Source organism: Mya arenaria, chromosome 16 (assembly GCF_026914265.1).
Source record: "Mya arenaria isolate MELC-2E11 chromosome 16, ASM2691426v1".
NCBI classification, from domain to species: Eukaryota; Metazoa; Mollusca; class Bivalvia; order Myida; family Myidae; genus Mya; species Mya arenaria.
This window is the reverse complement of record NC_069137.1, coordinates 15,201,299-15,273,387: the sequence shown is the minus strand read 5'-3', so window position 1 is coordinate 15,273,387 and position 72,089 is coordinate 15,201,299. Positions and strand designations below refer to the sequence as shown.

Sequence of the window (72,089 nt, the reverse complement as noted above, 5' to 3'; positions counted from 1 at the left end):
GTTTATTAACAGTGTCACGTACCGTTACGATGCGGAGGTCCAATTTTAACTGTGTTGCCCATCGTGAAAAGCGGGGGTTCTATTTTATTGTGTACTTTACCGTGAATGAAATCTGTTTGTATTCACTTGTTTTTGCTTGTACCCTGTACATATGTGTGTAGTGTTGCTATGTTATCTTACGTGCCTATGCGTAGCCTTTGTAACACGTACGTTGTCAAAGTGTTTTTCTTTTGATATATTTTTATTTCATTTTCTTTTTTCGCGTTATTTAGGAAAACATAAATTGTTTTCGCATATGTTAAAACAGAATTCACACAGATTAGGTTCCCAGTTTCATGAGCTAATCATCCTTAACAGCATCTACGGCGCAGTGCCATGCCAATGTTCCTCTCTTTTGGCGTCGTGTGGTTACGCTTATGGCGGTTATTTGGATGCCCAATATGCTAGTCGTGAATAATATGTTGCGAGGATTTCAAACTCGTATTTATTATTTAGTTTTGGCATTAAATAAATGTCCTTTTCACTCACTGTGGTTCATTATTCACGCCTCCCACTTAGTTGAACTTGTCATGGCGGACATAAAATGTTTTATGGATCTGGGGGTTGAACTGAATCACCCCTTGCTAAATGTGCGGGTTGAACCGGTTACATCTAAAGCGCGGCTTATCAGCGTTCCACGCCGTGATCAGTGGTCACGTGGTGTGTACTTGGCTTATCAGCGTTCCAAGCCGTGACCAGTGGCACGTGGTGGGTGTCAGCCTAGCGTTAGCCTCCCGCGTCAGCCATTCTAGAAAACTCTTCTGAGATACGTGCTTGCATATTTTGAGCAAAATATTTTGCATAATTTTCCTCCACCTCCCAATCCACCTCCATATATATTCAAATAATGTATGTATATATTACTTTTATATATTTCTTTATGTTGTATATTTGTAGTGCAATCAACCCATTTCTTCATTGTTTGTGTATTGTTTTATACGTCATTTCTTTTGAACATAATTATACATGTTTAGGCATTTGCTCTAGTATATTTTGGTTTTATTGTTACACGGCTATTCATTATTGGGCGGTTATTTGGACGCCAAATATGCTAGTCGTAAATAATATGTTACGAGGATGTCAAACTCGCACAATTAATACAATTGTTGTTATGTACCAAAAAGGATGAATACATCTCAAAATGAATGCTTTTATAAAGAAGAAAGTTTTAATTCGAAGAAAAGTGCCAAAAAACATGGTATATATACCTTACGAGACGATAATAGATTGCAGTCAATATTTTAGCACTCACCAATCATTTAATATTTTAAGTATTAAGCTAATAAAACACTGCTACAATCTTGTTAGCTGTTATTAAAATAGGTTATAGATGAATTATTTTGGAAGTAGTTAAAGGTTTTAACTCGGAAAGGTGAATTACAGAGACATAAACGAATACACACAGGAGAAAAGCCATTCAAGTGTGATATATGGGATGCTGCTTTCTCTTTGAAAAGTCATTTGAGGAGACATATAAGTATACACACAGGAGAGAAGCCATACGAGTGTGACGCTGTGTAATGCTGCCTTCTCTCGGAAAGGTGCATTACAGCGGCATATACGAATACTCACAGGAGACTAGTCATACAACTGTGAGATATCTGATGCTGATTTTTCACAGATTGGTTCTTTTCAAAGGCATATAAGAATTCACGCCATAGTGAGGCCATACAAGTGAGATATAGGTGATGATTTACAGAGGAATTGGAGTGTACAAACACAAAAGACAGAAGTCAGAGACATGTTTGTGTTTATGTTTAATGTTGTTTGCGTTTTTAGGAAAAGCTATACAATTGTGAAATATCACATTAAATGTGGACAATATATTCGAAAAAGAACAACGGTGTTTATCAAAGTACTTTAAATCGGAGATTTACATGCATTTCTTTATTAAAAGTCCTCTTTAAGCAGAAAAGCGTATGTCATATTTCATAGCTAGTTGAATGATAATTGTTTGGATGCATTCAAAAGGACACTGTTAAAGCGGTTTCGTGCCATCACGTGTTTATGAATTGTGTTTTGTTTGTTCAGAGGGGATTCTTTAATATCGATAAAATTATCCGACAATTTCCGGTAAAACGTGAACAGTCAACAGCCAAGTTCAACCGCAAAGAAGCAGACTCTGACAACAAGGGGAATCAATCTGTTATAAACTAATTTACTTGTAATGCATTGTACCTGAACGAAAAAAAAACTTCGCTATGCAAAGTATATGTTTTGTTTAAACTTATAAAGAACGCTTTGCGAAATGCACAAGCACGTTTAAATAACTACGTAAATTACACTATTTTCAAGAAAGGAGGTAATTAAGAAAACTTAATAAAATATAAATTAAAATGGCATAAAACAGTTAAATGTTCTTTATTTCAGTGTTAGATCGTATTAAATAATACTCGTGATAAAAAACGGTGTATTTTCCCTCTTGAAAATGTTTTTCTCCGCCACAGGTGCAATACAATACAATCGAAAAAATAAACATATATCCTCTCTGTCTGCATCTTGTTAATGTCACATAGGACGTTTTCGATTTCCTATACCTTTTCCATTTGACACACAAACCATAACAAATCGTGTAAGGCAATTATAAATTTATTTCAATTATTATCAATTGAAATTAGGGTAAAGAAGATATTAATAAATATCCTAACCTACCCTAAAACGTAATCCAAGTTCCTTAGTCAATCAGGGGCCATAAATTGTATAAAGGTCCTAGGATAAAATGGAGTTTTATCACCTAATTATGTGATAATGGCTCCGAACATCTGTGTGAAATATTAAGTTAATTGAATGAGGTGTATTAGACTGAAGTGAAAATCCCAAGTAACCCTAAAGCTTTAACCGGCCGTCAACGCCGACACCGATGCCGACGCTTGGGCGAGTAGTAAAGCCCTCGTGATTCTTCAAATAGTCGAGCTAAAATGAGTCATTTGAATTAATGTTCAGACATGACATAGTCTGTAAAGACCAAAATGGGGTAACTCATATGTTAACCTACATCAATACAATATTACTGATATTTGTCTAACAAGATTAAAGCATAAATACAACCACTATAATGTTCCGCGTATAATAAAGAGTTAATACCTAAGCTAGAATAACTCAAAATGGATATATCATTTTACATTAAGTGACAAATGCATGAAGTTCACACAATTAACAACGAAATGTTTAAAATGCATTTTACAGGAAAACTCAACTACATTATGCGATTAGAAACGATAAAACATATAAAAGAACCGTAGTTACAGTTTGAATTTCATTTGAAATACAATATTATATATAACACAAGTAAAACCAGCAAACAATATATATATATATATATATATATATATATATATATATATATATATATATATATATATATATATATATATATATATATATATATATATATATATATATATATATATATTCGATCCTCGTTTCCTCTAACTCAGAGGGACCGGTGAATATTCCTTGACCATCGAAAAAATCAATTCAAGCGAGAAAGCTTACATACAGTGTTACCAGAGCTATCACTGAAAGTGATTAATACCCCCGAACGCCGCCTCTTATTATGATTTATCATTGTATGAAGTTTTATGCTATTCCATCTAGTAGTTTTCAAGTTACTGTACGGACAAAAGTTTGACAAAAAAAACACAGAAAAAGGCAATAACTCTGTAATTTGCTAAAATAGTGTAGTGAATCATGTACACTGAACTCCTTCTCATTGTGCTGTACCATTGTATAAAGTTATGCTCCGGACAAGAAAAAAGTAACAAAGGGCAATAGCTCTGTAATTGGCTGAAATAGAATTGCGGTTCCTGTACACTACGCTTCCTCTCATTATCATCTATCACTGTATGAAGATTTATTAAATTCCATCCAATAATTTTCACATCCAATAATTTTCAAGTTATGCTCCGGACAAGAAAAAGTAACAAAGGGCACTAACTCTGTAATTGGCTGAAATATAATTGCTGTTCCTGTACACTGCACTCCCTCTCATTATGATCTGTCACTATATGAAGTTTTATTAAATTCCATCCAGTAGTTTTCAAATTATGCCTCAGACAAGAAAAAAGTAACAAAGGGAAGTAATTCTGCAATTAGCTAAAATAGAATTGCGGTTCCTGTACAATTCACTCCCTCTCATTATGATCTATCACTGTATGAAGTTTTATTAAATTCCATCGAATAGTTTTCAAGTTATGCTCCGGAAAAGAAAAAAGTTACAAAGGGCAGTAACTCTGTCATAAGCTGAAATATAGTTATGGTTCTTGTGCACTGCACTTCCTCTTATTGTGCTTTACCATTTTATGAAGTTTCAATAAATTTCATCTAGTAGTTTGCAAGTTAATGTCTGAAAAAAATGACAGCAAAAATACAAATTAAGGGCAATAACTCAGTAATTAGTTTAGGTAGAGTTATGGTTCTTGGACACAGTACTTCCTCTCACTGTGCTTTATCATTGTATGAAGTTCCAAAGAATTCCATTCAGTACTTTTCAAGTTAATATCCGGACAAAATAAACGTAACAAAGGGCAATAACTCACTAATAAGCAAGAATAGAGTTATAGTTATTTTACACTGCACTTCCTCTCATTATGCTCTACCATTGTATGAAGCTTAATCCAATTCCATCCAGCAGTTTTTAAGTTATGCACCGGACAAGATAAATTGCAACGGACCGACCGACCAACAAACCAACAAACTGACAAACCGACCGACCTCAGGGTGACTCCAATATACCCCCTTCAAACTTCGTTTGTCGGGGGTATAAAAATCGGTTTTATATATCCAGGTCAAAACAGTGAGAATTTCGAGCCAAGTGAACTTGAGCCAACGGGGATCCATTTTAGATATCAATTGATGTAAAATTGTTTGGACAGTTTAAACAGCAGCACATGTTTATCTTTGGTAAGGCGGGTAATTCTTGGGTCACTAAAAACAATCTTATAAATAATTTAGTATGTTAAGAGGCATATATATGTAAATAAGAAACCATGATACATATAAAACAACTGCAGTTACAGTGAGAAATGCATTGGAATAACAATATTATGAATCACACAAACATATATCACGATCTCCCGCACATATACCATGGGTAGGATTCAGTAAATTGCCGCTTCGTCTCTTATATACAAACGTAGATTACTTCGGAGAAATCATCACAGCATCCTTTACACTGAGATATAATATATACTGTGTGTATTCTTATATATTTCCGTAAACAAACTTTATCTGAGGATGCATCATCACATAGGTCACACATGTATGTTTTTTTTCATGTGGCATCTTATATATACATGCATCTTTAAAATACATTTTTGAGAGTAGCAGGCATCACAGATTCAAACTTGCATGGCTTCCCTCCTGAAAGCATTCAGAGAGAAAATGTAGTTCCACAGACCTAAAACAATCAGTATCTGCATTTATTTTCACTTACATGGCTTCGTGTGTGTAATATCATACAGTATGTGTTTGTAACTGATTTTTCCGAGAACATTCAACATCACATATCCCACACTAATATGGCTTCTTTTTTTGTGTGTAACCATGTTTTTTTTTAAATCACCTTTCTGTGTGAAAGCAGTATCACATAACTTACACTTGTATGTTTTTTCTCCTGTATGTATTCTTATATGTGACTGTAACCCACCTTTCTGACAGAAACCAGCTTCACATAAGGCCGTTTCTGAGCAAAAAAGTATTCGTTAGCGAATAGAGAGTTACGAAGGGCAGATAAATGCGAATTGGACGATCAGAATTATTGTTTATATAATAAAACAAAGTCAGGCAATGACGGTGTAATGTGTTTGGGGTGTACCGAGCGGCTGTACACTATTTTATCAAAGTTATGGCAGAACTCTTTAATAAATAACAAAAGATGCAACTTTATAATAATTTTCCTCAAGGTTACTTAACCTTTTGATTGTGTACAAATGATTTTGATTAAGCTCCAAATAAATAATCACAAAATAATTATAGAAGAGGTTTTGTATAAGTAATTTTCCTTTTGCCAAAATGCCTATGATCAACTTATTGATATGATTTTCCAACTCTTTTAATCTACTGCTTTATCAGTGATCTCTGTGAATTAACAGAAAGCTGGGCTTTCTTGCATAAGACACAGAGTTGTATCTTTCAAAATTACAATACTTAAAATACTACTCAGTTATGAAATACCAGATAGCCGAGCTTTCGTGGTAAATACATAAAATACGTTCACTTTCTTTCTTTGCGTCTGCAATCTAAATATAAATACCCTCTAACTTCATCCAACAGAACAGCAGAGCTTTCTCTGAAAGATTGTTGAAGTTCCAGCTTACTATGCCTCACAGGATAGCTGAGCTTTCTAGCAAGAGCATAGAAGTGTAGACATTAAATTAACTATCGTATCTTTCAACAACAACCCGGTCCACTTGTCAGCTATTAACTATACAATACGTCAAAGCTGAGCTTTTCGGTAAATATAGTTAATATTTTAGATAAGCAACTACAAAGTTCAAGTTCATTAATACCAATTTTTTCTTGATGTTGACTGTATGGTAACTGCATCTAGAATGACGATATTATGAACTAGAACTCCGCGAGTCGGATGTGTCGCCTGACGAATTATTTACTGTCGACATTATAGCTGTTAGATTGGCATTTTATTCATTTATAGACAATGATGTTGCCATTTAACTTTCAAGTGTAGGTGGCATTTGAACCCTCAATCAGATATACCTACGGAATAAGTTTCAGGTTGAAACCTCCTATAGTTTACGAGATATGCCACGGACAAAACCTAAGCAAGAAAATTAAGAAAGGGCAATAACTCTAAAAATATGGCAGCAAGAGTAACGGTTCTTGTGCACTGCACTTGCCCTCAATGAGATCTATCTAGCTATGAAGTTTCAAGTTGATACCTCTTATATTCTTCAAGATATGCCCCGGACAAAACTTTAAGCATGAAAATTAAGAAAGGGCAATAACTTTAAAACTAAGAAAGCAAGAGTTACTGTTATTGTGCACTGCACTTGCCCTCAATGAGATATATCTAGCTATTGAGTTTCAAGTTGATACCTCTTATATTCTTCAAGATATGCCCCGGACAAAACTTTAAGCATGAAAATTAACAAAGGGCAATAACTTTAAAACTAAGAAAGCAAGAGTTACTGTTATTGTGCACTAAACTTGCCCTCAATGAGATCTGTCTAGCTATGAAGTTTCAAGTTGATACCTCTTATATACTTCAAGATATGCCCCGGACAAAACTTTAAGCATGAAAATTAACAAAGGGCAATTATTTTAAAACTAAGAAAGCAAGAGTTACTGTTATTGTGCACTGCACTTGCCCTCCATGAGATCTATCTACATATGAAGTTTCAAGTTGATAACTCTTATATTCTTCAAGATATGCCCGGACAAAACTTTAAGCATGAAAAATAACAAAGGGCAAAACTCTAAAAATATGGAAGCAAGAGTAACAGCTCTTGTGCACTGCACTTGCCCTCAATTAGATCTATGAAGTTTCAAGTTGATACCACTAATAGTTTAGGAGATATACCCCGGACAAGCGAAAATGGGACGCGGACCCGCCGCCGCTGCCGCCGCCGCCGACGCCGACGCCGCCGACGAATGTAACCCCTATATGTCATCTTTTCAGGCGACACAAAAACTCGGCCTAATATACGCCGCGAAAAGCGCTCAAGCAAAGCAATGCTTTCATTGGTTGTTAAAACTGGGCATCGATTGGTTGAAAACCAAGCACTTTGATTGGTTGGGATCAGCGTTCTGATTGGTAAAAATATTCTTATCTAACTGACTATCAAAATAAAAAGAGGAACAGCTTTTTAGGTTACAGTCAACTATTTTAACACGGCTGTGGTAAAATACGTCACAACAGTTATGTAGGAAAGACTGCCATGTGCAAGGAAACACTCTGACTCACGACAGATTTTGAAAAAAAAAATAAAAAAAATCCCTACCTACCCTACCTAAAAAAATTTGGAAGGTAACCCTAAGCAAACATTTTTTTTTGGCCTAACTCACATTTCTATGGCTTCTTTCCTGTGTGTGTTATTAAATGTTACTTTAACCTATTCTTCATGGAGAAAGCAGCATCCCATATTGCAGTTATTTATGCAAAAATTTGCTGCTATTTCCAAGACAACAAATAAAAAAGTTTTAAAACTATTAAATCTGTGAGAGTGCAGCTTTAACAAGGAATTTCCATAATTGGGCTATGTGACCTAGTTTTTAACCCTAGATGACCCGAAATCGAACTTGAGCTAGAAATCATCAAAACAACCTTTCTGACAAATTCCCAGGATATTTGAGCTGAAATGTTACCTCGCGAGTGTTAACAAGATATTTCCATATTTGGGCTCTGTGACCTAGTTTTTGACCCCAGATGACCCATATTCGAACTTGAGCTAAAAATCATTGAAACAACCTTTCTGACAAATTTCCGGGATATTTGGGCTGAAAATCTTACCTCGAGAGTGTTAACAAGATATTTCCATAATTTGGCTGTGACCTAATTTTTGACTTCAGATGATTCATATTTGAACTTATTTTCTACCACGTCATTGAATATTAAAGCCATCTACAAGCATTTTAACAAAGAATAACATACATATACAGAAAAACATAATTAAAACTCACAGTTTTACTGTCAGCCTTGTCACTTACAGTTTCTTAGGGGAATAGCCTTATTTTACTTATCTATAGCATAACTTTTTAAAAGACTCATAATTATGTAACAATTAGGATAAAATGAATTACATATAATTTAAGATACATTTTGAAATCCCCTTTAATTTTTTTGTCAGCAGTCTTATATGACTAGTTTCAGTGGATTTTCGCAAACATTGGCTCGTTCCAAGACAATAAATAAAAATAAATTCTCAAAACGTTCAATCTGTGGGAGTGCAGCTTTAAAGCTGCAATCTCATTGATATACCATTTTTACGTTTTGTTTTTTTTTTGTCTTGGAAAGAGCAAATTTTTGTATAAATATCGGCAAACCAATGATAAAAGATTGCTGACAAAAAAAAACAGATCATAAATTTTCTATTTCCGTTCGAAACTTAATGTTTTATGGCTTAAACCATTACTAATGTTTTCAAAAAAATGCATAAAACATACATTTTTGAACTTGAATATAATTTTTTTTTGTCAGCAGTCTTATCTAAATGGTTTCCTTAGATTTTTCCCAAAATTGGCTTGTTCCAAGACAAAAAAATAAAGAAGTTGTCAAAACGTTCAATGCAGCTTTAAGACCAAAACATTTGAATGAAAATATGTATCAAATATTTATGCTTATTTTGTCAGCAGGCGTCGATAAATCCGCTAATATTTGTATTAAAAGTGAATATCGAGGCCCGACAGATAAAAGTCCAATCAAACTTGTCCGACCGGATGAGTAAAATTCACCAGATTCAGAAATAAATCCATTTTATATTCATTTACGAAATTATAGTGAGAAACATGGATGTAAAAACAGTCAAACTAAAAACAGAAATATGGGTCATGGTGGGCAAGTACAATTTTTTATCGAATGCACATGTAATCTGATTGAGTTAAATTGGTTATACTGGTTGAGAAGCAGTTTCCGACGGAAAGCACGTTCAAACCAATCGCTTTTTCGCGGCAGTGTTTTGCGCATGCGTGTGAACCTAATTTGCATATATCTATGAATAGCTACAAGGTTTTCCTTAATTGACTAATTCAAGCAATGATCATTGTACATACATATTTGTGAACAATGGTGCAATGCTTGTTTCGCGCCCAGAAATGAATCAAAATATCATTGATATTCAGTGTCTGCCTGATCCGAGTATGAATTGACTGGTGTAAATTTTAAGGTAAATGCTGAAAAATTAAGTAATATTTCTCTTATTACAGACTTATATTATTAATATTAAATAAATGGATAATAAAATAACACAATAGGCACCTTAAATCTGCCCTGCATATGATTTGTCGGAAACAACTTTTCATCACAAGCTAATCAGAACAGTGTTAGTACCCTCTTTGCGCCCCTTTTAGATACACTATATGGGTGAATAAAAAAATGAAGCATATTCCATTTTTGTTCATAACCTTTAATAACAGAGGTGCATGAGCTCAACTTTAAGCTCATCAAGTGTGTTTTATGGAAAGTGTTGCTGCTGGAAAGTTAAATTTTGATAGCTTCACTTGTTCAAAAATGCCGAAGGAAAAAGTCGCCAAAATATCCTGAGTGTACTGATTTTCGCGTGACATTTCAACTTCCCTGCCATGTTAAAATTTGAATAATACTTAAGATATATATGGTATATGACCAAATTTGTTGCTGCTATTCATTTATTAGCATGTCTGCCATCAATACATGTGTATCTTGTATTTTATCAGCCATTTTGGATTGAACAATTTAAGGGAGTCTTGAAATGAACATGACCGTTAAATACTTTGAGGGTGCAAATATGCACTAACCTCACCTTTGTAGGTTTAATTTTACAATTTGAGAATAATTTTATGTATGAATGTATTTTCTTTCATCAATGTAATATTTGAACTTTGAAATAAAACAACAATTAGGCATCATTTTTCTTTAATGAATAAGTTACAGCCAAATATAAAACTTGACTTAGCATTGTCCTGAGTGTACAATTTTGAACACAATAACCATTATTTATTAGTTCTTATTAATTTATTACACCAGACTTAATTTCCAAATAGCATATTACTATACTGATTTATTTATTCCCTATCTGATGACACAGTGATGTGTATTTGTTTTTCCTGGAACTTAACTGCTGTCCTGAGTGTACGCCCTTTTTGACACAATTGATTGACAGAGGTGCCAATTAGTGTTTAAAAATCGGACTCCATTTGCTATCGATAATCAAATCGAATCGGACCAAGTATTTTGATTCACTATCGGACAATAATCGAAAGTTCATAATATCATTTAGGAATACATTCTTTATACATAGAATAACCAAGTTCATTTCAATGGCTTAACCTGGAATCAGTATGTGTGATGATATAGTCATGCTTTTTGCAACAGTAAGTAAATATCCATAACCTTTTTCTGTCTTTAATAACTTAATGAAAAACAAAACACAACACATACTTAATAATTGCACATCAATTGCAAAATGATTCACACCACATCAAATTAATTATAGCATTTTTCCATATCAAAGAATATTAAATATTTGTTTACCAGCTTAACATTTAATTACCTGTTAACTTTGAAGATTTCATTAAAATATCTTAATTTCATAATATAACTTTCACAAAAAAGTAAAATTGTTAATAACAAACGATACCAAAAAAGGTTTAAAAAACAGAGCCGGGATCCCAGGTATTTGCAGGTAAGACCGGACCCACTACACCATAGAGATTGATTATTGATTTTTTATGCTTTATATATATAAACAATTAAAAATAATTTGTAATTTTGGGAGAGTTTGTAAGTTTTAAGCATAAGTGTTTACATTCATCGCATATGTGTAAGAGAGTGATCCCCCTTGTTAAAATGAACATACGAGAAAAAAAATGACATTTACTCTACCTTTACCTCATAAAAGGTAGTTACCGGGAGTATCAATAGCGACATCGATTTTGGACAACCGCTATCGATTGTCGCCGACATAGCATTGTCACCGACGATTTATCGATTGTACTCGATTATCGTTTCACCACTAGTGCCACTGCCATGATATAAACATGGCACTCCTTGTATTTGAAAGTTAGCTACCCTGAAGTTTTCTGTACCACAGAAAAGTGTTTATTCATTTTGTATTAAGAACTACAGGCAAGATTTTTATATTAATGTTCAAAATAAATGCATTGAAGGATGATTTTTATTTTCTCTTAATGATAAATCTTCATTGACCAGAATTAAATGTAAACCGACACATACCTACCTTAAAATAATGTTATTATATTTAAGATTATTTTTTTTGTAAGAAGTTACCCCAGGGCTTTTTCTTTAAAAATTGAAAACAGGCCTAGCCGTTTCATTTTGGGAAATTTAAACGCGTGGAATTCCGCAAATAGGGAAATTTGAATGCGTTAACGTCTCAAAATGGGAAATTGATAACAATATAATTCTTTGGAGTAATTGGTCCTCGAATAATGTTTAAATTATACAGCATTCTTCTTATGTCAACTTAAAAGATAAAAAGGAATAATTTGCTCAAACAGAATTTTTGAAGTAAGACCTTCCTTTTTGGGAAAAATATCTGGGATTTGTGAAAAAAATATCTGAAAATTGGGAAAAAATGTCATTTTTCCCAATTATGAAGTAACCTAATTTCGGCCCCTAGCAAAGGTGAAAAAGTCCTGTATCCTATACATTTGAAAAGCAGACCAGTAGTACACACAGGACATAAAAATACCTGATAAGCTTCTTTCACATAACACTGAACCAATCACATATACACATGCAGATAATGAATTCACGTGAATGTATGGATAGGCTTATGGTAAAATTCCCCACTAAATGTAGATTAAGAAACAGAAATGTTAAATTAAGTAAAAGTGGGGAGAAGAATACCAAGAAAGTTTCAAAAGAGTCTCAGAGTAGAAAAATAAGGGAATATAGGTTGAATAATATCAGACCCTACAAAGATTGACAAATTAATAGCCAATAAATTTTCAAGGTTGAGAACAACAATAACAGGGAAATGGTAAGAGGAAGGAGAAAGTATTATAAGAAATATAATGAGCAGATTAGAAGTAAGGAGAAAATCAAAAAAAGGAAATGAAGAAACAGGAAATAGCAAATAAACAACAGAACAATGAAAAAGTAATGGTGAGAAAGAAATCAGAAGAAAATGCAGGTGCCTATGACAGGAGCAATGTTTTGAAAGTATTTTATGATTGCTTTTCTCAACTTGATAATAAGAGAAGTTACTAGTTTTTCACTATTGTATATCAAATTATTAAAGCAGAATTTTAAATGTCTAATGAGAACTCCATTTACTTATAAATACAATGGACTTAACTATCTAAAGATAAGATTTAAAGGAAAATTCCATTAAAACAATACATATTGCTAATGAATAACAGACAGTATATTATGTGCGAATCGATAGAATATTTTGTTTATCTATAGATTGTTCGAGAATACAAATAGTTTCTGACAATTATATAATATTATAACAATTTGCACAGCAGTATTTAGTTTCATAAAAATTAATATCAGTATAACTTGAAATAAATGTTATTTATTTAGCGACGTTTTATGTTGTTTCAAGTTTTTATGTAGTTTTTTTTCATTTTTACGGCCACATCTAAGACATGTTTTAAATTTAGTTTTTGTATACAACAACCCTGACAAAACCTGCACAAAAAAGCACACATACCTGTAATAAATATTCCATCAACCTTTAAGTGAGATGGTGTCTGTTCAATGTATCCTGTATCCCGTTTACTGCATCAACGAAAAACGACGTTTCATTGAAAACTTTAATTTAAGAACCCCGAATATATTGTCATTTAAACGTGTTATGAAAGTAAACCCAGAATGTATTATGTTTTCAAAGTTGTGTAAATTTATGAAATGTATCATTAAACAAGTTAATTTCAGAATATAATGTACTCCTCTTTATACCATGATGTTAATTATTATATTATGGTTGAAGTTCATTTTTAAAGCCTCTTAATGTGTAGCTGTACAATATGTTTATTGCAATTCTCATTTTGTCATGCATGTATGACATGAGTTTACTTAATAAACTTGAAACTTGTAACACACAAACTGGTTAATAGAATGCCTATTTTGAATATCTGTTAATAAACAGGAGGTGAGAACATCGCAAATTTGTTATAATTCAATAATTGCTCATTGTCATGTTTTCACACCTACAAATGTGGTATCTCAAGTTCTGCCATGTGTTCTCACTTACTATTGTAGATATCGAAATACCTTTGTGTACAAGCATCCTCTTCCATATCATTATCATCAACAAATGCATTCCTTATAACTTTTGTAGAACAGTATAGAACATACAGATAAGTTTGAGGTGTGAAGAGGTGACTGGTGATAATTTTTAAGTGTGAAAAATAGAGGTTGGGGAAGTGAAAATGAACCAATTGAACAGATAAGAACAGTCCGGAAATCCGCATCAGATAACGGAACTGTCATATTCATCATGAAAAAGAGACATTTATGTGATAATTATCGAAATAAGTGAAATGTTAATTGTGATTGAATAATTGATGCGAAAATACTTCCTTAAATATGAACGTTTTAGTATACGGAGTTTTACAATTACTCGAACTGCTGAAATTGTCGTTGTTTTTTATAAATACATTTTAAAATGATAGCACTTGTTAAGTCAGAGCGCATGTTGTAAAGGAAAGATGTGTTTTTATTAAGGATATATTATCTCTTACACGGTAAGTGATTCTTGTAATATCAGTTGTGTGTGCATTTGTTTCGCTATTCATGACACATTCTTTTGTGATTGCCATATTTTAAGATTCCCCTATTTTTGCACTCTAGTGATTCTGATATTCATGGCATATTCGTTGGTGATTCCCATATAATTGGGGTGTAAATAACAAAAATAGATAATTTTTTAAACATACATGGAATAAAATTCAACAAAGTAGGATGTATTGATGATAAAATTTTATAAGGATTAAATGAAAAAAGGTATTTTGTTATTTATTTGTCTATTCTTTTTCAAAACATTGTTATTTCAAAATACAAAATTCTAATAATTAAGCACTTTAATATCTTTAACAATTTATTCATATTAAATCATTTATAACCAGGAAAATAAACTCAGAAACATAATATAACATATAGACAATATTCCCTATATAACATATAGATGGAATTACGTCTCACCAAGTGGTTCACTTAGTCTAAAATTCATCCTTGGCATAGTGGTCATTTGTGATTACAAATTATTAGACTCCTCTAATTTTGCATTTAGGTGGTTTTGGTATTCATTTGTGATTTCAATATATTATGATTCATCTGATATTGCAAGTATGTGCTTTTGCTGACTCATCATTTTCCGTTTGTGATTTCTCTGTTCATAAAATTATATGTTGTTTTCAATATGCTAATTCTAACTGAGTATTCTTCTTACGTGAAAAGTTTTCATCCCAATGAGATACACAATTTTGATTGTATATCACGAGTTATTATTTGCCAAATGGTTTTCAAATCACAAAAGTCCGAAAACCACATGCGTGCTTTTCGGACGTTTGTGATGAAACACATGCATGCTTTTAGGACTGGGTGTGTATGTGATGATAACACTTGCATTCTTTTAGGACTGGGTGCACATGATTATAACCATGTCGTGCTATTCTAAAACGTTATAGAGTTTAAATATGAACAGTATATCTTAAAATGCTCATGTTTTCGATGTAGATGGAATATAGGAATATAAGTAAGTTTGTAATGACCGAGGTGCTTACAATATTAGTAAGCAAGCCGTTCCATTTCAATTGTGAAAGAATATCATGTATTGCAATAACAAACTGCCGTAAATAAGGAAAACCCGTCCAAGTGGCAACCCACCATAATTATGAGTTATGATGTTTATAAAATAGCTATTAACAAAATGACATAAACTATGGTGCATATTAGTACTTGTTATTCGAAGAATTGACCTATTTGAACGATATTGTCATTCATGATACACACATTTATTGTTTCGTTTAGATTCACGTGGATATGCACAAAGCGAAGACCATACACAAGTAAGGTTCGTGGAACTAAGTTGTTTTTGAAAGAAAATTTAAAACAACACATAAAAATACACACAGGAGAGATGTCATACATGTGTGAGATATGCAGTGCTGCTTTCTCTCTGAAAGGTGATTTACAGCAACATATACGAATACACACAGGAGAGAAGCCATACAAGTGCGAGATATGTAATGCTGCTTTCTCTCAGAAAGTTGTATTACAGCAACATCTACGAATACACACAGGAGAGAAGCCATACAAGTGCGAGATATGTGATGCTACTTTCCCTCATAAAGGTACTTTACAGGAACATCTACGAATACACACAGGAGAGAAGCCATACAAGTGCGAGATATGTGATGCTGCTTTCTCTCAGAAAGGTGCATTACAGCAACATCTACGAATACACACAGGAGAGAAGCCATACAAGTGCGAGATATGCAGTGCTGCTTTCTCTCGGAAAGGTGCATTACAGCAACATCTACGAATACACACAGGAGAGAAGCCATACAAGTGCGAGATATGTGATGCTACTTTCTCTCAAAAAGGTACTTTACAGGAACATCTACGAATACACACAGGAGAGAAGCCATACAAGTGCGAGATATGTGATGCTGCTTTCTCTCAGAAAGGTGCATTACAGCAACATCTACGAATACACACAGGAAAGAAGCCATACAAGTGCGAGATATGTGATGCTACTTTCTCTCATAAAGGTAATTTACAGGAACATCTACGAATACACACAGGAGAGAAGCCATACAAGTGCGAGATATGTGATGCTGCTTTCTCTCGGAAAGGCGTATTACAGCAACATATACGAATTCATACAGGAGAGAAGCCATACAAGTGCGAGATATGTGATGCTGCATTCTCTCAGAAATGTTTATTACAGCGACATATAATAATACACACAGGAGTGAAGCCATACAACTGTGGGATATGTGATGCTGCTTTCGCTCTGAATAGTGATTTAAAGACACATATGAGAATCCACACAGGAGAAAAGCCATACAAGTGTGAGATATGTGATACTGCCTTTTCATGGAAATGTACTTTAAAGAGACATAGAATAATACACACAGGAGTGAAGACTTACACGTGTGATATATGTGATGCTGATTTCTCTCTAAAAAGTTCTTTACAGCAACATAAACAAATACACACAGGAGTGAAGCCATACAAGTGTGGGGTATGTAATGCTGCTTTCTCTAGGAAAGGTGGTTTACAGATTCATAAACGAATACACACAGGAGAAAAGCTATACAAGTGTGATATATGTGGTGCTGCTTTCGGAAGGAAAGGTCATTTGCAGAGACATGCAAGAATACACACAGGAGAGAAGCCATACAAGTGTGGAATATGTGATGCTGCTTTCTCTCAGAAAGATGCTTTAAAGAATCATTCAAGAAAACACACAGGAGAAACGCCATACGAGTGTGATATATGTAATGCTGCTTTCTCTCGGCAAGGTGTATTACAGCAACATATACGAATGCACACGGCAGACCCTTAATTGAAGCCAAGAAACTGTGAGATATGTATTGGTGATTTTTTTGCAAAATGGTTCTTATCAAAGGAATATAAAAATTCACACCAGAGTGATGTCGTACAAGTAAGAGATAGGGGATGCTGCTTTCCCTCAGATAAATAATTTACAGAGGAATTGGAGTGTACAAACACAAAAGACGGAAATCAGAGACATGTTTGTGTTTGCGGTTTGAGGAAAAGCTATACAATTGTGATATAATTGTGATATATCTCATTGAATGTGAGCAATATAATCAAACAAAGAACAATAGTATCATAGTAACTTAAATCGGAGATTTACATGCATTTTTGCTCAAATGTCTTTATTAAAAGTCCTCTTAAAGTAGAAAATCCTACAGTATACTTCATAGCTGGTTGAATGATAAATGTTTGGATACATTCAAAAAGACACTGTTTCAACTGTTTCTTGCCATCAGTTATTGATGAATAGTGTTTTGTTTGTTCAAAGAGGGGATGCGCCAAATATCGATAATGAGACAATTTGCGTCTCAAAAGTCCTCTTTAAGCAGAAAAGCGTATGTCATATTTTATAGCTAGTTGAATGATAAATGTTTGGATGCATTCAAAAGGACACTGTTAAAGCGGTTTCGTGCCATCACGTGTTTATGAATTGTGTATTGTTTGTTCAGAGGGGATTCTTTAATATCGATAAAATTATGAGACAATTTCCGGTAAAACGTGAACAGCCAACAGCCAAGTTCAACCGCAACGAAACAGAATGGCGAACGTCGAAACAAGTGTTTGTTTTACATGTTTTACGATTTGAAAAAAACTACATTGCGAACTCAGTCGGTCAATTTCATGCTTATTGTTATAAATGCTTTTAAATTGTTAAAGTATTGAAAGCTAAACGTCCCATACAAACAGTGCAACAGTATTCAGCTGTAATCACATTCTGTTTAACGATGCTTGCCAAAAATAATGCATAACGTTGATGGAGTTGAACCTTTCTTGCTTTCGTTATGAATATGGAAAATAAAAAAATATTTTCGTGGTCTGTTATAATTCTTGAAAAATGAATTACATTGATTCTTAGGTTAGTCGTCTTTGAAGTGAATGAAGTAATACTCTTACAACAAGGGTAATCAATCTGTAATCAACTAATTTACTTGTATTGCATTGTACCTGAGCGAAATAAAAAAAAAAGCTAACTTCGCTATGCAAAGTATATGTTTTGTTTAAACATATAAAAGAACGCTTTGTGAAATGCACATGCACGTTTAAATTACATTACAGTTAAAATATCTAATCTCAAAATCTCCTACTACATATTTGTAGTACTAAGCATCAACGTCCGGTGTTGCTCGATATAATATTATTAAGTTTGGCATACGTTCTTATGCATAATAATCTTTAATTATTTGTAAAGGGTCTCTTATAAAATCAAACGAGTGGTTCCATCAAAAATCTATTTGCACTCATTTGTGGTCACTAGATAAATGCCAAGGCGATGAAATGTAATATATATTGGAATACCACAGGCATTACTGAACGTTTTATTTACGGACCATCGTAACGAAAGCATACGAAGTTAGGTCAACGGTGGTACACACGAGTATGAACTGATTAGACGGTGGCTGTGTAGTTAGATGGATTTCTGAAAAAAAAATATAACCATTTATTTCCTAGCTGAGAAATGGATAACTGTTTCGAATATATAAATAAAGTTCTTAAAAAAAATCTGAGTTGTTATTATTTTGATTTTTGCCTTCTTTATAGTAATTCACAGTTTGTCCATGCGTTTCAGTTTATACATTTTTGTCTCGTTTAATATGACTAGATTCAGTGTCGCTGAATCCTCTTATTGCGACATATATAAAAAATCTGTGGAAAAAGCTATACTGCCATTTTTCTTAAGGAATTTAAACATGATTAACTACTTATAACACATGACAGTGTTGATTGACCTAAACTCAAAACAGAGGTCGATGGTTTCCGCTTTTCAAATGAATTTATGTACAGCATAAACGATTGTATTAAAGTTTTACCGCTCCTCACAGAGTTTTGTCGGCAGCATTTACAGATGTATCAAAGTGTCACCTCCCTCTGTGGACATAGTTGTTTGGGCAACAATAACAGTGGTTTCATAGTTTCACCGCTCCACACACAGTTTTGTGCGCTGCATAAACGTCTATAATGATACTTTCACAATTCCTTACACAGTTTTGTATGTAGCATTTAAGGTGGTATCATGTTTTTATTTATGTTTTCTATTTCATTTCATTTTATGCCAAACATAAAATATTTATTATCTTAACCTTAAGTAAAGACAAACAAAGGAACACAATATAGGTGTGCCAACAAGCGGGGTATTTTATTTTGTATATTCTGACAATTCAATAACATTCACACAGGCACTGATTCCCTGAATAGCCATAACATGGTGAATGGCTCAATGTTCCTATACACAGTGATGAATGCTTCTGCATTGTAGTAATGTCCGGAATCAATGCCACTCACAGCCCTCTACACGAATAAACTCCCATTCGTACGTTGGTAACACAAGCAATACCAAACTGAAAAATAAATATGCGTTAATAACACAGAAACAATAATCTATTTGTATATCATTTTTTGTAATCAATAAAACACGCTACTAGTGTACAATGACACGATCCTCTCCATACCCCACTTGCTTATCGAATGATTTCCCAAATCAGTACATAACCCGATACTTGTAATTTCCTCGAGGAAAATGTAAAACTTATATAAACTACAGTACCCTACAAAATCTACCTCACAACCGAATTTTACATTATCAATTCCGATAATAAATACATATATTATTGATAACCAGAGCTTCTTAACATTTAACGATGGTTTAGGCAAGTTCAATTTCATCAAAGAACTTGAGGCTTATAGTTTCGATATGTTGTATTTATATTGTGTTTTTTCCGCATTTCATTTTCTGTTTGCATTCTTTCGACATTTTTATTTTGATTTAGCCAGAACTGCTTTTGGTGAACATTCGCAAACAATAAATCGCTGTCTTGACTGAATTTGAATTATGAGTTGTTATATATGAAATGCTTGTCCTTTGCCCAAGATTGAGCGATTTCGTTCATCGTAGAAATGCAACATTGTTAGAAGTGTACGGATGGATCATGATAAAATGGCCAAAGTACAAAAAGTCAACTGCATTGAAGATTGTACTGGTTGTTGTCGGACTGAGACGTTTTGTGTTGGAGCATTGAGCGAAGGGAAGTTATATGCCCCTGTATTTAATATATATACTTTCAAAATTGATAAGCTTTTACGTTATCAATTTCTGGTGCATATAAAATTATAATTGCCTTACATGATATGGTTGGTGTGTCAAATGGAAAACTTCAGTTTGAAATGTTTATTGAACACATGCAACATATTAAAGAAAAGTTACAAAAAAGACTGTTTATATGCGCAACACTCTCGTTTTGTGTATTTATGAATATCACCATAAGTCACGAACAACAACTACACAACTATTCAACAACTTCTATTTCTACGTATTAATATACAATTCTGATGGGGCTAACAAATACATGTTATAAAACCGACCAGAACAAACCATATTCAATAACACGTAAACTTTACAGTTTTTTTGTCTAAAATTGACATATAATTTTATGAACATTACAACTATACTATATTTTTTAACAAAGCGTACACAAACAGTTAAGGAATTGGCAATGTATTTGGTGAACATGTACACATGTCAAGAACAGACGGTATTCGGGTGCTCGAATCTTGGTAAAGCGTGTAAGCACATCTGGATCGTAACCTTGGTCAATCGTGGCCACGTCGCCCTTAGAGTAAGCAGCAACGGCAAGTATCTTGGAAAACACCATGAAGCAACTGAAAAACTAAATATACGGTAAATCTCAAATAATAAACGTGACAAATCGATGGCACCATTTAAAAAAGCCGAACCTAAATCTTTTGCTATTTCGGGGTTTTCATCTTTTTATTCACATATTTTAGTTTGCCGCCTTTTCTGAAAACACCTGACTTAACAGCCAGTAAAAATGAGTTTACTAGTCAGAAGAAGTTGCAGAAAACCCCGAACCTACATGTCATTGTGTATGACATTTTATATTGTTTTTGTATCTCCTGAAAAAGTACAAAAATGTAAGTTCGGCATTTTTAAATGGTGCCATCGAAATCAGTTACTAACTGCACAGTGGAACTCTGGAAATGAAATGAATGATGCAGCAAAATCAACTGAAAATAGGGATGGGATGGGCGGGGAATATTATCAAATTTATATCTTCACTTTCAGACATCGTAAAATACCTTCTAATGCCACCAAATACAAAACCTCGAGTGACGAAAACAGAATAGTTTTCCCCATATACCCACAAAAAAAACACGAGGAAATCATGTTACTAGTGTCCCGCAAAACTAAGCCACCTGAATACTGAAGAACCACGGGTACTTCAACCAATCTGCTGAAATTAATAATGTATATATTTTTCAAAACGTGAATTTGTTGTATTTATTTCGCATTAAACATTCTTAAGAAATAAAATCTATGAAATAAAATAAATGCCCCATGGACCATTTGTAATTCTATGCATAATACAAAGCGATCGGTCATATACACCTATAATTCACAAAACTTAAGTTAGATGGAGTATTGATCTTTGGATTTCATTTGATGTATACAGCAGTTCGAGCCTTTTACATGATTAAAATAGTTTACATACATTACTTTTTATGTACATTTGATAATCAAGTAAAATATATGGAAATGTGTTAATTGTTTTACTCTTTTTTTATTAAGAGCAAAATGGTGATGACATGTATGAACTGATTAATGTACGTACGAATATAGTTTAAGTAATCATCCGTTTTTTCTAATGCATGCATCTATACTCCAAAAAATATAATATATCCAAAAAGCCAACTTCCATGTAACTTTCATTTTGAATACAAGCAGTTGAACAATTCATGGCACTTGTAAGGATTTCTTAAAAATTACTAAATGAAATGATACAAACATTTTGAAATGAAATTTTGCTTTTTTATTCAGTGATAAATGGCCGATGTAATCTTTCTGTCCCTTTTCAAGATACATTACATTTGCTTTTATTTGAAATATTGAAAACAAGTGGAGTATAATTATTGTGCTTATTTACAATTATGTTCATTTTTTTTTAAAGTATACTGGTATATAAAATCATGGTATCAAATTACTGTGCGACAAGTTTTCTTAACACATATTTTGAGTCATAAACTCACAAAGTTATGGCTTTTGTTTAATATAATACGTTGTGACTACGTGTAGAAACGTTACTGTTTAAGTTGTCTCAATGTTGTGCCATATGAAATAACCACGTCATTTTAACACCTCATAAATAAAATGGAATGAACAACATTTGCGAATAATTTCAGCGAATCAGTGCGTTTTAGTTTAAGTTGAAAATTGCTTATCGTTTTTTGTTTGTGTAAACAGGCCACGAACAAGCTTTATGAATATGTTGAAGTATGAAAATTAATAATTTGTGAAATGTAGTCTAAGCTTAAACGTTTTGTAGTGTTTAAACCTTTCCGTCGTTATCGCGACGTCATTTTATTACCGGATCGTTCTATTGAATTGATTGGTTAAGCAATTGTTTTCATAAATGAAATTAAGTATTTTAATATATACGGTAGAAAAATGGTCTAATTGTAATTTATGAACCGCATCATTTATGTTATTATCGGGGACATAAACGTAGTTTGGCTGGTGAAAGAAAGCATGGAGTCATTCGGACACAACACACAGCCAGCCCAACTGCGTTTATTTTCCAAAAATGACATAAATCACTTTTGCATGACCCCGCTGTGATGCCAATATGTCTAAACTTGTGTTTGAAATGCTATTAATGACTTGAGATAGAAGAGCCAGCAATTTGCCGTCAATTCCAGACATTGAAAGATTTGAAGAAACAGAGTGGGATACAAGAGATCAGGGTGTGATATTATAGCATTATTCGAAAAGACATCTTGGTTCTTTAACCAGCTAGGTGTAATGTACCGATACACGAGATACAACTTTTCTGGGTTGAAACAGTACTGAGTACACCATTTTCTCAATGCTACCCTTTAAATGCCGAGCGCTAGGCAAGCGAGCTTCTGGTACCATACATACGGGCAGGGTGTGTTGTTTTGACCCCCCCCCCCGATCACGTGCCCCCCCCCCCCCCGATTGTTTTTTTTTAAAAATCCTAGATTTATTTATAATGTTAGGGGAACTGTTACTCATGTTAACTTACAAATTTATTTGTTTTTGATTTTTTATTATATTATCTTAAAGTTATCGTAAAGGGTGACCACTTGCTCCTATATTTCCCCCATATATGTTCAGATGACCCTGCTCAAAAGGCCCGTTATTTTGTCAGATCGCGATCAAACCCTTCAATTTTGGGCTTTTCTTGTACTGTTAATACTTATCTTTAAGTAAATGTACAGTTTTAACGAAAATAAATGCAACTGCAAACCCGAAATGCAAAAAACACGTTATTCGACAAACCAACTTCCCGCTTATTTACCTAAAATGTCCAGACTAAAACGCATTATTCTGCTATGACACGTGTGCCAAACAAACACCAAATATCTCAAGATACTTAAAAATATTCCAACCTTCTTGCCAAGTGTTTGACTCGTAGTGCAAGTAAAATAGTCAATATCTGGTAAAGTGGGTAGATCTTACACTGGATTCCACCACAAGGTTCTTATGTTCAGACGTTTAGTCGAGCGTTACCTTATACGCTGTTATGTTGTCATAGTTTGGACCATAGACACTACGGACGAGACATAATGGACCATATTTGCAATTTTAGTATAAAAGGATATGATAAATGATGTCAAAAGTGAGTAAACGACCAGAAGACATATAATTAGCCTTTAACCTGACACGATATCTATTTTTCATTCCAAAAGACTCTACATGTGTAGTTGTCTTAAATATTTGTATACATATTTCTTTTAGGTTTAACACCAGAATATAATTCCTCTCATCAAACTCTGGTATTAAGCCTAAACATTTGAGAATCAAATACAACTTTGAGACATAAATGCTGGTATACAGGGGAAGTAATCGCTACGGTAATTACCCAACACACAGCTAAAATGTGTTGCCTGTTTTAGGCATTCATAAAATCTTTTCTGTTACCGTACACTGGCGGAGTGGGTCGTTTCATCATATTAAAAGGCTATTCGAAGTTATTTATCTAAAAAAGGCTACCAAGTTTTATTTGGAAGAAATGTGCAGGAAAAAATGGTATTTATGTCTTATGAAACGATAGTAGATCAGAGTCAACCTTTTAAATTAACAAATATTTTTTTTAAATATTCAGCTATTAAAAACACTGATTCGATCTTGCTAGCAGTAATAAATATTTTAAAACATATATGAATTATTTTGGAAGAGGTTAAAGGTTTATCACTCAAGACATATATTTGTTACACATATGTATGTTTTGATTTTGAATAAGAGTGTCATTTTCAGACTTTTAAGTTATAACATTAACTTTCCATAAACCTTTTCGGTATTATGTTTGTTTATAAAATGGTAGAAATGAGGGGCATCCACTGGACAGGGGACTAGTGTTTTTGTCATTGTTGTCACGTTATGTGCCATTCTAAACTCAAATCACTATAGTAATCTATTTACTTACTTAGTTAATGAAAAACTGTGTAACAAAAAATATTTATGAAAGTATAATTGAACAGATAAGAACTGTCCGGAAATCCCCATCAGATAACGGATATGTCATATATATCACGAAATAGAGACATTTATTTGATAATTATCGAAATTAGTTAATTGAGATTAAAATCTAACATGTGATTGATGCGAAAAGATAATGACTTCCTTAAATATAGCGTATCCGGAGTTTTACAATTACTACCGGACTTGTCTCGGTAGTTTTAAAATCCAATTTATAATGATATGTTTAGTCATAACGATTGTTGCAGCAAAGGAAAGATGTGTTTTTATTAAGGATATATTGTATTTTACACGGTAAGTGATTCTTGCAATATCAGTTGTGTGTGCATTCGTTTTGCTATTCATGTCATATCCATTTGTGATGGCCATATTATTAGGCTCCCCTATTTTTGCAATTAAGTGATTTGTGATATTCATGTCATATCCATTTGTGATTGCCATATTATAAGACTCCCCTTTTTGCAATTAAGTGAAACATCATATTCCGTTTATGATTTCGATGTTCATATTATTATAATTTGTTTCCAATATGCTAATTTTAACTGTATATCCTTCTTATGTAAAATATTGCCTTCCCGATACAACACAATTTTAATTGGATATTACGAACTATTCTCCTGCCAAATGGTATCATATCGCCGGGTGCCTTTTCGATATATAAACAAGGTATTGGTATTACAACAAATATCCTAAATAAAGATCCTTAAATCAATCTCTGTTTACCATCAAACACCAAATGAATCAATAAATCAATAAATATTTATATATATATATATATATATATATATATATATATATATATATATATATATATATATATATATATATATATATATATATAGTTGCTATTATGACTTCCAATACCAAATATCTTCTTGCACCAAAGACAATTTGATCTTATTTTAAAATATTTCATCTGTCAGAAAATCTTGAATAAATTTTATTCCAGGACTAAAATAATTGACTGCGACTTTGCACCCTTCATGTTGTACTCTTCGTGACTAAAAAGCCACGTTGATAACATTTTTCGAATACTCGCTCATATCTATACATACGACCAGGGCTTCTTAATTTAGACAATACCAGACATAATTAGCCTTAGTGAAGCCATATATAACTTTGACTGAAAGAAAATCAATAGACTCTATTGACTATTAACATCGATTACCCATTAGCACAGTAATTATATCACTTCCTTGCTTTTCGGACTGGGTGCATGTTCTATTCGAGTGTTGTCACCAAGCCAGACAAGTAGTTTTTCTCCGAGTTCTCCGGTTCCCCCATATAAAATACATAAACGGGACTCTCGTGTAATGTTTTACAGGACCAGGTATATAAACGGAAGTAGAATGCCATTGAGTTTAAATATGAACATTATATCTGAATAATATTATGCTCATGTTATTCATGTAGTATGAATAGAAAGTACAGTTGGTAATGTCCGAAGTGCATACAATATTATCGAGCAAGCCGTTCCATTGCAATTGTGAAAGAATATCATGTATTGCAATAACAAACTGCCGTCAATAAGGAAAATCCGTCCAAGAGGCAACCTAGCATATGAATTTTATGATGTGTATTAAACAGCTATTAACAAAATAACATAAAATATTGGGAATATTAATACTTGTGATTGGAAGAATTGACCTATTTGAACGATATTGTCATTCTTGATACAAACATTTATTGTTTCGTTTAGATTCACATGGATATACATAAAGAGAAGACCATACACATGTAAGGTTCGTGGTACTTAGTTGTTTTTGAAAGAAAATTTAAAACGTCACATAAACATACACACAGGAGAGATGCCATACACGTGTGAGATATGTAGTGCTGCTTTCTCTCATAATGGTGATTTACAAAGGCATATACGAATACACACAGGAGAGAAGCAATACAAGTGTGAGACATGTGATTCCGCTTTCTCTCGGAAAGGTGATTTACAGGGGCACATACGATTACACACAGACGAGAAGCCATACAAGTGTGAAATATATGATGCTGTTTTCTCTCGGAAAAGTGTTTTACAGGGGCACATACGATTACACACAGGAGAGAAGAAGCCATACAAGTGTGAAATATGTGATGCTTCTTTTTCTCAGAAAGGTCATTTAAAATGTCATAAACGAATACACACAGGAGAGAAGCCATACAAGTGTGAACTATGTGATGCTGCTTTCGGTGTGAAATGTCACTTACTGATACATATACGATACACACAGGAGAGAAGCCATACATGTGCAAGATATGTGATGCTGCTTTTTCACAGAAACGTTATTTACAGAGTCATAAACGAATACACACAGGAGAGAAGCCCTACAAGTGCGATATATGTGATGCTGCTTTTTCATGCAAAAATTACTTACAGAGACATATACGAATACACACAGGAGAGAAGCCATACAAGTGCGAAATATGTGATGCTGCTTTCTCTCGGAAATTTAGTTTACAGAGTCATAAACGAATACACACAGGAGAGAAGCCCTACAAGTGCGATATATGTGATGCTGCTTTTTCATGCAAAAATAACTTACAGAGACATATACGAATACACACAGGAGAGAAGCCATACAAGTGCGAAATATGTGTGCTGCTTTTTCTGAGAAAGGTAATTCACAGATTCATAAACGAATACACACAAGAGAGAAGCTCTACAAGTGCGATATATGTGATGCTGCTTTCGGTCTGAAATGGCACTTACAAAGACATATAAGTATACACACAGGCGACAAGCCCTACAAGTGTGAGATATGTGATGCTGCTTTCGGTGTGAAATGTCACTTACTGAGACATATACGTATACACACAGGCGAGAAGCCATACAAGTGTGAGATATGTGATGCTGCTTTTTCACAGAAAAGTCATTTTCAGAGTCATAAACGAATACACAAAGGAGACATGCCATACAAATGTGATATATGCAGTGCTGCTTTCCCTCAGAAGAGTATTTTACAGAAACATATAATAATACACACAGGAGAAAGCCATACAAGTGTGAGATATGTGATGCTGCTTTCTCTCAGAAAGGTAGTTTACAGGGTCATAAACGAATACACACAGGCGAGAAGCCCTACAAGTGCGATGTATGTGATGCTGATTTCGCTCGGAAAGGTTATTTACAGATTCATAAACGAATACACACAGGAGAGAAGCCATACAAGTGTGACATATGTGATGCTGCTTTCTCTCAGAAAGGTAGTTTACAGAGTCATAAACGAATACACACAGGAGAGAAGCCCTACAAGTGTGATATATGTGATGCTGCTTTTTCACACAAAAATCGCTTACAGACACATATACGAATACACACAGGAGTTACGAATACACACAGGAGAGAAGCCCTACAAGTGAGATATATGTGATGCTGTTTTTTTCACACAAAAATCGCTTACAGAAACATATACGAATACACACAGGAGTTACGAATATACACAGGAGAGAAGCCTTACAATTGCGATATATGTGATGCTGCTTTTTCACACAAAACTTGCTTACAGAAACATATACGAATACAAACAGGAGTTACGAATACACACAGGAGAAGCCCTACAAGTGCAATATATGTGATGCTGCTTTTTCACACAAAAATCGCTTACAGAAACATATACGAATACACACAGGAGTTACGAATACACACAGGAGAGAAGCCTTACAAGTGCGATATATGTGATGCTGCTTTTCACACAAGAATCTCTTACAGAAACATATACGAATGCACACAGGAGTTACGAATACACACAGGAGAGAAGCCTTATGCGATATATGTGATGCTGCTTTTTCACACAAAAATCGCTTACAGAAACATATACAAATACACACAGGAGTTACAAATACACACAGGAAAGAAGCCATACAAGTGCGAAATATGTGATGCTGCTTTCGGTCTGAAATGGCACTTACAAAGACATATAAGTATACACACAGGCGAAAAGCCGTATAAGTGTTGGATATGTGATGCTGCTTTCTCCCAGAATTTTAAGTGTATTACAGGAACATATACGAATACACACATGAGAGGTTTCTAAAACAAATTGTCATGTAAGACCAATATAAGGTAATTTCTATAACTAAAGGTTGTTTTCTCTTGAGCAACTGAAGCGAAATAGCAGTTTATGCGCTGACACATTCTGACCAAATTTGGTGAAGATTAGACAATAGCCTCTTGATAATTGATGAGACTATAAACTGGAGGCCGCCCGCCGGACAGTCGATATGTCTTTTGTAAAACTATAACATGATCTGCTCCAACAGTGGTCATATTCAAAGGGCAAAGAATTATCTTTAGCATGATTATAACTAAACAGATACAAGGGTACCTAAATATGTATTACACAAAAACATCATATGTTCTCAATAACACATAAATCTAATGACATAGTTTTGTTTTTAAAACAGCTCAGTCATATGTCATAAAAATAAATTAAGAATAGCTCAATTTAAACAATTACTATAACTTTGCCTTATTTCATTAATTTACAGTATATATGTCATAAGTGCATCAATAAAATAAACTTTTGCAACTAAAGGTTGATGATCTTATTGAAGCAAAATATCTATATTCTGCAGCATTGCATTCAAACAAATATCAAGTTCATTATCTTTACTTTTAAGACTGCAGCAGCTAATTGTATAAAACTTGGATAAGTTGTCCACTGGGTTTCTTTAGGCTACTGTGCAAATCTAATAATTCCATTGGTAAATAATAATTATCTGAAAAATATTGACCAATCCATAAACATTTTGGGCAATTTTAACCTTACCAAAGACTTAACCAGTTTTATTCGAGTTTTATACAGTTACCTGCAGAATTAAACAAGAGCACCGCCTGTGGGTGCTGAACGCTCATCTGATTTTATGCTTTTACGATTTATTTATATCATATTGTACATTTGATAGTGAACAGGTATTCCAAAGTTTGAAAGTGATAGCTTTGATAGTTTGCATGTTAGTGACCCAAGCACAAAACTTAAGAAAATAGACTTGCTAATAATTACAAATCCAAAAATACTAAAATATTCCCATCCTCCCCATACCCTTCCAAAAATATGTGACTCAAAAACCTGTTTGATATATTGAAAGCATTATCCATTTATTTTCTAGGAAAAAAATGAAATTAATCAAACAAAAATTAAAGAAGCTATGTCCAATTCTCAAAATCAACCGAAATCCATCAACATTTATTTTTTTTTCTCCAAAAAAGGTAAGACTCAGCATCTTTAGGGTACAATGTGAAGAAAGATATTAGATGAACAAGTCACAAAAGTTTCTGATTGATAGCTTTGATAGATTCCATGTAAGTGACCAAAACGCAAAACTTAACCAACGACGACAATAGCTCGTCATTTAAAAAAATAAAATCAGATGAGCAAATAAATAAATAAAATCAATAGATATAATTTCTATATTCTGTTTACTTGCCTACCAAAAGAAAAACAACATTTTATACAGATAGGCACTATGTGAAGAAAGAACCATATATATGTACATTGTATATACTCCATACAATAATACAAATCTAATGATGTCTGTCTGTGCCTCTCAATTCTTCTTCAGTGAAGCCTTTCCCACTCCACACTTGTGTTTGTCCGTCAAATACCTAATGTAATACTCTGAAGAAAAAAAGGTTCATGTTATGAGATTTAACTTATGATTCCCAACAATTTAAAGTTCATTTTTATAGCTGCACTCTCACAGAATCAAAACTGAAGGCTGTATCGTGTTAACGAGCAATTGTACTGAACTAACATACTGATTTTCTTTTTAATATCAAGGCCCATAATCTAGGCATGAAAGGAACCGAGCTCTTATGGATATGTAGATACTGTACAAATTTAATCGGAAAAATCAAAAATGAAGGCTGTATCGTGTTAACGAGCAATTGTTTACATGGTTTGTTATATTATCAAGGCCCATAATCTAGGCATGCATGAGCGGATCTGGCTGGTTTTCGAAAGGAACCGAGCTCTTATGGATATGAAGATAATGTTTAAGTTGCATCGAGATATAATCAAAACTGAAGGCTGTATCGTGTTCACGAGCAATTGGTTACTGACAAACTGATTTTTTTTCCCTTCGAAGGTGGGCATATTAAAATCGCACCGTCCGTCCGTCCGTCTGTCCGTCCGTCCGTCTGACTCAATAACTCAGAATATTATGGACAGATTTGAAAATAACTTGCCACATCTGTTCGGCATACCAAGACGATGTTTCGCATGCAATAACCGTGTCCCTACCTCTAAGGTCAAGGTCACAATTAAGTGTTTATTCACAATGGAATGCTGCATATAAGGACATGGAGTATAGGTTGTTGTGTTCGGGCTGTAACTTTCCCTTGTATAGACAGATTTTAAAATAACTTGCCACATGTGTTCGGCATACCAAGAAGACGTGTCTCGTGCAAGACCCGTGTCCCTACCTCTAAGGTCAAGGTCACACTTAGGTGTTTATTCACAATGGCATGCTGCATATAAGGACATATATTATAGGTTGTCGTGTCCGGGCTGTAACTTTTCCTTGTATAGCATACCAAGACGACGTGTCACGTGCAAGACCCGTGTTCCTACCTCTTAGGTCAAAGTCACACTTAGTGTTTATTCACAATGGCATGCTGCATATAAGGACATAGAGTATAGGTTGTCGTGTTCAGGCTGTAACTTTCCATTTTATGGACAGAATTTAAAATAACTTGCCACATGTGTTCGACATACCAAGACAACGTGTCGCGTGCAAGAACCGTGTCCCTACCTCTAAGGTCAAGGTCACACTTAGGTGTTTATTCACAATGGAGTGCTCCATATAAGGATACAGATTATTGGTTGTTATGTCCGGGCTGTAACTTTTTCTTGTATGGACATATTTTAAAATTACTTTCCACATGTGTTCGACATACCAAGAAGACGTGTCGGGTGCAAGACCCATGTCCCTACATCTAAGGTGAAAGATACACTATGTGTTTATTCACAATGGCATGCTGAATATAAGGACATAAGAATGTAAGTTGTCAAGTATGGGTGGTATTTTTTATGTTCAGGGGCAATTTAAAATAACTTGCCATATGTATTTGTTTGATCTTTAACTTTTCATGTACTTACCTTGTTCATAGGTCAATGTCACATTCGGGGGCATTCGTCACATACTGTGACAGCTCTTGTTTTATACTATCAATGCCCATAATTTAGGCATGCATGAGCGGATCTGGCTGGTTTTCGAAAGGAACCGAGCGCTTATGGATATGAAGATTATGTACAAGTTTCATCGATATACAATCAAAACTGAAGGCTGTATCGTGTTAACGAGAAATTCTTTACAGGATTTTTATACTATCAAGGCCAATAATCTAGGCATGCATCGGCGGATCTGGCTGGTTTTCGAAAGGAACCGAGCTCTAATGGATATGTAGATACTGTACAGGTTTCATCAAGATACAATCAAAACCGAAGGCTGTATCGTGTTAACATAAATTGTTTACAGACGCACGGACGCACATACTACGTACACATTACCATCGCATAAGCTCTTCTGGCCTTTGGACACTAGAGCTAAAAATCAGGAATCCCAGGGGTGCTGCCAGCTTTGACCCAATTGTCATTTTTTTTAACAGTTTTCGTGAAGAATCACTTTACAAGTCTACATACTTAAACAAAGCTGTCACATGAGCGTCGAATACCCCTAGATACAGTAATGACAAACTATAAAAAGGTAACAAAGGGCAATCACTCTGTGGTCAGGTATAATAGAGTTATAATTTTTAAATCATTTTAGCGAAAACGCCGTATATTATCTGTTGAATTCAATATGAAGAGATACATGAATTTACAATGGACCTTCATTATTGGGCGTGCATTATCAGGATTATGTCATAACATTTATTCATTTGACAAGAATGTGTATTTAAGGTAGAGCATAATGTTATTGTCATGTTGGAATGAAACTTTTAAAAAGAAATCCAGTTAATAAAACTTTAAAATTCGTCCTAGGGTTATGTCAATGTGATTGGGAAAATTATGTTCCTTTACGCATTAAACACACTTTAAGCTGTGACAGTATGGGACTCATGTTGGGGTCAAGCCATATTGCAGCAAATAGTCCTGAACCTTTTTTGCTTCTTTCAAGAATTAGTTATAGCATATACTTAAGTATCTTAACATAACCTGTACTACACCTCTTAATTTCATTTGTCTGAACTTAAATTGATTACAGTATACTCATCTCATCACAATCAATTACATTTACTTAACCAATTTCAAAGGATCTGAAAGTAATCAGAACTTACTTCTCTCATTTAGTGTTCCTCTTTGAATCGACCAAAGGCTTCCTTCAGCTCATCATTAGGTTTCTGGAAGCAAACACAACCTTTTACAGATATATTTAACTAAATGATGTCAAAATGACCACTTCTCTACATATCCCAATATTGTGAATGCTTCATGTGTTCCCAGTTTCAAGTCAATAAACAAACAGCAGAGTTCAAAGTTTTACATGCCAGAGAAATCAACAACTAGGGCTATGACATTAGCATGACCACTGCTATAAAAACCAGAAAAGGCAATCAGAAGCAACCTTCAAGAATTGAAAATATAACATTTTTATAGACGGTTATATTGGATATATGTTATGTTATAGTTTGCTTAAACTCTTTGAACTCATGTGATGTGGAGGATTCCTCAGTACTTGCAATTACCTCCTGCAATGACTCAATGTCATCTTCAGCCTGAAAGAAGACATTAAGACAACCATAGTTTCTTTGTCATAAAAGTCATAAAATCATTAATGATATTTTTCCTATTTTCATATAGATTAAGCATTGATACATTTTAAATCAAACCTGTACACAGAAAAGAATAAAGTATGGCTAAATCATTCAATAAACTGACTTTTATTTACTTATGATAAAGCATATTTTTTCTTTAAAGAAAAGTGGTCTAGTTAGAAGGAAGAATTGCCATGATAATCCCCTGCTGGCATACTTTGTTTATTGCAGGGGATAATTCTCTGAGTTTTTTGTTTCGGTCCATTTCAATTTAGAGTTGACATCAACTTTAGAGTCATATTAATATACAGAATGAGTCATTATGTGCCCGAGGTCTTTACCATATTGTTGAGCAAGCCGTTCCATTGGAGTTGTGAAAAGCATATCATGTGTTGCAATATTGAACTGCCGTCCATAATGAAATTCCATCCAAAAAGCAAACTACCAAATGAGTTTATGATGTTTATAAAGAGTTATAAACAATATAATCAATAATAAGGGAATGAGACTACTTGTGATTCGAAGAATTGACTTATTTGAACGATATTGTTATTAATGATTCAAACATTTATTGTTTCTTTCAGATTAACATGGATATGCACACAGGAGAGAAGCCATACACATGTAAGATTTGTGGGGCTACGTTTTCTTGGAAATCTAATTTAAAAATTCACATAAGAATACTCACAGGAGACAGACCATACAAATATGAGACATGTAATGCTGCTTTCCCTCGGAAAGGTCATTTACATAATCATAAAAGAAGACACACAGGAGAGAAGCCATACAAGTGTGAGGTATGTGTTGCTTCTTTCTCTCGGAAAGGTCATTTACAGAGTCATCAAAGAATACACACAGGAGTTAAGCCATACAAGTGTGAAATATGTGATGTTGCTTTCTCTCGGAAAAGTTATTTACAGAGTCATAAAACTACACACACAAGGTAGAAGCCATACAAGTGTGAGATATGTGATGCTGCTTTCGCTCAGAATTGCCCTTTACAGCAACATATAAGAATACACACAGGAGAGAAGCCATACGTGTGTGATATATATAATTCTGCTTTCTCTCGGAAAGGTGAATTACAGAGACATAAACGAATACACACAGGAGAGAAGCCATTTAAGTGTGACATATGTAATGCTGCCTTCTCTCGGAAAGGTGCATTACAGCGGCAAATACGAATACACACAGGAGAGAAGCCATACGAGTGTGACATATGTAATGCTGCTTTCACTCGGAAAGATGCATTACAGCGGCATATACGAATACACACAGGAGACAGCCATTCAACTGTGAGATATGTAATGCTGATTTTTCACAGAATTGGTTCTTATCAAAGGCATTTAAGAATTCACGCCAGAGTGAAACCATACACGTGAGATATAGGGGATGCTGCTTTCCCTCAGATTAATAATTTACAGAGGAATTGTAGTGTATAAACACAAAAAAACAGAAGTCAGAGACATGTTTGTGTTTATTTTTAATGCTGTTTGAGTTTTTAGGAAAAGCTATAAAATTGTGAAATATCACATTGAATGTGGGCAATATATTCGAACAGGGACAACGGGGTTTATCATAGTACCTTAAATTGAATATTTACATGCATTTTTGCGGCGCCCAGGTCTTTCATTTGCTTTTTACGACAACCAGTTTTGTATGGCCCGAGCATCTGCACCTTTGCCATGGGACATGTTACACACAGAATTTAGGTTAATGGTGTGTACCTCTTTCAACACAGTATCTGCACAAACACAGACATTTCGCCCCTTTCGTCCTGGAAAGTCGACTTCATTCAAAGTCAGAAAATTCCTCAAGAACACATATTGGAATCCCAACAAGCGCACTGGATGCCATAATCCCAAATGTTCCCAGCCCCACCTGTGTGGGTTTTGCAGAGGACAACATACAGCATTCTATGGTTGCTCGTAAGCTTCAGAAGGAGATAAATGCTGGTCGCATCAAAGGTCCTTTTACCATTAAACCCTTTCCCCAATTGCATATTAGTCCTATAGGCTTAGTTCCAAAGAAAGAACCAAACCAGTTTAGGTTGATTCATCACTTAAGTTATTCCGAAGGTAACTCAGTAAATTCCTTTATTGACAAATACCTGGCTTCAGTCTCTTATGTAACCTTCGATGATGCTGTACAAAAAGTAGTTATGTTAGGCCGGGATTCTTTGCTCAGTAAAACAGACATTGACTCTGTTTTTTGCATCATTCCAGTACACCCTGAAGACCATGATATGCTCGGTTTCAAGTTTCAAGACAAATTCTATTTTGATACTTCCTTGCCCAAGGGCTGCTCTTCAGCTCCCGCGATTTAGCACTGCACTTCAGTTAATTTCTGAAAAACACTTGGGCATCGATTGTATGGCTCATATTCTTGATGATTTTGCTCATTCTAGGTCCACCTAATTCCGCTCAATGTCAAACGAACTTGGATATTTTTTACGTTTCTGTGCATACGTCGGGGTGCCTACCACACCCGAAAAAACTGAATCTGCTCGAACAGTTATCACATTTATGGGACTCGAATTAGATACTATCAACATGGAAGCTAGACTTCCGCAGGACAAGCTTATTAAACGTCGATACCTTCTGTTCTCGGTAAAACGTACCATAACTCTGAAACAGCTTCAGTCTTTACTCGGTTACCTCAACTTTTGTTGTCAGGTGGTTCGTCCTGGCCGAAGTTTTTAAGTCGTCTCATAGACCTCACAAAGAAAGCCAGTTACCCTCGACATTACATTACTCTCACCAAAAAAAACACAGGAGAGACATTGCTGCATGGAAGCTTTTTACAGATCTATCTTTTTAACGGTACTTCTTTACTGCTTCAGCTCCGCTGGGTCGAGGCGGATTCACTACACTCGCATACTCACGGTGATGATGCAAAGCGGATTCTTTCCGTATACATTTTTCATTTGCCGGTTCTATCCGGCACCGATGCGGATTCTATCCGTCGTGTTTACATTAAAAAGTGGAATGCCGAAATGTAAATAGGTGAAAATAATAACAAGTGCTGTAATTATGTTTTCGATTTTATACCTAAAGAATACCTCCATCAACTATCGACAAACAAACACAAAAATGAAAGCCCCATATCTTTTTATTCATGTAAACGAATGAAAATAAAACAGCGATCATAATTCTGACAGCAAATAACATGCAAACGAAACCTTAATATTTTCTTACTATCAGCTATTTACATCCTGATAATTACGTTTATCTTTTTAAAGAAGGTATCGAAGTAGGTATAGTTTAATTTCTTGCTTCTGTATATACTCTTTGCGATAAAAAAAGTGGAAATAAAGTCCTCGCTTGTCGGTTCAGCGGAATCCGGATTCTATCTTTCTTGAGTAGTTGTATAGAAATTTGGGCACCGGATATATTTTGACACTCGCACCAGGTTCTATCAAAGTTTTGATATGCTTTTATTGTTTGTTTGTTTTGAGCCGGAAATGAAGATCAAATCAACACGTATAAAATTCCCAGGCATTCTAATTACATAAACAACAACATATACTAATTACTGGTTACTCTTAAGATATGGGATTAGATCGTCTTGTATGAATAAATATGAAGCAAGACCGTTATTTTTGGAGCATAGATGTTAATTTACAAAAGTTCTTAAAAAGGAAATTGTTCATTAGTTTTAGTAACTATCCATTTAGTCATTAATTGGCTTCATTACGTAAATCTAGGAGCTCGCGCATGCGCATGTGCACGGGCAGATATAAAGGCATGCACGAGACTTGTACAATAAATTATATATTGCAATACTCCCTGTACCGTAATCTGTAAACTAAAAAACTTCATTTCTTCATACAATAACGAACTTTTATTGATTACTTTCATTTTGCATAATTCTAAATTAACATCCCTTTTAATGATTGTTTCCAGGAAAAGGCAGTAACAATGTATATGAATATAGAACTCATACCATATTTGCGACACAACTGCGCAGTGAGTTAAACTTATACCTTTAATACACTTCTTAGTATCAGACCGAGGCTAAAGAATTTTTTTCTGTGTAAAAGGCAACCTGATATACCTAGCACCCCCACAACGGAACAAGGAGTGTCTTCGAGTATATGATGAATATATGTTTTGCAAACTTATATTTGACCTTAGTGTCACGACCCTTCTTTTACTTTTGAGACCGCTACGATAAACACAGATTTTTCTTTTTCGGCCTACTCTACGCCCAACCCTTTATTCAGTCGAGTATACCAAAGTATACCCCTACTAAATACACACAAAATCCTCTAGGATAAACTTGTTACAGACTCCAAAACAATATAATATGTAACAAGCCTGTAGAATCCGGTGACCACAAACGCTAGATCCCGTTGCCGTGTTAAATCGAAAGAAAGTTCTTAAAACACGATTAAACAATGAATTTAATTTAACTTGAAGCATAATTCTAAGGATAAAACTGTTATGCGTTAATATAATATGTTTGAATAAGTGGTTTTTCAAAAATAGAAACAAAAAAACACCGTTTCTGCTCGTCGCATACGGTTTTCATGTCAAATTTCTTCATTTATTTGGTTAATTTGACACGACATCCATTAAATAAAAATATATATACATTCACTAATAATATGGTCATTCTTTGAAATAAAGATATTTTCCTAGATCCAAAACAATAACAGTAACAATGCGAAGAGAATGCTGAGATGTACTGAACTTTGTTGCGATTTAATGAATCCGCATCGGTGCCGGATAGTACCGGCAAATGAAAAATGTGGACGGAAATAATCCGCTTTGCATCATCACCGGGTACTGATGCATCTGGTTCATTAGGTTTTGGGTCAAACTTCAAAAGTCATTGATTTTTTGGAACATGGTCAGTCCAAATTCAACCTGAGGACATAACGTTAAAAGATTTTATTCCTATTGTTTTGGATATGGAGCTATGGGGTCAACAGTTACAAATCGTTGCTTTGTGTTACACATTGACAACATTTCTGTCAAACATATAATTAATAGACACACGTCTAAAGTTTCGAATATTATGGTTTTGGTCCGTGGCATGGTACTAGCGTGTATGAAGTACAATATTTTGGTGAAGTCGGAGCACATTCCAGGCAAACAAAATGTTTTACCTGATCTACTTTCTCGCCTTCAGGTCGACAAGTTCCGTCAGTTAGCGCCCCACATGGCCTCAACTCAGGTACTAGAACACCTAGCCACAATTTTCTGAACTACAGTGTGTGTACCCTTCTAAAAACGTCTCTGGCACCCTCCACGATGAATAGCTATAGAAATGCTTGGAAGCATTACATGGACTTTTACCAACTGTATTATCCACAATGCGCTCCTTTGCCCGTACCAGTAGTACATCTTACACAGTTTATTGCCACTTGCCAACTTCGTCAGCTCAAACCTTCTAGAGTCACATCATACGTATCTGTTATTGCATATGTTCATAAAATTCAAAACTTTCCGAATCCGGCAGAAGCATTCATAGTACAAAAATTGTTACGAGGTCTTCGGCGTGATGGTGCGAAAGACAAACGGCTCGCGTACTGCCTTAATGACCTAGAAAACATAATTTCTTATTAACCATCCGTCTGCGTGAACGGCTATTCTGCGGTGTTATATAATGCTATGCTACTGGTTGCTTTTATCGGTCTATTCCGCATCGGCGAATTGGCATTATCAAAGGCAGGCATTCAGTTTGTATACGCAAACGGTAAAGTATCCGGTGTTCAGGTTGAGTTACAAGCTTATAACACTCCGCAGGTCGGGGCGCCAAGATTCCTTTGTCCCGACAGCCTTTAAAGCACTCTGTTCGGTTCGCGCTTTAACTCGTTATCTACGCCGCTCATGCGCTTATCAGGGCCCAATATTTCATCACCCCATGGCATTGCAATAACTACATCTGCATTTCGTAAGATTTTAAGACAAAGCGTTATAAAATGTAATCTTGACTCAAAACGCAATACGAGTCATTCTCTATTTCAATATGTTCATTAACAGTGGTAACTACCGTTACAAAGCGGAGGTCCTAGTTCAGTATGTTTATTAACAGTGTTACCTACCGTTACGAAGCGGAGGTTCTATTTCAATAGTCTTATTAACAGTGTTATCTACCGTTACGAAGCGGAGGTTCTATATAAATATGTTTATTAACAGTGTTACCTACCGTTACGAAGCGGAGTTTCTATATAAATATGTTTTGTAACCGTTTTGTTTGAGTGGTTGGCTCACGGGCCGGTTACGACCACCCTCGGTTTGACTCAGGGTCAACGCAGGGGCTTCGAGGAAGGAAATATTCATTTAGGTTGAATGTTTCCTACACCAAGTTTCATATATATTTAATACTTGATTGAAATGATTTTGATAATATCCAAATGGACCACCGCGTACCAGAGAAGGCTGTTTTTTTGGTGCTCCCCCTATTTTGCCTTCAATTCGCCAAAGGACGAGATGTGGAGGCCCCTAACAGATGAATCTGTCAAAGACAGATTTAATAACTGTATTTAGTTTTCTTTAGCGAAAGAACACAATCCAAGTTTTTATTATTTATTTTATAAGAAAATAATCATATTCCTAAACTAAGTGCTAGGTTGGTGAACGCCAATGGGTCCCATTCACTATAAAACAAACCTAGGGCCTACTACCGAAGGGTAGTAGCCAAAGAGTTGAAATAATCTACTCTATATATATGCAAACAAATAAACCACACAAATATGCTATGTCCAGTACAATGATCAAGTAATTAATTCAATATCAAGTTAAACAATGTACTTCTATATACTTAGGAAAATAAAAATAATACCTTAACTTGTATGTGCATAAAAAGAACAATAATTACCTTAAAAGTGATTTATTTGATGAATTAAATTATAAAGTCAATAACCTTAATACTAAAATGAGCCATTACTCTTATGTTTAAATATAACAGGTATGTTCTAATTGATGAACTAGCAAGATTTGTTCCCCTTTACAGTTTATTAACAGTGTCACGTACCGTTACGATGCGGAGGTCCAATTTTAACTGTGTTGCCCATCGTGAAAAGCGGGGGTTCTATTTTATTGTGTACTTTACCGTGAATGAAATCTGTTTGTATTCACTTGTTTTTGCTTGTACCCTGTACATATGTGTGTAGTGTTGCTATGTTATCTTACGTGCCTATGCGTAGCCTTTGTAATACGTACGTTGTCAAAGTGTTTTTCTTTTGATATATTCTTATTTCATTTTCTTTTTTCGCGTTATTTAGGAAAACATAAATTGTTTTCGCATATGTTAAAACAGAATTCACACAGATTAGGTTCCCAGTTTCATGAGCTAATCATCCTTAACAGCATCTACGGCGCAGTGCCATGCCAACGTTCCTCTCTTTTGGCGTCGTGTGGTTACCTTATGGCGGTTATTTGGATGCCCAATATGCTAGTCGTGAATAATATGTTGCGAGGATTTCAAACTCGTATTTATTATTTAGTTTTGGCATTAAATAAATGTCCTTTTCACTCACTGTGGTTCATTATTCACGCCTCCCACTTAGTTGAACTTGTCATGGCGGACATAAAATGTTATGGATCTGGGGTTGAACTGAATCACCCCTTGCTAAATGTGCGGGTTGAACCGGTTACATCTAAAGCGCGGCTTATCAGCGTTCCACGCCGTGATCAGTGGTCACGTGGTGTGTACTTGGCTTATCAGCGTTCCAAGCCGTGACCAGTGGTCACGTGGTGGGTGTCAGCCTAGCGTTAGCCTCCCGCGTCAGCCATTCTAGAAAACTCTTCTGAGATACGTGCTTGCATATTTTGAGCAAAATATTTTGCATAATTTTCCTCCACCTCCCAATCCACCTCCATATATATTCAAATAATGTATGTATATATTACTTTTATATATTTCTTTATGTTGTATATTTGTAGTGCAATCAACCCATTTCTTCATTGTTTGTGTATTGTTTTATACGTCATTTCTTTGAACATAATTATACATGTTTAGGCATTTGCTCTAGTATATTTTGGTTTTATTGTTACACGGCTATTCATTATTGGGCGGTTATTTGGACGCCAAATATGCTAGTCGTAAATAATATGTTACGAGGATGTCAAACTCGCACAATTAATACAATTGTTGTTATGTACCAAAAAGGATGAATACATCTCAAAATGAATGCTTTTATAAAGAAGAAAGTTTTAATTCGAAGAAAAGTGCCAAAAAACATGGTATATATACCTTACGAGACGATAATAGATTGCAGTCAATATTTTAGCACTCACCAATCATTTAATATTTTAAGTATTAAGCTAATAAAACACTGCTACAATCTTGTTAGCTGTTATTAAAATAGGTTATAGATTAATTATTTTGGAAGTAGTTAAAGGTTTTAACTCGGAAAGGTGAATTACAGAGACATAAACGAATACACACAGGAGAAAAGCCATTCAAGTGTGATATATGGGATGCTGCTTTCTCTTTGGAAAAGTCATTTGAGGAGACATATAAGTATACACACAGGAGAGAAGCCATACGAGTGTGACGCTGTGTAATGCTGCCTTCTCTCGGAAAGGTGCATTACAGCGGCATATACGAATACTCACAGGAGACTAGTCATACAACTGTGAGATATCTGATGCTGATTTTTCACAGATTGGTTCTTTTCAAAGGCATATAAGAATTCACGCCATAGTGAGGCCATACAAGTGAGATATAGGTGATGATTTACAGAGGAATTGGAGTGTACAAACACAAAAGACAGAAGTCAGAGACATGTTTGTGTTTATGTTTAATGTTGTTTGCGTTTTTAGGAAAAGCTATAAAATTGTGAAATATCACATTAAATGTGGACAATATATTCGAAAAAGAACAACGGTGTTTATCACTTTAAATCGGAGATTTACATGCATTTCTTTATTAAAAGTCCTCTTTAAGCAGAAAAGCGTATGTCATATTTCATAGCTAGTTGAATGATAAATGTTTGGATGCATTCAAAAGGACACTGTTAAAGCGGTTTCGTGCCATCACGTGTTTAAGAATTGTGTTTTGTTTGTTCAGAGGGGATTCTTTAATATCGATAAAATTATCCGACAATTTCCGGTAAAACGTGAACAGTCAACAGCCAAGTTCAACCGCAAAGAAGCAGACTCTGACAACAAGGGGAATCAATCTGTTATAAACTAATTTACTTGTAATGCATTGTACCTGAACGAAAAAAAAACTTCGCTATGCAAAGTATATGTTTTGTTTAAACTTATAAAGAACGCTTTGCGAAATGCACAAGCACGTTTAAATAACTACGTAAATTACACTATTTTCAAGAAAGGAGGTAATTAAGAAAACTTAATAAAATATAAATTAAAATGGCATAAAACAGTTAAATGTTCTTTATTTCAGTGTTAGATCGTATTAAATAATACTCGTGATAAAAAACGGTGTATTTTCCCTCTTGAAAATGTTTTTCTCCGCCACAGGTGCAATACAATACAATCGAAAAAATAAACATATATCCTCTCTGTCTGCATCTTGTTAATGTCACATAGGACTTTTCGATTTCCTATACCTTTTCCATTTGACACACAAACCATAACAAATCGTGTAAGGCAATTATAATTTATTTCAATTATTATCAATTGAAATTAGGGTAAAGAAGATATTAATAAATATCCTAACCTACCCTAAAACGTAATCCAAGTTCCTTAGTCAATCAGGGGCCATAAATTGTATAAAGGTCCTAGGATAATATGGAGTTTTATCACCTAATTATGTGATAATGGCTCTGAACATCTGTGTGAAATATTAAGTTAATTGAATGAGGTGTATTAGACTGAAGTGAAAATCCCAAGTAACCCTAAAGCTTTAACCGGCCGTCAACGCCGACACCGATGCCGACGCTTGGGCGAGTAGTAAAGCCCTCGTGATTCTTCAAATAGTCGAGCTAAAATGAGTCATTTGAATTAATGTTCAGACATGACATAGTCTGTAAAGACCAAAATGGGGTAACTCATATGTTAACCTACATCAATACAATATTACTGATATTTGTCTAACAAGATTAAAGCATAAATACAACCACTATAATGTTCCGCGTAAAATAAAGAGTTAATACCTAAGCTAGAATAACTCAAAATGGATATATCATTTTACATTAAGTGACAAATGCATGAATCTGTTATATTTACATGAAGTTCACACAATTAACAACGAAATGTTTAAAATGCATTTTACAGGAAAACTCAACTACATTATGCGATTAGAAACGATAAAACATATAAAAGAACCGTAGTTACAGTTTGAATTTCATTTGAAATACAATATTATATATAACACAAGTAAAACCAGCAAACAATATATATATATATATATATATATATATATATATATATATATTATATATATATATATTATATATATATATATATATATATATATATATATTCGATCCTCGTTTCCTCTAACTCAGAGGGACCGGTGAATATTCCTTGACCATCGAAAAAATCAATTCAAGCGAGAATGCTTACATACAGTGTTACCAGAGCTATCACTGAAAGTGATTAATACCCCCGAACGCCGCCTCTCATTATGATTTATCATTGTATGAAGTTTTATGCTATTCCATCTAGTAGTTTTCAAGTTACTGTACGGACAAAAGTTTGACAAAAAAAAACAGAAAAAGGCAATAACTCTGTAATTTGCTAAAATAGTGTAGTGAATCATGTACACTGAACTCCTTCTCATTGTGCTGTACCATTGTATAAAGTTATGCTCCGGACAAGAAAAAAGTAACAAAGGGCAATAGCTCTGTAATTGGCTGAAATAGAATTGCGGTTCCTGTACACTACGCTTCCTCTCATTATCATCTATCACTATATGAAGATTTATTAAATTCCATCCAATAATTTTCACATCCAATAATTTTCAAGTTATGCTCCGGACAAGAAAAAGTAACAAAGGGCACTATCTCTGTAATTGGCTGAAATAGAATTGCTGTTCCTGTACACTGCACTCCCTCTCATTATGATCTATCACTATATGAAGTTTTATTAAATTCCATCCAGTAGTTTTCAAATTATGCCCAGACAAGAAAAAAGTAACAAAGGGAAGTAATTCTGCAATTAGCTAAAATAGAATTGCGGTTCCTGTACAATTCACTCCCTCTCATTATGATCTATCACTGTATGAAGTTTTATTAAATTCCATCGAATAGTTTTCAAGTTATGCTCCGGAAAAGAAAAAAGTAACAAAGGGCAGTAACTCTGTCATAAGCTGAAATATAGTTATGGTTCTTGTGCACTGCACTTCCTCTTATTGTGCTTTACCATTTTATGAAGTTTCAATAAATTTCATCTAGTAGTTTGCAAGTTAATGTCTGAAAAAAATGACAGCAAAAATACAAATTAAGGGCAATAACTCAGTAATTAGTTCAGGTAGAGTTATGGTTCTTGGACACAGTACTTCCTCTCACTGTGCTTTATCATTGTATGAAGTTCCAAAGAATTCCATTCAGTACTTTTCAAGTTAAACTCCGGACAAAATAAACGTAACAAAGGGCAATAACTCAGTAATAAGCAAGAATAGAGTTATAGTTATTTTACACTGCACTTCCTCTCATTATGCTCTACCATTGTATGAAGCTTAATCCAATTCCATCCAGCAGTTTTTAAGTTATGCACCGGACAAGATAAATTGCAACGGACCGACCGACCAACAAACCAACAAACTGACAAACCGACCGACCTCAGGGTGACTCCAATTTACCCCCTTCAAACTTCGTTTGTCGGGGGTATAAAAATCGGTTTTATATATCCAGGTCAAAACAGTGAGAATTTCGAGCCAAGTGAACTTGAGCCAACGGGGATCCATTTTAGATATCACTTGATGTAAAATTGTTTGGACAGTTTAAACAGCAGCACATGTTTATCTTTGGTAAGCGTGTAATTCTTGGGTCACTAAAAACAATCTTATAAATAATTTAGTATGTTAAGAGGCATATATATGTAAATAAGAAACCATGATACATATAAAACAACTGCAGTTACAGTGAGAAATACATTGGAATAACAATATTATGAATCACACAAACATATATCACGATCTCCCGCACATATACCATGGGTAGGATTCAGTAAATTGCCGCTTCACATGTGTCTCTTATATACAAACGTAGATTACTTCGGAGAAATCATCACAGCATCCTTTACACTGAGATATAATATATACTGTGTGTATTCTTATATATTTCCGTAAACAAACTTTATCTGAGGATGCATCATCACATAGGTCACACATGTATGTTTTTTTCATGTGGCATCTTATATATACATGCATCTTTAAAATACATTTTTGAGAGTAGCAGGCATCACAGATTCAAACTTGCATGGCTTCCCTCCTGAAAGCATTCAGAGAGAAAATGTAGTTCCACAGACCTCATACTTAGCCTAAAACAATCAGTATCTGCATTTATTTTCACTTACATGGCTTCGTGTGTGTAATATCATACAGTATGTGTTTGTAACTGATTTTTCCGAGAACATTCAACATCACATATCCCACACTAATATGGCTTCTTTTTTTGTGTGTAACCATGTTTTTTTTTAAATCACCTTTCTGTGTGAAAGCAGTATCACATAACTTACACTTGTATGGTTTTTTCCTGTATGTATTCTTATATGTGACTGTAACCCACCTTTCTGACAGAAACCAGCTTCACATAAGGCCGTTTCTGAGCAAAAAAGTATTCGTTAGCGAATAGAGAGTTACGAAGGGCAGATAAATGCGAATTGGACGATCAGAATTATTGTTTATATAATAAAACAAAGTCAGGCAATGACAGTGTAATGTGTTTGGGGTGTACCGAGCGGCTGTACACTATTTTATCAAAGTTATGGCAGAACTCTTTAATAAATAACAAAAGATGCAACTTTATAATAATTTTCCTCAAGGTTACTTAACCTTTTGATTGTGTACAAATGATTTTGATTAAGCTCCAAATAAATAATCACAAAATAATTATAGAAGAGGTTTTGTATAAGTAATTTTCCTTTTGCCAAAATGCCTATGATCAACTTATTGATATGATTTTCCAACTCTTTTAATCTACTGCTTTATCAGTGATCTCTGTGAATTAACAGAAAGCTGGGCTTTCTTGCATAAGACACAGAGTTGTATCTTTCAAAATTACAATACTTAAAATACTACTCAGTTATGAAATACCAGATAGCCGAGCTTTCGTGGTAAATACATAAAATACGTTCACTTTCTTTCTTTGCGTCTGCAATCTAAATATAAATACCCTCTAACTTCATCCAACAGAAAGCAGAGCTTTCTCTGAAAGATTGTTGAAGTTCCAGCTTACTATGCCTCACAGGATAGCTGAGCTTTCTAGCAAGAGCATAGAAGTGTAGACATTAAATTAACTATCGTATCTTTCAACAACAACCCGGTCCACTTGTCAGCTATTAACTATACAATACGTCAAAGCTGAGCTTTTCGGTAAATATAGTTAATATTTTAGATAAGCAACTACAAAGTTCAAGTTCATTAATACCAATTTTTTCTTGATGTTGACTGTATGGTAACTGCATCTAGAATGACGATATTATGAACTAGAACTCCGCGAGTCGGATGTGTCGCCTGACGAATTATTTACTGTCGACATTATAGCTGTTAGATTGGCATTTTATTCATTTATAGACAATGATGTTGCCATTTAACTTTCAAGTGTAGGTGGCATTTGAACCCTCAATCAGATATACCTACGGAATAAGTTTCAGGTTGAAACCTCCTATAGTTTACGAGATATGCCACGGACAAAACCTAAGCAAGAAAATTAAGAAAGGGCAATAACTCTAAAAATATGGCAGCAAGAGTAACGGTTCTTGTGCACTGCACTTGCCCTCAATGAGATCTATCTAGCTATGAAGTTTCAAGTTGATACCTCTTATATTCTTCAAGATATGCCCCGGACAAAACTTTAAGCATGAAAATTAACAAAGGGCAATAACTTTAAAACTAAGAAAGCAAGAGTTACTGTTATTGTGCACTGCACTTGCCCTCAATGAGATATATCTAGCTATTGAGTTTCAAGTTGATACCTCTTATATTCTTCAAGATATGCCCCGGACAAAACTTTAAGCATGAAAATTAACAAAGGGCAATAACTTTAAAACTAAGAAAGCAAGAGTTACTGTTATTGTGCACTACACTTGCCCTCAATGAGATCTGTCTAGCTATGAAGTTTCAAGTTGATACCTCTTATATACTTCAAGATATGCCCCGGACAAAACTTTAAGCATGAAAATTAACAAAGGGCAATTATTTTAAAACTAAGAAAGCAAGAGTTACTGTTATTGTGCACTGCACTTGCCCTCCATGAGATCTATCTACATATGAAGTTTCAAGTTGATAACTCTTATATTCTTCAAGATATGCCCGGACAAAACTTTAAGCATGAAAAATAACAAAGGGCAAAACTCTAAAAATATGGAAGCAAGAGTAACAGCTCTTGTGCACTGCACTTGCCCTCAATTAGATCTATGAAGTTTCAAGTTGATACCACTAATAGTTTAGGAGATATACCCCGGACAAGCGAAAATGGGACGCGGACCCGCCGCCGCTGCCGCCGCCGCCGACGCCGACGCCGCCGACGAATGTAACCCCTATATGTCATCTTTTCAGGCGACACAAAAACTCGGCCTAATATACGCCGCGAAAAGCGCTCAAGCAAAGCAATGCTTTCATTGGTTGTTAAAACTGGGCATCGATTGGTTGAAAACCAAGCACTTTGATTGGTTGGGATCAGCGTTCTGATTGGTAAAAATATTCTTATCTAACTGACTATCAAAATAAAAAGAGGAACAGCTTTTTAGGTTACAGTCAACTATTTTAACATGGCTGTGGTAAAATACGTCACAACAGTTATGTAGGAAAGACTGCCATGTGCAAGGAAACACTCTGACTCACGACAGATTTTGAAAAAAAAATAAAAAAAATCCCTACCTACCCTACCTAAAAAAATTTGGAAGGTGACCCTAAGCAAACATTTTTTTTGGCCTAACTCACATTTCTATGGCTTCTTTCCTGTGTGTGTTATTAAATGTTACTTTAACCTATTCTTCATGGAGAAAGCAGCATCCCATATTGCAGTTATTTATGCAAAAATTTGCTGCTATTTCCAAGACAACAAATAAAAAAGTTTTAAAACTATTAAATCTGTGAGAGTGCAGCTTTAACAAGGAATTCCATAATTGGGCTATGTGACCTAGTTTTTAACCCTAGATGACCCGAAATCGAACTTGAGCTAGAAATCATCAAAACAACCTTTCTGACAATTCCCAGGATATTTGAGCTGAAATGTTACCTCGCGAGTGTTAACAAGATATTTCCATATTTGGGCTCTGTGACCTAGTTTTTGACCCCAGATGACCCATATTCGAACTTGAGCTAAAAATCATTGAAACAACCTTTCTGACAAATTTCCGGGATATTTGGGCTGAAAATCTTACCTCGAGAGAGATAACAAGATATTTCCATAATTTGGCTGTGACCTAATTTTTGACTTCAGATGATTCATATTTGAACTTATTTTCTACCACGTCATTGAATATTAAAGCCATCTACAAGCATTTTAACAAAGAATAACATACATATACAGAAAAACATAATTAAAACTCACAGTTTTACTGTCAGCCTTGTCACTTACAGTTTCTTAGGGGAATAGCCTTATTTTACTTATCTATAACATAACTTTTTAAAAGACTCATAATTATGTAACAATTAGGATAAAATGAATTACATATAATTTAAGATACATTTTGAAATCCCCTTTAATTTTTTTGTCTGCAGTCTTATATGACTAGTTTCAGTGGATTTTCGCAAACATTGGCTCGTTCCAAGACAATAAATAAAAATAAATTCTCAAAACGTTCAATCTGTGGGAGTGCAGCTTTAAAGCTGCAATCTCATTGATATACCATTTTTACGTTGTTTTTTTTTGTCTTGGAAAGAGCAAATTTTTGTATAAATATCGGCAAACCAATGATAAAAGATTGCTGACAAAAAAAAACAGATCATAGATTTTCTATTTCCGTTCGAAACTTAATGTTTTATGGCTTAAACCATTACTAATGTTTTCAAAAAAATGCATAAAACATACATTTTTGAACTTGAATATATTTTTTTTTGTCAGCAGTCTTATCTAAATGGTTTCCTTAGATTTTTCCCAAAATTGGCTTGTTCCAAGACAAAAAATAAAGAAGTTGTCAAAACGTTCAATGCAGCTTTAAGACCAAAACATTTGAATGAAAATATGTATCAAATATTTATGCTTATTTTGTCAGCAGGCGTCGATAAATCCGCTAATATTTGTATTAAAAGTGAATATCGAGGCCCGACAGATAAAAGTCCAATCAAACTTGTCCGACCGGATGAGTAAAATTCACCAGATTCAGAAATAAATCCATTTTATATTCATTTACGAAATTATAGTGAGAAAAAAAAAACAGAAATATGGGTCATGGTGGGCAAGTACAATTTTTTATCGAATGCACATGTAATCTGATTGAGTTAAATTGGTTATACTGGTTGAGAAGCAGTTTCCGACGGAAAGCACGTTCAAACCAATCGCTTTTTCGCGGCAGTGTTTTGCGCATGCGTGTGAACCTAATTTGCATATATCTATGAATAGCTACAAGGTTTTCCTTAATTGACTAATTCAAGCAATGATCATTGTACATACATATTTGTGAACAATGGTGCAATGCTTGTTTCGCGCCCAGAAATGAATCAAAATATCATTGATATTCAGTGTCTGCCTGATCCGAGTATGAATTGACTGGTGTAAATTTTAAGGTAAATGCTGAAAAATTAAGTAATATTTCTCTTATTACAGACTTATATTATTAATATTAAATAAATGGATAATAAAATAACACAATAGGCACCTTAAATCTGCCCTGCATATGATTTGTCGGAAACAACTTTTCATCACAAGCTAATCAGAACAGTGTTAGTACCCTCTTTGCGCCCCTTTTAGATACACTATATGGGTGAATAAAAAAAATGAAGCCTATTCCATTTTTGTTCATAACCTTTAATAACAGAGGTGCATGAGCTCAACTTTAAGCTCATCAAGTGTGTTTTATGGAAAGTGTTGCTGCTGGAAAGTTAAATTTTGATAGCTTCACTTGTTCAAAAATGCCGAAGGAAAAAGTCGCCAAAATATCATGAGTGTACTGATTTTCGCGTGACATTTCAACTTCCCTGCCATGTTAAAATTTTAATAATACTTAAGATATATATGGTATATGACCAAATTTGTTGCTGCTATTCATTTATTAGCATGTCTGCCATCAATACATGTGTATCTTGTATTTTATCAGCCATTTTGGATTGAACAATTTAAGGGAGTCTTGAAATGAACATGACCGTTAAATACTTTGAGGGTGCAAATATGCACTAACCTCACCTTTGTAGGTTTTATTTTACAATTTGAGAATAATTTTATGTATGAATGTATTTTCTTTCATCAATGTAATATTTGAACTTTGAAATAAAACAACAATTAGGCATCATTTTTCTTTAATGAATAAGTTACAGCCAAATATAAAACTTGACTTAGCATTGTCCTGAGTGTACAATTTGGAACACAATAACCATTATTTATTAGTTCTTATTAATTTATTACACCAGACTTAATTTCCAAATAGCATATTACTATACTGATTTATTTATTCCCTATCTGATGACACAGTGATGTGTATTTGTTTTTCCTGGAACTTAACTGCTGTCCTGAGTGTACGCCCTTTTTGACACAATTGATTGACAGAGGTGCCAATTAGTGTTTAAAAATCGGACTCCATTTGCTATCGATAATCAAATCGAATCGGACCAAGTATTTTGATTCACTATCGGACAATAATCGAAAGTTCATAATATCATTTAGGAATACATTCTTTATACATAGAATAATCAAGTTCATTTCAATGGCTTAACCTGGAATCAGTATGTGTGATGATATAGTCATGCTTTTTGCAACAGTAAGTAAATATCCATAACCTTTTTCTGTCTTTAATAACTTAATGAAAAACAAAACACAACACATACTTAATAATTGCACATCAATTTTGCAAAATGATTCACACCACATCAAATTAATTATAGCATCTTTCCATATAAAAGAATATTAAATATTTGTTTACCAGCTTAACATTTAATTACCTGTTAACTTTGAAGATTTCATTAAAATATCTTAATTTCATAATATAACTTTCACAAAAAAGTAAAATTGTTAATAACAAACGATACCAAAAAAGGGTTTAAAAAACAGAGCCGGGATCCCAGGTATTTGCAGGTAAGACCGGACCCACTACACCATAGAGATAGATTATTGATTTTTTATGATTTATATATATAAACAATTAAAAATAATTTGTAATTTTGGGAGAGTTTGTAAGTTTTAAGCATAAGTGTTTACATTCATCGCATATGTGTAAGAGAGTGATCCCCCTTGTTAAAATGAACATACGAGAAAAAAAATGACATTTACTCTACCTTTACCTCATAAAAGGTAGTTACCGGGAGTATCAATAGCGACATCGATTTTGGACAACCACTATCGATTGTCGCCGACATAGCATTGTCACCGACGATTTATCGATTGTACTCGATTATCGTTTCACCACTAGTGCCACTGCCATGATATAAACATGGCACTCCTTGTATTTGAAAGTTAGCTACCCTGAAGTTTTCTGTACCACAGAAAAGTGTTTATTCATTTTGTATTAAGAACTACAGGCAAGATTTTTATATTAATGTTCAAAATAAATGCATTGAAGGATGATTTTTATTTTCTCTTAATGATAAATCTTCATTGACCAGAATTAAATGTAAACCGACACATACCTACCTTAAAATAATGTTATTATATTTAAGATTATTTTTTTGTAAGAAGTTACCCCAGGGCTTTTTCTTTAAAAATTGAAAACAGGCCTAGCCGTTTCATTTTGGGAAATTTAAACGCGTGGAATTCCGCAAATAGGGAAATTTGAATGCGTTAACGTCTCAAAATGGGAAATTGATAACAATATAATTCTTTGGAGTAATTGGTCCTCGAATAATGTTTAAATTATACAGCATTCTTCTTATGTCAACTTAAAAGATAAAAAGGAATAATTTGCTCAAACAGAATTTTTGAAGTAAGACCTTCCTTTTTGGGAAAAATATCTGGGATTTGTGAAAAAAATATCTGAAAATTGGGAAAAAATGTCATTTTTCCCAATTATGAAGTAACCTAATTTCGGCCCCTAGCAAAGGTGAAAAAGTCCTGTATCCTATACATTTGAAAAGCAGACCAGTAGTACACACAGGACATAAAAAATACCTGATAAGCTTCTTTCACATAACACTGAACCAATCACATATACACATGCAGATAATGAATTCACGTGAATGTATGGATAGGCTTATGGTAAAATTCCCCACTAAATGTAGATTAAGAAACAGAAATGTTAAATTAAGTAAGAGTGGGGAGAAGAATACCAAGAAAGTTTCAAAAGAGTCTCAGAGTAGAAAAATAAGGGAATATAGGTTGAATAATATCAGACCCTACAAAGATTGACAAATTAATAGCCAATAAATTTTCAAGGTTGAGAACAACAATAACAGGGAAATGGTAAGAGGAAGGAGAAAGTATTATAAGAAATATAATGAGCAGATTAGAAGTAAGGAGAAAATCAAAAAAAGGAAATGAAGAAACAGGAAATAGCAAATAAACAACAGAACAATGAAAAAGTAATGGTGAGAAAGAAATCAGAAGAAAATGCAGGTGCCTATGACAGGAGCAATGTTTTGAAAGTATTTTATGATTGCTTTTCTCAACTTGATAATAAGAGAAGTTACTAGTTTTTCACTATTGTATATCAAATTATTAAAGCAGAATTTTAAATGTCTAATGAGAACTCCATTTACTTATAAATACAATTGACTTAACTATCTAAAGATAAGATTTAAAGGAAAATTCCGTTAAAACAATACATATTGCTAATGAATAACAGACAGTATATTATGTGCGAATCGATAGAATATTTTGTTTATCTATAGATTGTTCGAGAATACAAATAGTTTCTGACAATTATAAAATATTATAACAATTTGCACAGCAGTATTTAGTTTCATAAAAATTAAGATCAGTATAACTTGAAATAAATGTTATTTATTTAGCGACGTTTTATGTTGTTTCAAGTTTTTATGTAGTTTTTTTCATTTTTACGGCCACATCTAAGACATGTTTTAAATTTAGTTTTTGTATACAACAACCCTGACAAAACCTGCACAAAAAAGCACACATACCTGTAATAAATATTCCATCAACCTTTAAGTGAGATGGTGTGTCTGTTCAATGTATCCTGTATCCCGTTTACTGCATCAACGAAATACGACGTTTCATTGAAAACTTTAATTTAAGAACCCCGAATATATTGTCATTTAAACGTGTTATGAAAGTAAACCCAGAATGTATTATGTTTTCAAAGTTGTGTAAATTTATGAAATGTATCATTAAACAAGTTAATTTCAGAATATAATGTACTCCTCTTTATACCATGATGTTAATTATTATATTATGGTTGAAGTTCATTTTTAAAGCCTCTTAATGTGCAACTGTACAATATGTTTATTGCAATTCTCATTTTGTCATGCATGTATGACATGAGTTTACTTAATAAACTTGAAACTTGTAACACACAAACTGGTTAATAGAATGCCTATTTTGAATATCTGTTAATAAACAGGAGGTGAGAACATCGCAAATTTGTTATAATTCAATAATTGCTCATTGTCATGTTTTCACACCTACAAATGTGGTATCTCAAGTTCTGCCATGTGTTCTCACTTACTATTGTAGATATCGAAATACCTTTGTGTACAAGCATCCTCTTCCACATCATTATCATCAACAAATGCATTCCTTATAACTTTTGTAGAACAGTATAGAACATACAGATAAGTTTGAGGTGTGAAGAGGTGACTGGTGATAATTTTTAAGTGTGAAAAATAGAGGTTGGGGAAGTGAAAATGAACCAATTGAACAGATAAGAACAGTCCGGAAATCCGCATCAGATAACGGAACTGTCATATTCATCATGAAAAAGAGACATTTATGTGATAATTATCGAAATAAGTGAAATGTTAATTGTGATTGAATAATTGATGCGAAAATACTTCCTTAAATATGAACGTTTTAGTATACGGAGTTTTACAATTACTCGAACTGCTGAAATTGTCATTGTTTTTTATAAATACATTTTAAAATGATAGCACTTGTTAAGTCAGAGCGCATGTTGTAAAGGAAAGATGTGTTTTTATTAAGGATATATTATCTCTTACACGGTAAGTGATTCTTGTAATATCAGTTGTGTGTGCATTTGTTTCGCTATTCATGACACATTCTTTTGTGATTGCCATATTTTAAGATTCCCCTATTTTTGCACTCTAGTGATTCTGATATTCATGGCATATTCGTTTGTGATTCCCATATAATTGGGGTGTAAATAACAAAAATAGATAATTTTTTAAACATACATGGAATAAAATTCAACAAAGTAGGATGTATTGATGATAAAATGTTATAAGGATTAAATGAAAAAAGGTATTTTGTTTATTTGTCTATTCTTTTTCAAAACATTGTTATTTCAAAATACAAAATTCTAATAATTAAGCACTTTAATATCTTTAACAATTTATTCATATTAAATCATTTATAACCAGGAAAATAAACTCAGAAACATAATATAACATATAGACAATATTCCCTATATAACATATAGATGGAATTACGTCTCACCAAGTGGTTCACTTAGTCTAAATTCATCCTTGGCATAGTGGTCATTTGTGATTACAAATTATTAGACTCCTCTAATTTTGCATTTAGGTGGTTTTGGTATTCATTGTGATTTCAATATATTATGATTCATCTGATATTGCAAGTATGTGCTTTTGCTGATCATCATTTTCCGTTTGTGATTTCTCTGTTCATAAAATTATATGTTGTTTTCAATATGCTAATTCTAACTGAGTATTCTTCTTACGTGAAAAGTTTTCATCCCAATGAGATACACAATTTTGATTGTATATCACGAGTTATTATTTGCCAAATGGTTTTCAAATCACAAAAGTCCGAAAACCACATGCGTGCTTTTCGGACGTTTGTGATGAAACACATGCATGCTTTTAGGACTGGGTGTGTATGTGATGATAACACTTGCATTCTTTTAGGACTGGGTGCACATGATTATAACCATGTCGTGCTATTCTAAAACGTTATAGAGTTTAAATATGAACAGTATATCTTAAAATGCTCATGTTTTCGATGTAGATGGAATATAGGAATATAAGTAAGTTTGTAATGACCGAGGTGCTTACAATATTAGTAAGCAAGCCGTTCCATTTCAATTGTGAAAGAATATCATGTATTGCAATAACAAACTGCCGTAAATAAGAAAACCCGTCCAAGAGGCAACCCACCATAATTATGAGTTATGATGTTTATAAAATAGCTATTAACAAAATGACATAAACTATGGTGCATATTAGTACTTGTTATTCGAAGAATTGACCTATTTGAACGATATTGTCATTCATGATACACACATTTATTGTTTCGTTTAGATTCACGTGGATATGCACAAAGCGAAGACCATACACAAGTAAGGTTCGTGGAACTAAGTTGTTTTTGAAAGAAAATTTAAAACAACACATAAAAATACACACAGGAGAGATGTCATACATGTGTGAGATATGCAGTGCTGCTTTCTCTCTGAAAGGTGATTTACAGCAACATATACGAATACACACAGGAGAGAAGCCATACAAGTGCGAGATATGTAATGCTGCTTTCTCTCAGAAAGTTGTATTACAGCAACATCTACGAATACACACAGGAGAGAAGCCATACAAGTGCGAGATATGTGATGCTACTTTCCCTCATAAAGGTACTTTACAGGAACATCTACGAATACACACAGGAGAGAAGCCATACAAGTGCGAGATATGTGATGCTGCTTTCTCTCAGAAAGGTGCATTACAGCAACATCTACGAATACACACAGGAGAGAAGCCATACAAGTGCGAGATATGTGATGCTGCTTTCTCTCAGAAAGGTGCATTACAGCAACATCTACGAATACACACAGGAGAGAAGCCATACAAGTGCGAGATATGTGATGCTTACTTTCTCTCATAAAGGTACTTTACAGGAACATCTACGAATACACACAGGAGAGAAGCCATACAAGTGCGAGATATGTGATGTTGCTTTCTCTCAGAAAGGTGCATTACAGCAACATCTACGAATACACACAGGAGAGAAGCCATACAAGTGCGAGATATGTGATGCTACTTTCTCTCATAAAGGTAATTTACAGGAACATCTACGAATACACACAGGAGAGAAGCCATACAAGTGCGAGATATGTGATGCTGCTTTCTCTCGGAAAGGCGTATTACAGCAACATATACGAATTCATACAGGAGAGAAGCCATACAAGTGCGAGATATGTGATGCTGCATTCTCTCAGAAATGTTTATTACAGCGACATATAATAATACACACAGGAGTGAAGCCATACAACTGTTGGATATGTGATGCTGCTTTCGCTCTGAATAGTGATTTAAATACACATATGAGAATCCACACAGGAGAAAAGCCATACAAGTGTGAGATATGTGATACTGCCTTTTCATGGAAATGTACTTTAAAGAGACATAGAATAATACACACAGGAGTGAAGACTTACACGTGTGGGATATGTGATGCTGATTTCTCTCTAAAAAGTTCTTTACAGCAACATAAACAAATACACACAGGAGTGAAGCCATACAAGTGTGGGATATGTAATGCTGCTTTCTCTAGGAAAGGTGGTTTACAGATTCATAAACGAATACACACAGGAGAAAAGCTATACAAGTGTGATATATGTGGTGCTGCTTTCGGAAGGAAAGGTCATTTGCAGATAGCAAGAATACACACAGGAGAGAAGCCATATAAGTGTGGAATATGTGATGCTGCTTTCTCTCAGAAAGATGCTTTAAAGAATCATTCAAGAAAACACACAGGAGAAACGCCATACGAGTGTGATATATGTAATGCTGCTTTCTCTCGGCAAGGTGTATTACAGCAACATATACGAATGCACACGGCAGACCCTTAATTGAAGCCAAGAAACTGTGAGATATGTATTGGTGATTTTTTTTGCAAAATGGTTCTTATCAAAGGCATATAAAAATTCACACCAGAGTGATGTCGTACAAGTAAGAGATAGGGGATGCTGCTTTCCCTCAGATAAACAATTTACAGAGGAATTGGAGTGTACAAACACAAAAGACGGAAATCAGAGACATGTTTGTGTTTGCGGTTTAAGGAAAAGCTATACAATTGTGATATCTCTCATTGAATGTGAGCAATATAATCAAACAAAGAACAATAGTATCATAGTAACTTAAATCGGAGATTTACATGCATTTTTGCTCAAATGTCTTTATTAAAAGTCCTCTTAAAGTAGAAAATCGTACAGTATACTTCATAGCTGGTTGAATGATAAATGTTTGGATACATTCAAAAAGACACTGTTTCAACTGTTTCTTGCCATCAGTTATTGATGAATAGTGTTTTGTTTGTTCAAAGAGGGGATGCGCCAAATATCGATAATGAGACAATTTGCGTTAAAACGTGAACAGCCAACAGCCAAGTTCAACCGCAACGAAACAGAATGGCGAACGTCGAAACAAGTGTTTGTTTTACATGTTTTACGATTTGAAAAAAACTAAATTGCGAACTCAGTCGGTCAATTTCATGTTTATTGTTATAAATGCTTTTAAATTGTTAAAGTATTGAAAGCTAAACGTCCCATACAAACAGTGCAACAGTATTCAGCTGTAATCACATTCTGTTTAACGATGCTTGCCAAAAATAATGCATAACGTTGATGGAGTTGAACCTTTCTTGCTTTCGTTATGAATATGGAAAATAAAAAAATATTTTCGTGGTCTGTTATAATTCTTAAAAAATGAATTACATTGATTCTTAGGTCAGTCGTCTTTGAAGTGAATGAAGTAATACGCTTACAACAAGGGTAATCAATATGTAATCAACTAATTTACTTGTATTGCATTGTACCTGAACGAAATAAAAAAAAAAGCTAACTTCGCTATGCAAAGTATATGTTTTGTTTAAACATATAAAGAACGCTTTGTGAAATGCACATGCACGTTTAAATTACATTACAGTTAAAATATCTAATCTCAAAAACTGTTGCTCCTACTACATATTTGTAGTACTAAGCATCAACGTCCGGTGTTGCTCGATATAATATTATTAAGTTTGGCATACGTTCTTATGCATAATAATCTTTAATTATTTGTAAAGGGTCTCTTATAAAATCAAACGAGTGGTTCCATCAAAAATCAATTTGCACTCATTTGTGGTCACTAGATAAATGCCAAGGCGATGAAATGTAATATATATTCCATTGAAATACCACAGGCATTACTGAACGTTTTATTTACGGACCATCGTAACGAAAGCATACGAAGTTAGGTCAACGGTGGTACACACGAGTATGAACTGATTAGACGGTGGCTGTGTAGTTAGATGGATTTCTGAAAAAAAAAATATAACCATTACTTTCCTAGCTGAGAAATGGATAACTGTTTCGAATATATAAATAAAGTTCTTAAAAAAAATCTGAGTTGTTATTATTTTGATTTTTGCCTTCTTTATAGTAATTCACAGTTTGTCCATGCGTTTCAGTTTATACATTTTTGTCTCGTTTAATATGACTAGATTCAGTGTCGCTGAATCCTCTTATTGCGACATATATAAAAAATCTGTGGAAAAAGCTATACTGCCATTTTTCTTAAGGAATTTAAACATGATTAACTACTTATAACACATGACAGTGTTGATTGACCTAAACTCAAAACAGAGGTCGATGGTTTCCGCTTTTCAAATGAATTTATGTACAGCATAAACGATTGTATTAAAGTTTTACCGCTCCTCACAGAGTTTTGTCGGCAGCATTTACAGATGTATCAAAGTGACACTTCTCATGTGAGCACATCCCCTGTGAGTACATAGTTGTTTGGGCAACAATAACAGTGGTTTCATAGTTTCACCGCTCCACACACAGTTTTGTGCGCTGCATAAACGTCTATAATGATACTTTCACAATTCCTTACACAGTTTTGTATGTAGCATTTAAGGTGGTATCATGTTTTTATTTATGTTTTCTATTTCATTTCATTTTATGCCAAACATAAAATATTTATTATCTTAACCTTAAGTAAAGACAAACAAAGGAACACAATATAGGTGTGCCAACAAGCGGGGTATTTTATTTTGTATATTCTGACAATTCAATAACATTCACACAGGCACTGATTCCCTGAATAGCCATAACATGGTGAATGGCTCAATGTTCCTATACACAGTGATGAATGCTTCTGCATTGTAGTAATGTCCGGAATCAATGCCACTCACAGCCCTCTACACGAATAAACTCCCATTCGTACGTTGGTAACACAAGCAATACCAAACTGAAAAATAAATATGCGTTAATAACACAGAAACAATAATCTATTTGTATATCATTTTTTGTAATCAATAAAACACGCTACTAGTGTACAATGACACGATCCTCTCCATACCCCACTTGCTTATCGAATGATTTCCCAAATCAGTACATAACCCGATACTTGTAATTTCCTCGAGGAAAATGTAAAACTTATATAAACTACAGTACCCTACAAAATCTACCTCACAACCGAATTTTACATTATCAATTCCGATAATAAATACATATATTATTGATAACCAGAGCTTCTTAACATTTAACGATGGTTTAGGCAAGTTCAATTTCAACAAAGAACTTGAGGCTTATAGTTTCGATATGTTGTATTTATATAGTGTTTTTTCCGCATTTCATTTTCTGTTTGCATTCTTTCGACATTTTTATTTTTATTTAGCCAGAACTGCTTTTGGTGAACATTCGCAAACAATAAATCGCTGTCTTGACTGAATTTGAATTATGAGTTGTTATATATGAAATGCTTGTCCTTTGCCTAAGATTGAGCGATTTCGTTCATCGTAGAAATGCAACATTGTTAGAAGTGTACGGATGGATCATGATAAAATGGCCAAAGTACAAAAAGTCAACTGCATTGAAGATTGTACTGGTTGTTGTCGGACTGAGACGTTTTGTGTTGGAGCATTGAGCGAAGGGAAGTTATATGGCCCTGTATTTAAGATATATACTTTCAAAATTGATAAGCTTTTACGTTATCAATTTCTGGTGCATATAAAATTATAATTGCCTTACATGATATGCTATGGTTGGTGTGTCAAATGGAAAACTTCAGTTTGAAATGTTTATTGAACACATGCAACATATTAAAGAAAAGTTACAAAAAATAGACTGTTTATATGCGCAACACTCTCGTTTTGTGTATTTATGAATATCACCATAAGTCACGAACAACAACTACACAACTATTCAACAACTTCTATTTCTACGTATTAATATACAATTCTGATGGGGCTAACAAATACATGTTATAAAACCGACCAGAACAAACCATATTCAATAACACGTAAACTTTACAGTTTTTTTGTCTAAAATTGACATATAATTTTATGAACATTACAACTATACTATATTTTTTAACAAAGCGTACACAAACAGTTAAGGAATTGGCAATGTATTTGGTGAACATGTACACATGTCAAGAACAGACGGTATTCGGGTGCTCGAATCTTGGTAAAGCGTGTAAGCACATCTGGATCGTAACCTTGGTCAATCGTGGCCACGTCGCCCTTAGAGTAAGCAGCAACGGCAAGTATCTTGGAAAACACCATGAAGCAACTGAAACTAAATATACGGTAAATCTCAAATAATAAACGTGACAAATCGATGGCACCATTTAAAAAAGCCGAACCTAAATCTTTTGCTATTTCGGGGTTTTCATCTTTTTATTCACATATTTTAGTTTGCCTCCTTTTCTGAAAACACCTGACTTAACAGCCAGTAGAAAATGAGTTTACTAGTCAGAAGAAGTTGCAGAAAACCCCGAACCTACATGTCATTGTGTATGACATTTTATATTGTTTTTGTATCTCCTGAAAAAGTACAAAAATGTAAGTTCGGCATTTTTAAATGGTGCCATCGAAATCAGTTACTAACTGCACAGTGGAACTCTGGAAATGAAATAAATGATGCAGCAAAATCAACCTGAAAATAGGGATGGGATGGGCGGGGAATATTATCAAATTTATATCTTCACTTTCAGACATCATAAAATACCTTCTAATGCCACCAAATACAAAACCTCGAGTGACGAAAACAGAATAGTTTTCCCCATATACCCACCAAAAAAAAACACGAGGAAATCATGTTACTAGTGTCCCGCAAAACTAAGCCACCTGAATACTGAAGAACCACGGGTACTTCAACCAATCTGCTGAAATTAATAATGTATATATTTTTCAAAACGTGAATTTGTTGTATTTATTTCGTATTAAACATTCTTAAGAAATAAAATCTATGAAATAAAATAAATGCCCCATGGACCATTTGTAATTCTATGCATAATACAAAGCGATCGGTCATATACACCTATAATTCACAAAACTTTAAGTTAGATGGAGTATTGATCTTTGGATTTCATTTGATGTATACAGCAGTTTGAGCCTTTTACATGATAAAAATAGTTTACATTCATTACTTTTTATGTACATTTGATAATCAAGTAAAATATATGGAAATGTGTTAATTGTTTTACTCTTTTTTTATTAAGAGCAAAATGGTGATGAACATGTATGAACTGATTAATGTACGTACGAATATAGTTTAAGTAATCATCCGTTTTTTCTAATGCATGCATCTATACTCCAAAAAATATAATATATCCAAAACAGCCAACTTCCATGTAACTTTCATTTTGAATACAAGCAGTTGAACAATTCATGGCACTTGTAAGGATTTCTTTAAAAATTACTAAATGAAATGATACAAACATTTTGAAATGAAATTTTGCTTTTTTTATTCAGTGATAAATGGCTGATGTAATCTTTCTGTCCCTTTTCAAGATACATTACATTTGCTTTTATTTGAAATATTGAAAACAAGTGGGAGTATAATTATTGTGCTTATTTACAATTATGTTCATTTTTTTTTAAAAGTATACTGGTATATAAAATCATGGTATCAAATTACTGTGCGACAAGTTTTCTTAACACATATTTTGAGTCATAAACTCACAAAGTTACATGGCTTTTGTTTAATATAATACGTTGTGACTACGATGTAGAAACGTTACTGTTTAAGTTGTCTCAATGTTGTGCCATATGAAATAACCACGTCATTTTAACACCTCATAAATAAAATGGAATGAACAACATTTGCGAATAATTTCAGCGAATCAGTGCGTTTTAGTTTAAGTTGAAAATTGCTTATCGTTTTTTGTTTGTGTCAACAGGCCACGAACAAGCTTTATGAATATGTTGAAGTATGAAAATTAATAATTTGTGAAATGTAGTCTAAGCTTAAACGTTTTGTAGTGTTTAAACCTTTCCATCGTTATCGCGACGTCATTTTATTACCGGATCGTTCTATTGAATTGATTGGTTAAGCAATTGTTTTCATAAATGAAATTAAGTATTTTAATATATACGGTAGAAAAATGGTCTAATTGTAATTTATGAACCGCATCATTTATGTTATTATCGGGGACATAAACGTAGTTTGGCTGGTGAAAGAAAGCATGGAGTCATTCGGACACAACACACAGCCAGCCCAACTGCGTTTATTTTCCAAAAATGACATAAATCACTTTTGCATGACCCCGCTGTGATGCCAATATGTCTAAACTTGTGTTTGAAATGCTATTAATGACTTGAGATAGAAGAGCCAGCAATTTGCCGTCAATTCCAGACATTGAAAGATTTGAAGAAACAGAGTGGGATACAAGAGATCAGGGTGTGATATTATAGCATTATTCGAAAAGACCTCTTGGTTCTTTAACCAGCTAGGTGTAAAGTACCGATACACGAGATACAACTTTTCTGGGTTGAAACAGTACTGAGTACACCATTTTCTCAATGCTACCCTTTAAATGCCGAGCGCTAGGCAAGCGAGCTTCTGGTACCATACATACGGGCAGGGTGTGTTGTTTTGACCCCCCCCCCGATCACGTGCCCCCCCCCCCCCCGATTGTTTTTTTTTTAAAAATCCTAGATTTATTTATAATGTTAGGGGAACTGTTACTCATGTTAACTTACAAATTTATTTGTTTTTGATTTTTTATTATATTATCTTAAAGTTATCGTAAAGGGTGACCACTTGCTCCTATATTTCCCCCATATATGTTCAGATGACCCTGCTCAAAAGGCCCGTTATTTTGTCAGATCGCGATCAAACCCTTCAATTTTGGGCTTTTCTTGTACTGTTAATACTTATCTTTAAGTAAATGTACAGTTTTAACGAAAATAAATGCAACTGCAAACCCGAAATGCAAAAAACACGTTATTCGACAAACCAACTTCCCGCTTATTTACCTAAAATGTCCAGACTAAAACGCATTATTCTGCTATGACACGTGTGCCAAACAAACACCAAATATCTCAAGATACTTTAAAAATATTCCAACCTTCTTGCCAAGTGTTTGACTCGTAGTGCAAGTAAAATAGTCAATATCTGGTAAAGTGGGTAGATCTTACACTGGATTCCACCACAAGGTTCTTATGTTCAGACGTTTAGTCGAGCGTTACCTTATACGCTGTTATGTTGTCATAGTTTGGACCATAGACACTACGGACGAGACATAATGGACCATATTTGCAATTTTAGTATAAAAGGATATGATAAATGATGTCAAAAGTGAGTAAACGACCAGAAGACATATAATTAGCCTTTAACCTGACACGATATCTATTTTTCATTCCAAAAGACTCTACATGTGTAGTTGTCTTAAATATTTGTATACATATTTCTTTTAGGTTTAACACCAGAATATAATTCCTCTCATCAAACTCTGGTATTAAGCCTAAACATTTGAGAATCAAATACAACTTTGAGACATAAATGCTGGTATACAGGGGAAGTAATCGCTACGGTAATTACCCAACACACAGCTAAAATGTGTTGCCTGTTTTAGGCATTCATAAAATCTTTTTCTGTTACCGTACACTGGCGGAGTGGGTCGTTTCATCATATTAAAAGGCTATTCGAAGTTATTTATCTAAAAAAGGCTACCAAGTTTTATTTGGAAGAAATGTGCAGGAAAAAATGGTATTTATGTCTTATGAAACGATAGTAGATCAGAGTCAACCTTTTAAATTAACAAATATTTTTTTTAAATATTCAGCTATTAAAAACACTGATTCGATCTTGCTAGCAGTAATAAATATTTTAAAACATATATGAATTATTTTGGAAGAGGTTAAAGGTTTATCACTCAAGACATATATTTGTTACACATATGTATGTTTTGATTTTGAATAAGAGTGTCATTTTCAGACTTTTAAGTTATAACATTAACTTTCCATAAACCTTTTCGGTATTATGTTTGTTTATAAAATGGTAGAAATGAGGGGCATCCACTGGACAGGGGACTAGTGTTTTTGTCATTGTTGTCACGTTATGTGCCATTCTAAACTCAAATCACTATAGTAATCTATTTACTTACTTAGTTAATGAAAAACTGTGTAACAAAAAATATTTATGAAAGTATAATTGAACAGATAAGAACTGTCCGGAAATCCCCATCAGATAACGGATATGTCATATATATCACGAAATAGAGACATTTATTTGATAATTATCGAAATTAGTTAATTGAGATTAAAATCTAACATGTGATTGATGCGAAAAGATAATGACTTCCTTAAATATAGCGTATCCGGAGTTTTACAATTACTACCGGACTTGTCTCGGTAGTTTTAAAATCCAATTTATAATGATATGTTTAGTCATAACGATTGTTGCAGCAAAGGAAAGATGTGTTTTTATTAAGGATATATTGTATTTTACACGGTAAGTGATTCTTGCAATATCAGTTGTGTGTGCATTCGTTTTGCTATTCATGTCATATCCATTTGTGATGGCCATATTATTAGGCTCCCCTATTTTTGCAATTAAGTGATTTGTGATATTCATGTCATATCCATTTGTGATTGCCATATTATAAGACTCCCCTTTTTGCAATTAAGTGAAACATCATATTCCGTTTATGATTTCGATGTTCATATTATTATAATTTGTTTCCAATATGCTAATTTTAACTGTATATCCTTCTTATGTAAAATATTGCCTTCCCGATACAACACAATTTTAATTGGATATTACGAACTATTCTCCTGCCAAATGGTAATCATATCGCCGGGTGCCTTTTCGATATATAAACAAGGTATTGGTATTACAACAAATATCCTAAATAAAGATCCTTAAATCAATCTCTGTTTACCATCAAACACCAAATGAATCAATAAATCAATAAATATTTATATATATATATATATATATATATATATATATATATATATATATATATATATATATATATATATATATATATATATATATATATATAGTTGCTATTATGACTTCCAATACCAAATATCTTCTTGCACCAAAGACAATTTGATCTTATTTTAAAATATTTCATCTGTCAGAAAATCTTGAATAAATTTTATTCCAGGACTAAAATAATTGACTGCGACTTTGCACCCTTCATGTTGTACTCTTCGTGACTAAAAAGCCACGTTGATAACATTTTTCGAATACTCGCTCATATCTATACATACGACCAGGGCTTCTTAATTTAGACAATACCAGACATAATTAGCCTTAGTGAAGCCATATATAACTTTGACTGAAAGAAAATCAATAGACTCTATTGACTATTAACATCGATTACCCATTAGCACAGTAATTATATCACTTCCTTGCTTTTCGGACTGGGTGCATGTTCTATTCGAGTGTTGTCACCAAGCCAGACAAGTAGTTTTTCTCCGAGTTCTCCGGTTCCCCCATATAAAATACATAAACGGGACTCTCGTGTAATGTTTTACAGGACCAGGTATATAAACGGAAGTAGAATGCCATTGAGTTTAAATATGAACATTATATCTGAATAATATTATGCTCATGTTATTCATGTAGTATGAATAGAAAGTACAGTTGGTAATGTCCGAAGTGCATACAATATTATCGAGCAAGCCGTTCCATTGCAATTGTGAAAGAATATCATGTATTGCAATAACAAACTGCCGTCAATAAGGAAAATCCGTCCAAGAGGCAACCTAGCATATGAATTTTATGATGTGTATTAAACAGCTATTAACAAAATAACATAAAATATTGGGAATATTAATACTTGTGATTGGAAGAATTGACCTATTTGAACGATATTGTCATTCTTGATACAAACATTTATTGTTTCGTTTAGATTCACATGGATATACATAAAGAGAAGACCATACACATGTAAGGTTCGTGGTACTTAGTTGTTTTTGAAAGAAAATTTAAAACGTCACATAAACATACACACAGGAGAGATGCCATACACGTGTGAGATATGTAGTGCTGCTTTCTCTCATAATGGTGATTTACAAAGGCATATACGAATACACACAGGAGAGAAGCAATACAAGTGTGAGACATGTGATTCCGCTTTCTCTCGGAAAGGTGATTTACAGGGGCACATACGATTACACACAGACGAGAAGCCATACAAGTGTGAAATATATGATGCTGTTTTCTCTCGGAAAAGTGTTTTACAGGGGCACATACGATTACACACAGGAGAGAAGAAGCCATACAAGTGTGAAATATGTGATGCTTCTTTTTCTCAGAAAGGTCATTTAAAATGTCATAAACGAATACACACAGGAGAGAAGCCATACAAGTGTGAACTATGTGATGCTGCTTTCGGTGTGAAATGTCACTTACTGATACATATACGTATACACACAGGAGAGAAGCCATACATGTGCAAGATATGTGATGCTGCTTTTTCACAGAAACGTTATTTACAGAGTCATAAACGAATACACACAGGAGAGAAGCCCTACAAGTGCGATATATGTGATGCTGCTTTTTCATGCAAAAATTACTTACAGAGACATATACGAATACACACAGGAGAGAAGCCATACAAGTGCGAAATATGTGATGCTGCTTTCTCTCGGAAATTTAGTTTACAGAGTCATAAACGAATACACACAGGAGAGAAGCCCTACAAGTGCGATATATGTGATGCTGCTTTTTCATGCAAAAATAACTTACAGAGACATATACGAATACACACAGGAGAGAAGCCATACAAGTGCGAAATATGTGATGCTGCTTTTTCTGAGAAAGGTAATTCACAGATTCATAAACGAATACACACAAGAGAGAAGCTCTACAAGTGCGATATATGTGATGCTGCTTTCGGTCTGAAATGGCACTTACAAAGACATATAAGTATACACACAGGCGACAAGCCCTACAAGTGTGAGATATGTGATGCTGCTTTCGGTGTGAAATGTCACTTACTGAGACATATACGTATACACACAGGCGAGAAGCCATACAAGTGTGAGATATGTGATGCTGCTTTTTCACAGAAAAGTCATTTTCAGAGTCATAAACGAATATACAAAGGAGACATGCCATACAAATGTGATATATGCAGTGCTGCTTTCCCTCAGAAGAGTATTTTACAGAAACATATAATAATACACACAGGAAAGAAGCCATACAAGTGTGAGATATGTGATGCTGCTTTCTCTCAGAAAGGTAGTTTACAGGGTCATAAACGAATACACACAGGCGAGAAGCCCTACAAGTGCGATGTATGTGATGCTGATTTCGCTCGGAAAGGTTATTTACAGATTCATAAACGAATACACACAGGAGAGAAGCCATACAAGTGTGACATATGTGATGCTGCTTTCTCTCAGAAAGGTAGTTTACAGAGTCATAAACGAATACACACAGGAGAGAAGCCCTACAAGTGTGATATATGTGATGCTGCTTTTTCACACAAAAATCGCTTACAGACACATATACGAATACACACAGGAGTTACGAATACACACAGGAGAGAAGCCCTACAAGTGAGATATATGTGATGCTGTTTTTTTCACACAAAAATCGCTTACAGAAACATATACGAATACACACAGGAGTTACGAATATACACAGGAGAGAAGCCTTACAATTGCGATATATGTGATGCTGCTTTTTCACACAAAACTTGCTTACAGAAACATATACGAATACAAACAGGAGTTACGAATACACACAGGAGAGAAGCCCTACAAGTGCAATATATGTGATGCTGCTTTTTCACACAAAAATCGCTTACAGAAACATATACGAATACACACAGGAGTTACGAATACACACAGGAGAGAAGCCTTACAAGTGCGATATATGTGATGCTGCTTTTTCACACAAGAATCTCTTACAGAAACATATACGAATGCACACAGGAGTTACGAATACACACAGGAGAGAAGCCTTATGCGATATATGTGATGCTGCTTTTTCACACAAAAATCGCTTACAGAAACATATACAAATACACACAGGAGTTACAAATACACACAGGAAAGAAGCCATACAAGTGCGAAATATGTGATGCTGCTTTCGGTCTGAAATGGCACTTACAAAGACATATAAGTATACACACAGGCGAAAAGCCGTATAAGTGTTGGATATGTGATGCTGCTTTCTCCCAGAATTTTAAGTGTATTACAGGAACATATACGAATACACACATGAGAGGTTTCTAAAACAAATTGTCATGTAAGACCAATATAAGGTAATTTCTATAACTAAAGGTTGTTTTCTCTTGAGCAACTGAAGCGAAATAGCAGTTTATGCGCTGACACATTCTGACCAAATTTGGTGAAGATTAGACAATAGCCTCTTGATAATTGATGAGACTATAAACTGGAGGCCGCCCGCCGGACAGTCGATATGTCTTTTGTAAAACTATAACATGATCTGCTCCAACAGTGGTCATATTCAAAGGGCAAAGAATTATCTTTAGCATGATTATAACTAAACAGATACAAGGGTACCTAAATATGTATTACACAAAAACATCATATGTTCTCAATAACACATAAATCTAATGACATAGTTTTGTTTTAAAACAGCTCAGTCATATGTCATAAAAATAAATTAAGAATAGCTCAATTTAAACAATTACTATAACTTTGCCTTATTTCATTAATCTACAGTATATATGTAATTAATGCATCAATAAAATAAACTTTTGCAACTAAAGGTTGATGATCTTATTGAAGCAAAATATCTATATTCTGCAGCATTGCATTCAAACAAATATCAAGTTCATTATCTTTACTTTTAAGACTGCAGCAGCTAATTGTATAAAACTTGGATAAGTTGTCCACTGGGTTTCTTTAGGCTACTGTGCAAATCTAATAATTCCATTGGTAAATAATAATTATCTGAAAAATATTGACCAATCCATAAACATTTTGGGCAATTTTAACCTTACCAAAGACTTAACCAGTTTTATTCGAGTTTTATACAGTTACCTGCAGAATTAAACAAGAGCACCGCCTGTGGGTGCTGAACGCTCATCTGATTTTATGCTTTTACGATTTATTTATATCATATTGTACATTTGATAGTGAACAGGTATTCCAAAGTTTGAAAGTGATAGCTTTGATAGTTTGCATGTTAGTGACCCAAGCACAAAACTTAAGAAAATAGACTTGCTAATAATTACAAATCCAAAAATACTAAAATATTCCCATCCTCCCCATACCCTTCCAAAAATATATGACTCAAAAACCTGTTTGATATATTGAAAGCATTATCCATTTATTTTCTAGGAAAAAAATGAAATTAATCAAACAAAAATTAAAGAAGCTATGTCCAATTCTCAAAATCAACCGAAATCCATCAACATTTATTTTTTTTTCTCCAAAAAAGGTAAGACTCAGCATCTTTAGGGTACAATGTGAAGAAAGATATTAGATGAACAAGTCACAAAAGTTTCTGATTGATAGCTTTGATAGATTCCATGTAAGTGACCAAAACGCAAAACTTAACCAACGACGACAATAGCTCGTCATTTAAAAAAATAAAATCAGATGAGCAAATAAATAAATAAAATCAATAGATATAATTTCTATATTCTGTTTACTTGCCTACCAAAAGAAAAACAACATTTTATACAGATAGGCACTATGTGAAGAAAGAACCATATATATGTACATTGTATATACTCCATACAATAATACAAATCTAATGATGTCTGTCTGTGCCTCTCAATTCTTCTTCAGTGAAGCCTTTCCCACTCCACACTTGTGTTTGTCCGTCAAATACCTAATGTAATACTCTGAAGAAAAAAAGGTTCATGTTATGAGATTTAACTTATGATTCCCAACAATTTAAAGTTCATTTTTATAGCTGCACTCTCACATAATCAAAACTGAAGGCTGTATCGTGTTAACGAGCAATTGTACTGAACTAACATACTGATTTTCTTTTTAATATCAAGGCCCATAATCTAGGCATGCATGGGCGGATCTGGCTTGTTTTCGAAAGGAACCGAGCTCTTATGGATATGTAGATACTGTACAAATTTCATCGGAAAAAATCAAAAATGAAGGCTGTATCGTGTTAACGAGCAATTGTTTACATGGTTTGTTATATTATCAAGGCCCATAATCTAGGCATGCATGAGCGGATCTGGCTGGTTTTCGAAAGGAACCGAGCTCTTATGGATATGAAGATAATGTTTAAGTTGCATCGAGATATAATCAAAACTGAAGGCTGTATCGTGTTCACGAGCAATTGGTTACTGACAAACTGATTTTTTTTCCCTTCGAAGGTGGGCATATTAAAATCGCACCGTCCGTCCGTCCGTCTGTCCGTCCGTCCGTCTGACTCAATAACTCAGAATATTATGGACAGATTTGAAAATAACTTGCCACATCTGTTCGGCATACCAAGACGATGTTTCGCATGCAATAACCGTGTCCCTACCTCTAAGGTCAAGGTCACAATTAAGTGTTTATTCACAATGGAATGCTGCATATAAGGACATGGAGTATAGGTTGTTGTGTTCGGGCTGTAACTTTCCCTTGTATAGACAGATTTTAAAATAACTTGCCACATGTGTTCGGCATACCAAGAAGACGTGTCTCGTGCAAGACCCGTGTCCCTACCTCTAAGGTCAAGGTCACACTTAGGTGTTTATTCACAATGGCATGCTGCATATAAGGACATATATTATAGGTTGTCGTGTCCGGGCTGTAACTTTTCCTTGTATAGCATACCAAGACGACGTGTCACGTGCAAGACCCGTGTTCCTACCTCTTAGGTCAA

The 72,089-nt window shown here is 34.1% G+C and overlaps 2 protein-coding genes and 1 pseudogene across 2 annotated transcripts; all 3 read left to right on the top strand.

The window, feature by feature from the left end:
- Positions 1-15,806: 15,806 nt before the first annotated feature.
- LOC128221427 (zinc finger protein 845-like) lies at positions 15,807-36,046 on the top strand (annotated as a pseudogene).
- A 20,412-nt stretch (positions 36,047-56,458) lies between these two features.
- Positions 56,459-57,890, top strand: LOC128221426 (zinc finger protein 845-like). The gene is made up of 3 exons (XM_052930038.1): positions 56,459-56,840; positions 56,926-57,429; positions 57,598-57,890. Exons 1-3 carry the CDS (start codon positions 56,459-56,461, stop codon positions 57,888-57,890), a joined length of 1,179 nt encoding a protein of 392 aa, XP_052785998.1.
- Positions 57,891-67,288: 9,398 nt separating this feature from the next.
- On the top strand, positions 67,289-68,848 carry LOC128221425 (zinc finger protein 761-like). The gene has a single exon (XM_052930037.1). The coding sequence runs from the start codon at positions 67,289-67,291 to the stop codon at positions 68,846-68,848; it is 1,560 nt and encodes a 519-aa protein (XP_052785997.1).
- Positions 68,849-72,089: the final 3,241 nt, after the last annotated feature.

What these genes read in the sequence shown, in the direction of transcription:
- LOC128221425 (XM_052930037.1), top strand. Translation starts at nt 67,289, where the DNA reads ATGCCATACACGTGTGAGATATGTAGTGCTGCTTTCTCTCATAATGGT.
- LOC128221426 (XM_052930038.1), top strand. Translation starts at nt 56,459, where the DNA reads ATGTCATACATGTGTGAGATATGCAGTGCTGCTTTCTCTCTGAAAGGT. An exon ending in TGCTGCTTTCTCTCAGAAAG is followed by an intron (nt 56,841 to 56,925) that starts GTGCATTACAGC and finishes TCTCTCATAAAG; the next exon opens with GTACTTTACAGGAACATCTA. An exon ending in TACTGCCTTTTCATGGAAAT is followed by an intron (nt 57,430 to 57,597) that starts GTACTTTAAAGA and finishes TCTCTAGGAAAG; the next exon opens with GTGGTTTACAGATTCATAAA.